Source organism: Manacus vitellinus, unplaced genomic scaffold (assembly GCF_001715985.3).
Source record: "Manacus vitellinus isolate BGI_N305 unplaced genomic scaffold, ASM171598v3 scaffold_3_pilon, whole genome shotgun sequence".
Lineage (NCBI taxonomy): Eukaryota > Metazoa > Chordata > Aves > Passeriformes > Pipridae > Manacus > Manacus vitellinus.
In genome coordinates, this window is record NW_021940535.1 from 39,647,088 (window position 1) to 39,719,176 (window position 72,089).

Consider the following 72,089-nt stretch of genomic DNA (forward strand, 5'->3'; position numbering starts at 1 on the left):
GCATTTCAGTATTTGCACCAGTGTGTTCTGATGTGCAGCAGAGACACTGATTTTTCCCGGATGCCAGCCAGTGGAAGCACTGCAGGGACAGGACACAATCAGGGAGAAAAAAGGGCTCTTATTGCCCTTCAGCAGCCTCCTCCAACCTCCTGTGCTCAGCATGAAGTTGAGAGCAAAAGGTGGAAGACCCTCTAGTGTTTCTCTGTTGAGAGGACACTTGTCAGGAGATCAGATTTGTGCCAGGGCTGAGAGGAAGCAACTTAACACAGATCAGTTTAGGTCACAGGAAACAATTTATGAACCTATCATGTTCTGCTTTTCACTAGATTGAATGCTGAGTACACAGACAGTACCTGGTCAGGTTTCTTCACCAACACACATATTGCACACCACTTGCTGTGATGGATGGTGACATGCCAAGCAGCTGGATTTCAGATGTGCAAATGTATAAAGCACAGATTAAAAAAAAAAAAAAGATACTGTTTATACAGTGAAAGGTTGAAAGGTTCATTAGCTAGGACTAGAAAGTCAGAGTTTTAAAAGATAGGTTAGAAAAAGCCACATTACAATGTTTCTGATAAAAAGAAGTATCACAGACTTTACAGAATTAGGAGGAAAAGCCCATGTACTTTTACTGAAATATTTTGTCCTGCATTTAATTTGTAATAAAACTAGAGGAACTATGGGAAAATGTCCATCCAGTCCTTAATTGCTTACTTAAGAATTTATATACAAACCATGTCTCATCTCAGACATCACATCTGTGGCATGATCAATATGCATGTTGAACCAGCTTTGGAAGAAAAGTGCAAAGTTTAAAAGCTGTAAAAACAATAAATAAAACATGACACTACCAGAAGATGACAATGCTGATTTTACTTTTTATCCATTCCTCAATTTTTCTCATTTTTCCCCTCAAGAGTTCAAAAAGTTCAAGCAATTTCTATACTTTTAATACTCTTGAAGTCCTACTGTATCAGAAAATAATCTGTGATCCTTTACAGAGGCTTATTAGTTCAAAGATTCTGAATTTTGGATGCCTCCTAAACTTGAAATATTTAAATATTCAATGCAAAATTCTTCTTCTGACATCTGTTAGTAAAACAATAGTTAATGATCTAGTTCACAGTGGTGAGAAGTATCTATGTTCTCAGCAAGTCATCAGACTTTGTCAGTCCCTGAAGAATTTTTAGAAAACCTTTTCTTTCTTTCCTTAAACAATCTGGTTTTGACTTGGATTGTGTCAATCTCTACACCACCACTCAAGAAAAATTAAACTAGACAACAAGTTTGGAGTTATATATACCCCCCGAGTAATTTAAAAACAATGGAAGATTGTATCACCTGTGGATATATGATCTGATGGTTATGAACTCCCAGGACACTGCAATGAGCCCAGTAGTGTATGTGATGTCTGGAGAAGATGTCAACCAGTACCCGAAGCCGCTAGTTCCTGTTTCATGCACACAAGGGCATTATAAGGCAATATAATTTTGGTGACGTAATGTTTGCAATTTTGTATCCTGTTTCCATAATGTTGGTGGGAGGAATTCCTAGACTGAAATTACCTTTGTGTGGTTGAATTAATATCTCCCATTAAAAAAGGTTGTTTTTATCAGTTGTCTGCAGAATCTAATATAGTGGTACTCCAAGTAGATGGCTATCCTCCATGTTACAGATGGCTATCCTCCTCTGACTTACAGGTTCTGTTTATGAATGAAGACAGATCCTGGTGGTACCTATTTGCTTGTATAAGTATTTGCACAAATTTTCCAAGAAATAAAGCTAAACTAAAAATGGAAGAAAACAGGTAGAGATAAAAAGTCCTTTTTTTTCTTCTTCATAAATAAGATGGAGAAGTGCAAGCTACTCTAATAGTAGCTTGCAGTGGAAATGAAGGTATTTTCTTACTGACTGTAGTGGGTTTCTGTGGCTAGGTCTTGGTAGCAGGGGTGCTACAGGGGTGGCTTCTGTTAGAAGCTGCTAGAGGCTTCCCCTGTTCAGTGGAGCCAATGCCAGCCGGCTCCAGGATGGACTTCCTGCCGCTGGCCAAGGCCGAGCCAATTAGGAATGATTGTAACACCTCTGCGATAACATATTTAAGAACACAAGGTTGTTGCACAGAAATAAAATTCCAGCCAGGGAAGAGCAGAGTGAGAACACAGGAACAACTCTGCAGACACCAAGGTCAGTGCAGAAGGAGGGGCAGGAGGTGCTCCAAGTGCCAAAGCTGTGGCCCCTGCAGCCCGTGGTGCAGACCATGGTGGAGCAGCTGTGCCCCTGCAGCCCATGGAGGACCATCGGGGTTCAGAGACCCACCTGCAGCCCATGGAGGAGCCCATGCTGGAGCAGGTGGATATCCGAAGGAGGCTGTGACCCTGTGGGAGGCCCAGCTGGAGCAGGGACCTGCAGCCCGTGGAGAGGGAAGCCCACGCTGGAACAGGTTTTTCCCAGGTAGGACTTGTGGCCCCTGTGGGGGACCCATGCTGGTACCGTTCATTCGTGAAGGACTGCACCCCATGGAGGAGTGACCCACAGGACAGCGGTTTGGGAAGAACTGTTGCTTGTGGGATGGATTCACGCTGGAGAGGCCCATCAAGGACTGTCTCCCGTGGGAGGGACCCCACCGGAGCAGGGGAAGGACTCCTCTCCCTGAGCAGTGGCAGAAACAACAACTGACCGTAACCCCCACTCTCCATCCCCCTGCACCGCTGGGGAGGAGGAGGGAGAACATGGAAGGAAGGAGGGGTGGGGGGAAGGTGTTTTTAAGATTATTTTACTTCTCACTCTTTTGCTCTGACCCCGTTAGTAATAAATTCAGTTAATATCCCCACTTTGAGTCTTTTTTGCCCGTGATGGTGATCAGTAGGTGGCCTGTCCCAGCTCTTGTCTCAGCTCATGAATCCTTCACTTTTTTTTTCCTCTCCTCTGTCCAGTTGCAGAGGGGAGAGAGAGAGCAGCTTTAGTGAGTACCTGGGGTCCAGCCAGGGTCAACCCACCACACTGACACAAAGCATACCAATTTACTGTTATCTGCATAACCTGAAATCATCTAAATTCATACTGAGTGGGAACTGCAAGAGTGTCTCAAGTGGGTCTAAGACTGTGGGGAGACCCCCTCACACCCTTTGGTCCTGCCCCTCCACCTGTGCCAGCTCTGCCCATGTAGTGCAGCCATAGGGAAGTGAGAACAACTTGCCGATCTGACTGGAACTTTCCTCCTGCACAGTTTGTTTTCAATCACGAATTGGAGCTTTCCCACTGCTCATAAACAGGAGGCAGTGGGGCCATTCACCTGTGAGTGGGAATAAAGCCCCCACTTTTGGCAGCATTGTGGTTTCAGAGAGGCTTCTGTAGTGTGTGTGCTCCCTGGGAGCTGTGCTGTGGAGGATATGACATTGTTTGGGCATCTAATAAAGTCACCCCCTTAGCTTTAGTCAAAATAAAATTGTAGACGCTATGCAAACTCTTTTCCTCATATTGTAGCCCCTCAATCATGTGACTCACTTGTTTTATTGACAAGTATATTTCTTTCCTGAAAAAGCACTACTGAGTATTAATGGATTAGGAAGGAAGCCTTGGTTTTGAGAGGTGAGAGAATAATAACACTGCATGCTTCCTGTAATATAGGTGGTTATAATCTCAACTTTTGCCCCAGACCTATTCAATCTCTTGTACAAATTAATAATTAAACCATGCTTTAGTTTTTGCTTAAGTGTCTATAACCCTTTAAAGCCTGTAGTTCCCTGTAACATCCAGACAGAACGTGCCAGTTCCTTTCATGATACATCTGAATATCTGAATTACAAAGCAGGATGAGGTTTATTTTGTTTATACTAGTTGAATTAATGGGATATTTTTACTAATAGCCACACATCTTCATTTACCACACATTTATGAGACAAAGAAGAACTCCTCTAATTTTGTTTCTTGAAAGGGTAAACCCTGAAACCTCTACTCAGCCTGATCCCTCATCCTGGCACAAGGGCCTTTCCATGGAAGCTGTGGGGGGAAAAATGAACCTTTTCTGTGTTGCTAGTACAGTTGTAGAGTTACATTGGCTTGTACAGCTAATCTATTGCAACTCCACGGAATTAGTGAGGGAATGGCTGACAGATCTGGGCTGCCCTGTTCCCCCAGTAGTAATAGCTTCTGGCAGAGTGTGCCCCTGCCCTGTCTGCTCCCAAAGCACCAAGACCAGTCTCCTTTTGCTGTTCCTCAGATGTCAAAGGCAGCACAGCAGGACCATGTCTTCATCTCAGATTAAGGAAGAGGTAGGATCTGACAAATTCAGTCAGATCCTGGAATATGATCTTAGCAGACAATGCAACTTTAGAATAAAAAGAAGCCATGGAGTTGTAGCCAGTATTGCTTATGTCTATAATGCAGGAATTGCCTTTCACATGTCAGCTAGTAGCCATCTGCCAATGTGCCCTGCAAGCAGAAAGCTTATGGTGTCTAAAGGTCAAAAGGAAGTTTTCTAATATCAACTTTCTTTGCCTTTGTAGTCTTTGTAAGACACAATGCAGCATGCAGAGCTAAGGTTTCATGCTGTTTCTGCCTCACAGTAATAGCAATACCTAGCTCTTTCATGATGCTTTCCATCACTAGAAATGTTCTGTAAAGGACCTTGTTTTCCTGCACTGAATTTACAGATGAATAAAGGAAGGGGACAATAACATAAATACATAATGATATTTTTATAGGTCATCCAACCACCTGACTCAAAACTGCATCCTGAGCACCAAATCACCATGATGTGACCCAGCCACTACGTAACAGGGCCTTGCCTGTGTGTACTCATCCAGAGTGGCACACCTATTGTTTGTATGGGAAGTCGTATATTATGAAACATCCTGTAGCCACAGTCAGGGAGAGATTGTTTATTTTAAACAGAAAGGGTAAAATAATAAGCTCTAAGCAAATTTAAGAGCTGTTGGCTTGCATATGTATATAAAAGGTACTACTATAGAACCTGTGCTTCTTTATTTGGCTAGAAATTAGGTTGCTGCATAGATTTCAAGGCAGGAGGAGATTCTGATGTGTTCAGACTCTTCTATGTGGCTTAAAAGAATCCTCTGTTTTCCTGACTAGCCTCCTCTCTTTTATCTCCCCTTCACAAATTGATCTCCATGGTCACTCTTGTATCCTGACCTCAGGTCATAGCTGTCCCCATTTCCAAGATCCCTTCATCTAGATAAGCTCTGCCAAGACTTCCCTGAGAACAGCTCTACACTAATTCTTTACCACATTCATGTTTCTTTGTACTAAGTTGACATTTTCTGATAAATTACATCATCCTTCCTAGAAGAGTACAGGTAAATACCGGAGTATCTCAAATAGCTCAAGATGCTGACTGTTGGTTATCATTAATAAATTAATCTCCAGCTGTTTCTGTCTATGTAAGTCCATGAACACATCCTGAATAGCAAAATATTATGTAAAAATATCTCCCTATGTATAGCACTGAACATTCTCCCTTCAACACAACACACTGAATCAGACTAAATAAACAAAAACTTACTGAAAATATATGCTTGCAATTGCTTGTTCAGAGAGACTTGAAAAAACTAAGCAACATAAGGTGATGCTCTGAGAAATCACAGCTGCGACCCAAAAAAATGGAAAGAGACAAAACCAACAGAAGACACTTCAGAATGTGAAGGAAGCAGAGGGCGTGATTTATGAGAGGAAAACGCTATGACTTAGTTCTGCTTATACAGAAATCAGTGTGAAATTTATTAGTAGTTCTGCAGGAGCAGGACCAAACCCTCTATAAGTGAGTAGTGAATGAAAACAAGAGGTCTGGTACTGCCTGCTAACAGTTTACATCCTCTCGTTCTCAGTGTGTGCATTCAGATATTACAACATATATAGATTCAAAATAACAAAAGCTCATGGTTGAATAGCTCTATAAAAAGTTGCTAGGTTCCTGGAAGGCAATTTAACATCAAAGGATCTACTAAGTTCTTAATACCATATGAAGAATTTCTCCAATTTCACAAACTACACTTGCATGTAAATGTATTGAAACAGACTGTAAAGCTCAGAAATGATCTGCAAGTAAAAAACTCTGTATGAACCTCATTGTGCTGACATTTCAGTGCAGATGAGACTAATTTCACTGATCTTAACAGGAGATGAGAAAAAGCTAAAATATGAAGTTATCAGAACTGTTTATATTCAGTAATAAAGATGAAAAAGCACCACTGTGTTGTCTACTAATAACTAATAACACTACGGATATGAAACTCATGGAAAAACCAACAGCCAAACAAACTCAAAAGTTCACAGAAGTCAAGAACCCTGACTGCCTATGAAAAAGCCAAATGACATGTTTGCTGAAATGCAATAGCAGTAAGTATTTGTGCATTGTCAAGTATTAGTCAAGACAGGGACACAGGTATTGCATGTTGAAAAAAATATTTTGTTTAAGGAAGTTGCACATATTACTCAGAAATCATAGAAAACAGGAAATTGCTCATATTACAGGACTTCAGAATCTCCTGCCACTTACAGGGGTGAACATACTGTGCCTCACCAGCTCAAATGGTAATGGAGGTGATTTAAACCTGTATTATCTTATTAAAACAACTGTGAATGCAAAGGATACTTAAGATCAAAGGATCAAATATATATGAGATCTGCAAAATTGCTTCCAAAGTTCAGTGTACTTCTAGGACCTGAGGTGGAAAGCTCAAGTGACAAATGGAAACCAAAAGCTTTAAAGTCCTTAGCAAATACTAAGTATCAATTTGTAATTGAAACGCTTGTGGGAAAAACTGCTTTGACACAATGGATGGCAGATGATGGAACGAAAGATCTTAAAGGTTGAATATAAGACCTTGAGGCCTCTAGCAGTATATCCAAAGACTAAATGACAGATCTAAAAGCTGTAACTTCATTCAGGTTACCGGATGATCCATAAACAGAGTGGAGCAGATGAAACCAGAGAGTCAAGGGGAAGTATTACAGTGACGCAGGAAACCCAGTGGAAAAGTAATCTTTTCAAACCCAGGGGAAACAAAAACTATGTGTAACTATATATGCTGTATAACAGAGGAGGATTAGGTGAAAGACAAGGAATAATCCTTTCATGCCAGGAAAATTCAGTCATCTAATTCAAACTCCTGATCCAGAAGAAATTATTTTGGTTTGTTTGCAAGTGTTTTAGCTTACATGTTGTCATGAGATGATGGCAGATAATGCTTTATATTGCTATCCAGGACATAAAGCCTGATCGCTATTTGAAGACAGATGTCACCAAGAAAAACTCAATATGTTATAGGGAAAATTCCTGCCTGAATAACTAGGGCTAGTTTTCTCTTTCAACAGTTTCAGAACCCTGAATTGCAGAAATGAATACAGTTGGGCTCTGTTCTAATAAAAGTCTCCAGGCATTTGTGCAGTGGAAATACAGAAATAATAGGAAATCAGTACCTCAGCTTGGTATTAAGGAGATTTGCTCATTTACTGGCACTGTTTTGTATAAGATGAGAAGTAAGGAAAAAGATTATGAACTTGAGCTGTAGATTCCCATTGCAATTTTTGTAACAGTATAAGGGTACAATTAGTATCACTACACTTTGACTCTCTCCATCTATGTTTTGTCTTCAGTCTCAACTGGAGATTGTATTTTGCCTTGCTTTCTCTTCTAAACTGGTCTTTAAGGTTGACGCATCTCACAATTTCTGGCTTCTACCTCAAATAGCTGCACTTTAGTGGATGTTAAAGAACCTTCTACAAAGTTTACAGATAATACTCAGGAAAAAGGGATTATACAAATATATTATATAACCACTGTGTCTTTTTTTATAGACTTGATTTATAGAAGAAATGGCTACCTGCACCTTTTCTTAAAAGGGAGTTGCAATAGGTTATCAGCATGCCTCAACAGACTGTTTTATAATATTAGCATATTATAAGTGCAAAAGAAATGTGATGAAAGTGCAACCACATTACTGCAAATCCTTCCCAAGCCCTGATGTTCTGCAGTTTTTATAAGGGAAGATCTAATGATGCACAATGTTTGTTATCATGCTGCCATGGCCACCTAGTGAGGAACGTACTTAAAAAAATTCAGATTACACTATCCTTGGCATAAGCCCTCTGTTGGACAAAGAAACAAGGGTCCTTTGCCAAATACATTGGTGGATGAAATAGAGGGATGAAATAAAGGCATTTCTATGTGGTTTCTCTCATAGGCTTTTAAGTTCCTATTGTATCAGCTGTCTTGTGTGTTTGAGCAACCTTTGAGCCACATGGATATTATTACTACTAGTATTAAGTCTTTTCCTGATTGGAAGCTGATTATTTAACATGCAAACAACAACCATGTAGGATTAGGAGTGTGAAATGGATGGCCTGACCAAGATGATCACGAGACACAATGAGGTGATGAGCTTCTCAGCCATGGTGAGTCTCTCAGAGAGGCAGAGAGGACAAGAAAATCAATTAATAATGAAAACTACAGTTAGCTCTAAAATATCATGTCTGGACATGGTGCTAGGAATGAAGGCTTGGATTTAGAAAAATAACTTCTCCACTTGTTGGAATGACTGGTTTAGATCACTTAAAGAATCCCCACCAAAGCTATTAGCAAAAGCAGGTTTAATATAACCTTATGAAAGCATGACTTAACAAAGTTCAGTGGCAAGGTTCACTCTATTATTTACTACATGGCTGAAACATACTAAGGAAAATTGGATTAGAATCAATTTAGAATGGTTTATATGGAGACCAAAGATGCAAAAGGGCATGGATGAAAAAGGATAAGGGAGACCCTTCCATGGAGTCACAAGGTTCAGAGTGGACTCCTTGCTTCCTAAACTCTTGCTGGACCCACAGTAAAAATGTAATTATGAACAAGTCTTACAGTAATGATAATATTCATCTGTCTTGAAGAAAAGACAAAAGGAGGAAAATCCTACACCTAAAAAAAAAAAAAGATGAAGAGCACTTTAAAGATGACTAAATGATAGAATGTAGGGAATATGCAGACTATTAAAGACACCATACTTGAAGTTCAGTGTAACTGTAAGCCACCTGTCAGTAGCAGCTTTTGAATGTTTCAAAAGGCCAACATGGATAAACAGCAAGATAAAGGAGATTTTAAAATCCCTCATGGCATCCCTTGAGGCAATGAAGGCCAATAGCTTCATGGGTTGTATTAGGAAAAGCATTGCCAGCAGGTCAAGGCAAATGATACTTCTCCTCTACTCAGGTAGAGGCCACACTGGAGTGTTGGGTCCAGTTTATCAGAATGATTCTGACTTAATGAAATCAGTTCAGTGAAGGGCCATGAATATGATGAAGGGACTGCAGCTTCCTTCATATGAGCAGAGATTAAGAGGCCTGGAACTCTTTAAGTTTGGAGAAGAAAAGACTCAGGGGATCTTATCAATCTATGTAAATATCTGATGGGAGGGAATGGAGGAGAAGGAGTTAGGCTCCTCTCCGTGATGCCCAGTGACAGGACCAGAGGCAGCAGGCACAAACTAAAACAAACGAGATTCCATTTGAACACAAGGAAACACTTCTGGGTTTACTGTGAGTGTAGTGAAACATTGAAATATGTTGTTCAGAGGCATTGCAGAGTGTCCATCATTGGAGATACTCAAAAGTTGCCTGGATATAGTCCTGGGCAACCTGCTCTAGCTGATGCTGCTTGAGCAGCGAGGTTAGACCAGGTGATCTCCAAAGGTCCCTTTCAATGTCATTGATTCTTCAGAAAGTTGGAACTTCATTTCCACAGCTTTGATTTGCCACATTCATGCTACAATAATGGTTTCTGTAAAGTTAATTGATTCTAAACAAGCACATCAGAGTTCTTTGAGAAGCCAATGCTACATCTAGTTGACGCATTCTACTTTGCATTCAATAGGTGTTCAACAAGAGCCATCATTAAAGATTATAAAGAAACTAAGCTCCCATGGAAAAATAGAAATCTTCGTATAAACAAGTAACTGGTTAAAAGATAGAAAGCAAAAGATAGGAGTTAAAGGGGGTGTGGATTCACAAGTGGTATCTGAGAAGGAAGATGGTACTGAGGCCTATGATGCACCATGTACCTTTCTGAACAAGGGCGATAACAGAAGAGAATGCAGTTTGATTCTGCTGTTGCAGAATCATTCAGAAGAGTGAAGAGGAGGAATGAAGAAGAGTTGGAAGAAGACATTGGGAGACACAATGGCTAGACAAAATTCAGTATATGTAGGTGAAAAGTAATTCATCCTGGGAGAAACTGCCACATGAACAGAAACTGAGAGAGCTGGGATTGTTTAGCCTGGAGAAGAGACCGTTATCAATGTGGATCTTATCAATGTGGATCAACACCTGATGGGAGCAGAGCGAAGAAGAGAGGCAGACTCTTCTCAGTAGTGTCCAGTGACAAGAGGCAACAAACCACAAATGAGCCACAAATTAAAATGCAAAGAATTCTCTCATTCTGCTCTGTGATGTCATTTTAAACATATTCTAAAAGTACATTTGTAATGAAGAGCACTGACCTGGCTGTTACCACCCCAGAATGAATGAGAGGGCAGGATTTCAAACAAACAAATACTGTTTAAACTGTAGGAGTAAAAGGACAGGAATAAATAGGCAAAGGAAGGATTTAGAAAACATTATAATGTACAGGTCTATAAAAAAAGTAACCAATAAAACAAATAGACTGTTAGAAAATATTAGAAAATTCTCATACAACAAACCAGAAAACATCTCATTCTCAGTCCTAAGGGCACCCATTTTTTCTGCACTTTCTTTAGTTTTGTCCCCTCATCTGAAAAATGATACAGCAGGAAAGCAACTGTACAGCAAAGTTTAAATACAATAATTAAAATTTTAATGGCTTCCATATGAGGAATGATTAAACAGATTCCTCTGGCTGAAAAAATTAGAATTATGGGAGGGTATGTTGGAGATCTACAAAATCACGTGTGGCACAGACTAAGCAAATAGACAGTTGCTCATAGTTGTGCCTAATCTGAGAAGGGAAATCAAATAAAGGCAGAAAGTATAAAACAAAAATCATCATTCTGTGCAACTCTGCCACAGGAGGCTCTATGTGTTATTTTGGGTTAAAAATATGTGGACAAGAAACTCTCTTCTATGAAGAGAAATATTGCCATTATTTAAGAGAAATACAGCTATCATATATGAAGTCACCATCATGATGGGCTCAAAAGGCCCTGGGTCACAAACTGCTGAAGTCTGCAGTAACATTCTGGTCAAGTGCCATTGTCCTGCCTGTATGCTGTTGCCTAACCAAAGCTACTGTCCCTGGTGACGGATGGACTTTGTCCTGACCTGATAAAACTGGTGCCATAGTAGGCCTTGATTTGCCTCTATTTGAATTTACATTTCTGCATGCATTTCTTCCAATGATTGTTACAGATTTAATACAAATTGTTGTTTGGCTTACTTGGCATCTGCCTTGATGTTATGTCTCTGTCCCTTGCCCACTAGATTCTCTGATTTATCAGGATTGCTTCACTGATATCAGTGTTGTGCAAAGAGCAGGATAGTGATGACAGTGGTTACTCAATCCACTCCGTCCCTTTCTAACAGCTAATCCTGCAGGCACGTGTGATCTAATGCTAGACGAGGTATGTTATCCCTTCAGAGGGGATTATGGATGAGATGGTCTCACAGCAGGGAAGGGGTTATTCCTTCCCTTCCCCCTTAACATAACCCATATTAAATACTGAAAGCAACTGGAGAAGGAGAAATGAATAAGGTCTTTATTAAATGCAAAGTAAATTCTTTACAGATTCCCCCCCCCCCCCCTTGAAATGATAATTTAAAGTACACTCTCTTTGAAAATGAGAAGAGTTCTTTCAGAACACCTGCTTTCTGAGAAGGAATCTGAGTTGCCTTCCTTGTGAGATCTTGCTAAAGTAGAAAGGTACTACACACAGATGCGTGCCTACTGTGCCTCCTTTAGCATGTTCACTGTATTCACAAAATGCATCTTCTGCTTTCCCACATAGGAAGTCCAAAGCAAATACTAAACTGGCCTTTGAAAAACTGAGGAATCAATGTGGAAATAGTAAGCTTGTATTACTACTTTTCATTTTGTTAAGACTGAGAGGAAACATTTTTATATCAACATGGTCTGTCAAATATTTTGTGGAGTTTTTGTGATTTTGTGATTTTTTTTGTGACTTTTTTTCTATCTTCTGATCTTTTGGTGGGCCATCACAAGTGGTGTTCCCCAGGGTACAGTATTGGGCCCAGTCCTGTTTAACATCTTTATTGATGATCAGGATGAGGGGATGAAGTTGTTTGTGGATGACACCAGGTTGGGTGGGAGTGTTGATCTGCTGAAGGGTAGGAAGGCTCTGTAGAGGGATCTGGATCAATGGCCCAAGGCCAGTGGTCTGAGGTTTAAAAAGGCCAAGTGCTAGATCCTGCCCTTGGGTCTCAACAACCCCGTGCAGCACTCCAGCCTTGGGGAAGAGTGGCTGGAAAGTGGCCCAGCAGAAAAGGACCCAGGGATGCTGTTTGGCAGCTGGCTGAACACAAGCTGGCAGAGGACCCCGGTGGCCAAGAAGGCCAATGGCATCCTGGCCTGTATCAGCAATAGTGTGGCCAGCAAGACCAGGGAAGTGATTGTCCCCCTGCACTCAGCACTGGTGAGGCCACAGCTTGAGTGCTGTGTCCAGTTCTAGGTCCCTCAGTGCAAGAGGGACATTGAGGGGCAGGAGTGGGTCTAGAGAAGGGCAACAAAGCTGATGAAGGGTCTAGAGGGTAAGTCCTATGAGGAGTGTCTGAGGGAGCTGGGATTGTTTAGCCTGGAGAAAAGGAGGCTCAGAAGAGAGCTCTTATCGCTCTCTAGAACTGCCTGAAAGGAGGTTGTAGCCAGGTGGGGGTTGGTCTCTTCTCCCAGGTAACAGCAACAGGATGAGAGGACATAGCCTCAAGCTGCATCAGAGGAGGTTTAGGTTGGACATCAAGAGGAATTACTTAACAGAAAGGGTTTTTTAAACATTGGAATGGGCTGCCCAGGGAGGTGGTAGAATCACTATCCCCGGAGGTGTTCGAGAAACAACTGGACTTAGTGCCATGGTCTAGTTGACAAGGTGGTGACCAAAGGTTGGACTTGATGATCTCAGAGGTCTTTTCCAACTCCCATGATTCTGTGATGTCAGTGGTAAATATATTATATATTGTGTTGCACTGGATACAATTACACTTGCTATGAAAAAAAGAGAAATTCTCAGCACTGACTGTTCAGTATGTTCGTGAAGTACAGGTGAAGTGCAACTGTAGGAAAACTCTAACATTGAAATATTGTTGTTCTTACTGCATCCCTTGAGATCTGTTGCCTCACCCTTTGTACATCACATTGTTGATGTACAGTAGACTACTGATATTTTTTAATATAATATTTCTTATTATTTAAAACACAGTTAATGTTCTGTAAGGAATCTAACAATCCTAAAGACTAATCTACTCCTGTATCATTATTGTTTACAGATTTCAGTCGTTGCTTTAGAGACATTTAAAAAATAGTATTTAGGTCATCCAGCCTTAAAAGCTGTCCTTGGTTTAAAGGTTCATGACACAATGCAGAAAGATAAGCTGTTATTTTCAAGATTACTGCTTGCATTAGTTGGGATTAAATGATTAATCAATTTATCTGAAGAAAATTCAATGTGGCTAGCCTTTTTCACCATTTTCCAGCAAAGAAGCAAGATGTGCCTCTGGAGAGCTACATCTCATATATAATAAAATAAAATTTCAAAGCATGTAACTAAGTTTTTCATATTATCTTCAGCAATCACAGTATTCTAGCACAAAATCATGAATCTACTCATGATTACTATGCAAGACTTGGTTAATGATCTTCAAATATATGTTGGTTTTCTCTGAAAAATACTAGTATATCACTCTCATATACAACCATGGCTTTTTGAGTGGCTGAAACAATATTTTTCTCGTTGTTCTTCCCCAAATAGCTAATTACAGCCCCAATGCTGTGTATAATCCACTTTTTTTTTAACTGTGTTGACTATAAGCAGTGTATTTTAATTGCCCAGAGCTAATGTGCTTATAGTCTTAAATCCCCCTTACTGTTCACAGAAACCAAGCAGACACTCAGAGGATCAACAGATGGGAGTGTTCAGCTCTGGCTGCTGTTGGAAGGGCGAAGAAAAAGATTGTTGTGTAGTTTCTTCATAAAATAGGCTGGATTCTTTAGAAAAGGAGGGGTCAGCCACAGCAGGATCATTTACATTGCAGTGTGGTCTCCAGAGAAATCCTGCCCCGAGTTCTGGGACTGCTGCAGCACTTTCACTTCTCGCTTTTATTTGCTCAATGTGAAATCTTATGGATGTGCTGACTGTGCTTAAGGATGTCACACAGAAAAGGAACCTCCCTTAATCTGACACACGTAGTGTCACTTTTACAAACACTGCAAATTATCGCATGAAGCAGCAAAAAAGAATGAGTGTCTGTGTGTGTCACTTCTGCTGGGAGGGACTGGTGAGTTTAGAAATCATGCTTGTTTTACTGTGAATCATAACTCCTGACTCACTGCCCCAACAACATATGGGTCAGCCTCACAGCCTGGAAATTGGACAGCAGGATTAGCCTTTGCAACAGGAGACTGTAGATTGCTGTAAACTTCTCTCTGAAGTGGCTGAGCTTCTCAGCTTCTGCTGGACATTGTGCATGGCTGGCATAACTGAGAAAATCTTTGGAAGTACCAATGAACTAAGGACTTTAACACCTAGACAGGTCCATAATCTTGGGACTTTCATGTACCTAAACAGCCTAAACATTTCAAGGCCTGATCTTACTTGTGATGGCATAGAGAGGGTAGCCATGTGGTTAAGGAGACACTCTCCCATCAAGAATTTCACAGCTTAGGCTAACTAGGCAGTGCTGGCAGGGAAAACACAAACCCTTAGCTCCCTTGGCCTATCACCCCTTGCTGTTTCTGCAGTCTTCTATAGGAAATGCCATTATTTCCACATTTAAGCTCTGGAAGATAAGGTAGACGGTGTGAGTTTACCAAAGGCTCCCAAGTGTCTTTCAGACACAGAATGAGACTGAGGGAGCTCTTTGTTGTTTATTCCAGATTGTCTCTCATGTTACTGACTTATTATTACTGACACACTCATCTCTGTTGCCAGGGTTACACTGCAGCTGGTTCAGCAGGAACAAACTGGATGGAAGTCCTTCTGGCCTTTACTTGCTCTCAATGACTGCCTAAGGGCACCGCACTGTGCAACTGGTCCAGAGCCCCCTTGAGGATACATGAAGTGCAATGGCCCTTTCATCATAGATCCCAACCCTAAGGGAGTGACTGTAAATAAATTCCCATCTTCTGAGAAAGGTATTCACAGTTATTCAGTCCCAATGGCCTGTTTTCATGGTTAAGGATATAGCCAAGTCTGTAATACAGGGAATTTTTTCCCTGTCTGTCGACAGGGAATTTTAATGGTGAGAATACAGGAGCTATCATAGTCAAGATGTCTTTGCCTCTTTGTCACATCCCTGAAGTAATGAATAACTCGGGGACACTGAGCTGAGATAGACCTGACATTTTTCTACTTCTCTGAGCCCTGTATCATACCAGGAATCATGCAGCCTTCATGCAAGGCTGTAAAGGCATGAAGGGAAACTCTGAAGTGCAAATTTCATATCTCTCTCTCTCTCTCTCTCTCTCTTTCTCTCTCTCTCTACATATACTTCTCCATACGTAGCAGTGACCTGCCTTGGAACCAGTTATGCTAGTTTTCCACCATCAGACTGCTTCCCTTAGCAATTAAAAAAAAAATAAATAAAAAATCTCCAGTATTCTTCTAGGAAGACTAATTATAAGGGAGGGCTAAGCAAGCTGCTATGGCTTGATGCTCCCACATCCAAGGTCAGGATCAAATGGGATAGTAAATGATAAAAAGAAAAAACCCTCCAGCCTTTTTCAAGGGATTGGGTTGGTTGTCATGAGTTAGTGAGGACTCCTGATGAGTGCTGAAAGGTAGGCAAGAAAAAAAACATGCACCTACGAATTACAGCAGGTTAGATATTTCTCCCAATTCAGAGACAGCTTCACTGAAGAAACCCTAAAAAAGTCTGTTGAAAGATGTTCTAATTATTTTACATCTTTCAGTGAATAAGTAATACTCTTTTTTCGAAGGAGCTAGGTCTGAGCTACTTTATCTGCTACCACTGGCTCCTGTAATAGGCTTGGCTTTCCAGAGTTAAAATAGATATATAGACAGCAAACAGGTTGACTGCAGCAGTCAGATCCAATCTCAGAGTAAGAGGACTACCTAGGTCCACCTGAGGGAGACAACATGGAGAAATACCTATTCTTACAGGGTATGCTTAGGAAAGTCTAAACCACCACATCTATAAGCATGAGCTAGGGAATTGTTCATTTAGGGCAGGTTTTACTTTCTTTCTTGCAGCTGCTCATCATTAAGGTAAAAGATCTGAATGCCATCCTGACCAGCCCTTCATTCTGGGTGAGATATAGAATTATGATCTAAATCAGGACTAATATCCATATTGCATAGTTTGATTCTACGGCTTCAATAGAAAAAGTCAAATCTCCCTTGAACTCTCTGACTTCAAGGGATTCAGTAGCCTTAGTAGAATTCTTTGCTGCTGGGATATACCTTCCAAATTAAAATCCTCATCCTGTTCCATGCTAAGATCCCACAGCTCTTGTACACTTCATCAAAAACTACAGAGTATAGACACACTGCTTTCTTGTGTGACTGCAAAGCACAATCCAAACTACAAAAACCGTCACACTTTCAACAAATCTCAGATTATTCCTAATAAACAGGCACAGTCCTGTTGTAAATACAGCCAGCCATTTGCACATGTTTAATTATAGAATATGTCTACATAATTTAATAGGATAATTACTGTTATTGTACTCATCCTGGGAGTTATTTTTGTAAGGTAAGAGTCAGGAGAGCTGACTGAGATCCTGTAAGTGGAAGGAGCCAGGCAACAAAGAGGTTTACCACAAAAACACAAGAGAACGGTTCCTGTGTTGACCCTGGAACTCAGCTGAAGGCAACTGCACAGCAGAATCAGGACTGCAGAAAGAACTGTTCCCTCTGCAGGCAGCATTCTGACAGAAACCACCACAGCCTCTCAGTGCACCTGCCTGGTGCAAACTGCTGACATAGCCTGATCTCTGTGTGACTGTGGAAGAGCCAGAGCTTGTTTATGTGTGTGATGGAGTCAGTCTCTGGCCTGCCCAGGGGCTGCCCAGCTGGGCCAAGGTCTGTAGCACAGGCCAAGGACAGTCTCAGACCCACACCTGTGATATACTTCATTAGTTTTAGAAGGGTCGCCTGAGGTAGGTCTCAGCCGTAACAGCAGGTTAGCTGAATTGGTTGGACTTTGTCACAGCAATCAGTTTTAGAAGAACATTTTCGGCTTTTAATGGACAACAAAAGATTCTGCTAGCAGAAAAATATTTAGTGTCGCATACTAACTGGTCTGCACTGCTGGTTTGGGACCAACAGAGCCCATTTCTTGGTAGGGGGCCAGCCACTTTCCTCGGGAGATGGCTGCTGGCTCTGTTCCCGCACGGGGCACTGGCCGGCTGCCAGCGTGCAGAATCACAGAATCAATTAGCTTGGAAAAGACGTCTGAGATCATCGAGTCCAACCTATGAACCGAACACCACCGTGTCAACCAGACCATGGCACTGAGTGCCACGTCCGGTCTTTCCTTAAAGACCTCCAGGCGCGCCGACTCCACCACTTCCCTGGGCAGCTCGTTACAATGCCTAATAACCCTGTGGCATTTTGTCTCCCCCACCCCAACGGCACCCACGGACCCCTCTCCCTCACCCCCGAGGGCACCGGGGCAGCCCCGCGCGTCCCCGCCCGGCACCGCTGCACGCGCGCGTCCCGGGATCCGTCCCTGCGCGCTGTAAAAAACAGCGGGCGGCCCCGCGGCAGGGCAGTGGAGCGGCGCAGCTGCGAGTAGGAAGCGTCGGAGGGTCGGGGAGGGCCGGGGCGCCGCGGTGGCACGAGGACGTGCTGACCACTCTCAGATCCTCATCATCGGCGAGAGCGGCGTCGGAGTCAGGGTGAGGGGCGTCCGACTCACCAGGCCTCTCCTGACCGCCCGGCCCTGGCCTCAAGCCGCGTGGATCTGGGCGCGCTGTGGCGCGGCCTGTGCTGCGCGGGGCCCGCGGGAGCCCGCGCCAACTTCGGCCGGCCGCCGGCAGGACAGGGTTAACCCTGATTCTCGCAGGCCACGGGCCCGGTGCTCTGCCGGGCCCGCTGGAAACAGAGGCGCGGCGGAGGCTCTGCCGGCCCGGCCAGGGGCAGCTGGGCCGCCCTGTGCCCAGGGCACCGTTGTTTCCTGGGGAGATGGGTGCCCTTGTACATCTCCATGGCGCTTTGGGGTTAATATCTGGTCCATAATGTTTACATACAGAGTCACAAGTGACCCAGCACTGGATGCGTGCGGGGGAGCACGGGGAGGCAGCAGAGTAGTTCGACCACAGGTTATAAGGGATGTAAATGCAGGGCATCTGGGAATGTACCACACTGGTAATTTTAGATTTGGGATTTTTATGGCAATAATCTTGGTCTTCTACCGTGACCCTAAAGTACATGGAAGTTGCTGATTAGAAAAAGCCCCCGTATTTGTTAAAAATTTGCCAATTACTCACTTGAGGTAGCTGCTGAGTTGATAATTAGTACAGTAGGCCTCTAGTGACAGACAGGATCTGAGCAAATTTCTTGTAGTTGAGGTCATCTCTTATATATGAGTGGCCATATGGAAGAATTTTTCCTGAGGCATATAAAACGCACAGTGGTTTTGTTTACCTATTTATATACTTGTTTCTTCACACTGGAAAACTTGTTAAGAGAGGCATTATATAGAGGAAATAAAATTGCTATTAAAAGACAACACTGCGATTGTTCAGGTACAGGAACTTAATATTGAACTGTTCCTGAATTTGTGCCCCTTATCTGTTACTTGACTAGGGAAGATCAGATGCTAAACTGGTACTAACACAGTGTAGTAAATGGCTGGAGTCCTGACTTCTGAACAAATTCTGTCTTAAACCTGGTCCCTGTGAGTGTGCTGGCCTTTGTAGATGATAGCTACATATGAAGGAAAGATGGGGATGGTAGAAGTTGGCTGTGCTTGACATGCAGGACAGGTAAAATGATGATTTTATTCTAGTAGTAGTATAACGTTTCCACATTCTGTCTGTTTTGAATGAAACTAGTTCTGGTTGTCACTAGGAATAGTTACTTTTAAATAGCATCCTGATACAACCATCTGAAGGTACTGGTAAAAACCTATATACTATGATTTATTTTAATTATTCTTTGGCAAATAAAGCTACCATTTGGTTTTGGGGTTCAGGAGTAGGGGAAAAAAGGATGATCTATGGTTAACTTTAGAGTTGCCACCCAGTGTCATTGAAATAAAGGAATTTCAGTAGTCATTTTTTTGTCAATGCAGGACTGTGTCCAAATGCTAAAAAGCACTTGACTGCTGAATTCACATGCAAAAAGAGGAGAGAGGAGTAAAGAACAGGGTGGGGGGGGAAGACCAAAAAGTAAATAAGGTTTTGTTTCCAGCCTGGGAATGAGTAGAAGCTGCTGGGTCATAGCAAACAGCTGCCTGCCACGTGGTAGTACGCACTTGCCACAGATGCCTAAGTCTGGTAATTTTAGAAACTATGCTGAGAATCTGTCTCTTGCAAAAATATTTACATTTGGCACAAGTAGAGTGGCATTATGGGCATTTCTTTAAGGGACCCTACACTACTACAGTGTGATGTGCTATTAAATCTTAGTTGTAACTGCTTTTCTATTGGTAGCAAACATACTCATCAGGATAGGGGGAAATGTTTGTGTGGAAGCCCTTATATACAAAAAGATACAAAATCATAAAACAGTGGTGACCTAATTCTGCTCTTCAACTTCTGTGTCTTTATTTCTGGTGGGTGTTGTCCTTACTGTTCCCCTGTGTGCCCAGTTCAAGGAGTTATTTCTGGGATGAAAAGCTGACTTGGAATTTTTTTCTCAAGCTTACAGAAATACTGTGAGGCAATATTGCAAAAAACCAAAAAAAAGTACTACTTTTGTGCTGAATTCTGGGAGAAGAAGAATAGAGTAAGGTAGAAGTAAAATGCTTTGAGAAGCCAATCATGTGACTGTTCAGGCAACTGGTTAGACACCTTGTGTAGTACTTTGTTTTCAAAGAGGCATACTTGGTAACACATGCAGTGAGGAGCAGAGCATGTCTGCTGTATTCTTTCCGTGTTCCCTTCTTTTTTTCTGTAATTTCTCTCCTACGAGAGACAGTGACCTGTGTTTTTGTTTAGCTGTGTGGTCTTGCTGTTCCTTTCAGACTTGTGATTTGTAGACTTCCAGCAAGCTATGAGTATGCTGCAGTAATAGTATCTCTTATTTTTCTTCCCTCCCTATCAGCCTTCTGCTGCGGTTCACAGATGATACATTCGACCCAGAACTTGCAGCAACAATTGGTAAGTATGTACTGATACTACCTTAGAAAAATTCATACCAGTTTCAATGGAAAACTGTAGTTTATTCAGACATGCCTGATGTGAAGTTCAGACATGTCTGCCTTTCTGTAATGCAGGGATGACGTGGACACAGTTTTAGTATGTCGTGCTCATTGGTGTAGGGAATTGAATATACTGGCCTGTAGTTGTCCCCTTTATGCCAAAATTTATCCTTGACTGAAAAAGCAGATATGAGTGACACCCATCACCATGCAAATGGAGGTCATAGGTGTGGTCAGGGAAAAGCTCCAGTGGAGTAACCTGCCCTTCACCGTTTGCAGCATTTTGAGCTCAAATGGAAATGTAAGAGCTACTGTTAGGTCTCCTACTGATTTATCTCTGCAGGATAGCTCTAAAGTTATTTAAATAGTTGTGTTGCTGTCCAGACCTTGTAATGTGATACTTAGTAGCTATCTTAAGACTGTTTAATAGGGGATGTTAACTCTTGCAACTTCTGACAATACTAGGGTGTACTGCGCTCTGTGTACCTTCTGCTTTTCCTCTGTAGGGAGGAAATTACAATGTGCCTTTTTCTCTTCTACTTAGTAATCAGCTCCTTCCCAGCTAGGCTCTGAGAAAAGTGGAAGAGAGCCAAGAATCTAGAGCTGCTGGGAAAAAAAGCAGTGATGTGTCATTGCTGTGCTGGTATGATACCTATCAGTGTAGGTCAGCTGTGCTGGAGGAGGGTGGCCCAGAATGCAGGACACCCTATGTAGATTGGTTGTCAAAGGAGCAATATGAAACTTTTAAGAATGTGATGCAACTCTGTGCCAAAGTAATAACTGAAATAATGGAAAGCATTGAAATTATATTTTGAATATTCTATATTAAAAATGTATAATACTTCAAATATTACAATTTTATTATATAATATCTAATACAATTAAATATTATATTTCACATATTATATAGTCAGATATATTGAAAATAATGAAAAAAGGGAGATACTTTTTCACACAGTGCATTTCAGTTGCATTTTTGGCTTTCTCTGTTGGAAGAGTTCTGTTCAAGAACTTATACAAAATTTTGTCTTAGAGTTCAGCTGTTGGTAAACAAATCCAGCTCTAATTGATTAAGAATTCTATAAATAGATCTATTTTTCATTAATGTTAATAAAATACAGGAGTACTATTTCATACAAAGCACTGAGCAGCCAAGAGGAGGAACGTGGCCTATTTTTGTTCATTCCATTGCTTGTAAAAAATGAAGTTGTGCAAGGAGCCCCACCTCAGTTTGTGAGGGAGGATAGCATGGAAGTAAACAGGAATGTTATAGATCAGGTGGTGAAGATGACAATCTTGTATTCTAATCTAATAGTTTTGACACTGTGTATACTTCATATCCTCCTACTTTCTTGATAAGTCAACCATGTGGGCCAGGAAGTTAGTACAGAATAGCTGCTTCAGCTTTCGTGATGTCTTGGATACCAGTAGGCTCAGTGTGGCCATCTTTATTGTTGGGTTTTTTTTTTTTGTTTTGTTTTTAGCTGTGTTTTTTTTTCATTCTGCTGTTTGCACGTGATATTTTTTACCACTGACATCCATACACTATTTGAGAAACAAAGGAATTATTTCTTGAAGTAATTCTTCCTCTTTGCATTTGCCAAAATGCACAAGATCAAGTGTAGTAGCTAATCATTGGTTATTGGAAACAATTCAACGTTTACTGCTGGCAGGTCCTACCTTGCTCTGTTTCTGATGTAGAAAAGGAGGAAGTGTACTCAATGTGAGCATTACTTCAGGTAGAGTTTGATTTCTGAAACAAATACATTAATCTGGAATGAATGTCATGATTTGGCAGGAAAAATCAGTTTCTAGAGACTGAGCAAAATGCTGGCGTAGATCACCCTGTTAGGCCCCTCTAGCTGATGTTTATAGTCTTGTGCAGTAGAGCTACTGTGACCCCAACTGTGAAAGTCCCATAGCACGGTGTGTGGAGCACTCATTAGGGGTAGCAGATTAATTTTTTTTTTCCACTTAACTGGAAGAGGACAGAATCTAGGTGGTTCTTACTTGTTTTCTTGTTTCCTGCAGTGGCATTGCCATTTTTCTGGTGAATGTATTTCTAAGAAGCAACATAGCAGCTTTAAATTCGGGGTAGGATTTGTTGTTCATACAGATAAAGCAACTGGAGTGAGCTCTTAGAGGTAACTGTTCTGTGCTGAATGAAGACAGATCCTAGATGCCAAATTCAGGTCCTTGCAAGATAGTGAAATGTTAAAACACCTTGTGAGTCTCAACTTGGAGTTCTTTTTTCGCTAATTACACCCTACTTGTTTTGAGTTTGGGGACAGAAGAGGTTTTTAAGCCTTTCTTGTTGAAACTGGCTAAAGGGACTATTTTTTTTTTTGGATTAGAAAGCGAAGTGATGACATGTCTGGTTTGCTTAGTGTTTTTTTTAACATATAGTAAGAACTGCACACAAAACCACAATACTGAGGGAAAGTCTTGACTGCAGTACAATTAGACCCCTGAAATGACCTGTTGAGGTGTACCTTATCTTCATGCATTGCACAGACCTACTGGGTACAATTTAAATGAAACCCAGAATGATGGTTCTTTGTGGGCTTCTCTTCAGAACTTTGTAAAAATCCTATGATATTCTGGGAAGAATAAGCTGCTTTGGGCAAATAGCTTCAGCTGGATTAACAGTGTTTCAGTCAACCTAGCAGATTACCTGTCCTCCTTGCATTCCTTGGAATGGCTTGTTCATTGGGCTTCATCACATGGATCTTACCAGAGTAGATATACCCCAATGTTTTCTGTTTTCCTTACTGCTCATGCTTGTCTTTGCTTGCTTGCTCTTGGTATGAAAGATTCTAGATAAGTGTTCAGTGCAATCCCTGTTTCATAAATGAGGTGATGTATTGCACAGATCTGATGTCTCTTAACTTCTTAGCTTTCCTTGCATTTGGAGTCCTCTAGCTCTAAGCTGTCCAACTTGTCACTTGCCTGTAACACAAATACTACACTCTGCTCATTTTGCACTCCTGTAAATCCAGCATGGCACACGGGCCTGTGTGTGAGAGAAGTATCAGTGACAAAGCTATTCCTCGTGGACTGGAAGTCCATAGTATGCTGGTGTGCAGTGCTGAGGCAGTAGGTGTTAACACACAGGAGTACAGTCTATATACAGTGCTGTCTTGTTTCTGGCTGCCTTCCAAGGCATGGTGGAAAGCAGTGTCAGCTTTCTGCTGTCAAGGGTAGAAACATCACTCTTGGAAGCTCAGAACTGACACCTGTCACAAACATGTCTGTATTTCACTGATGTATTTAGAGAACACAGGTACCCTGTTCAATTCAACAAGATTTTCTTGAGCCTTATTTTTTTCTACCTATCATCTTTTATGGCAGAATGACAATCAAAAACACAGTTATTTAAAAGTTTTCTTTTTGTTCATTGACTTATGTATGTGTTGAACTCCTTGGTTTGCTAGAATTATATTTGACATGCCTTGATCACTTTAGAGGATATATCTTGGTGGGCTATTAGTTCATTTTCATGCTTTTGCTTTTCAATTACCAGTTTATTAGCAATTTTAGTTTCTTATTTTACTTGCATCACTCATGCAAAATTAAAAGTAAATTTTAAGCCAGCAGCAAGGCTAACAGAAAGATGTATATACATTTTCCATTAAATGAAAATTGCTGAGCTGTGCAAGCACAAGATACTAAATCTGTTTACTGAATGGGAGAAGGATACTGTGGCTTCAGAATACACCTAATAAGTTTATCCTAAGGAAAAAAGTTTTGTTTCTTGAAACTGCTGTGACATACCTTGCTTTGTAAAGTATCCAATAGACTTGTAATACCTGCAGTTACAAGTTCTGATGCCAGGCTAATGGATAAAAGAATGCACTGTGAACTCTGGGACATGCTGACTGAACAATGGTGATTTTTGCAGTTTAGGGGAAGAATTGTGCAATTACAGTGGAAGAAAGAGATTCTATTAGTCTAAAAGCTCCTGCTGAGTGCTGAAAAATGGACAGGACAGGATGTTCTTTGGGATCAATTTGTGTCAGATTGCTAGCATAGCAGTCTTTTGTGAACTAGGTAAAGTTCCAAGAACATGTGTTTAAAATAAAGTTAATAGCAACTGTTCTTTTCTGTGAACATAACTCTAGAACTCTTGTGCATGCCACTGAGCATTATATTACTGCAAAGTTAGGGACTAGGAGTCTTAGTCCCTGAAAAAAACAAAGTTCTGTTCAGTTACTGCAAAAGTTAGTGTACTTTGGGAAAATTTTGCTTGAAATAAAGAGTATGAACTTCTTCCAGTGCAGAATGTTGTCTGAAAATGACCTGACATGTCTGGTAACACTAGTGAGCTGAAGCTGTGAAACAGTGGAATAAAAAGTTGTGTTTATATTTTTTTAAATAAAGCTCTTTTAGACTTCAGTGCAACATCCCAGTGCAACTAAAGTTTAAATCTGCTTGTAATGTGCAGTTTCTTAGTCATCCTATATACTCTTTGTGACTTTAAGTTGAACATGTTTTGGCAGCTGTTTGCACTTTTTTGTAATCTGCATGACCTTGGGAATATAAATGCAGCACACTTATCACGAAGCCCTACTCATTTTGTGTTGGAATAGATAAATTCTTTTTCTAGTAGCAAGTGTGATGGCTGCCATTTTAATTTGGAGTGCAAAAAGGTTGCTGTTGCGTTTGAAAGTTGTTCTTATAAAGGTGTCAACTTTCCACAGTTATTTCACTTCAGGGCTGCTGCCTGGTGGGGAGTGAAAGTCCCTCCAAAATAGTTGAAACATACTTCCAGTTAGTTACTTGCTACTAGTAACCTAAGGATTGAATTACAGCATGATGGATCATAACTGTACTCAGCCTCTCAAACTGAGGTGTGTTGCTATATCCTTTAAATTTGCACAGTCACTAACGTCTTGTCCTCCTTGGCTTGAGTATTCTGCAACTTGTTCTTGAGCAAGTAATAGGCTGCTACTTCCTGTGGGGGGAGGACACGTGAAAGGGGATGAATTTTTAAATGTTGAGGTAGATGACTGAACAGCAGAACTGTTATCATGTTGTCACTTTGGTTTTTTTCTTGGTCACTGAGCGTGGTATTGGTGAGTTCATGGTGTTGCTCGAATCCCTGTAAGAGGTAAATAAATATCTCTTTAAATAAATAAATAAATAAGTGTTGAAATAATCCAAAGCTTATTTGACATGTTTCATAGAATCATAGAATTTTAGAATGTGCTGAGTTGGAAGGGACCCATCAAGATAATTGAGTCCAATTCCTGGCCCTATGTAGGACACCCCAACAATCACACCATATGCCTGAGAGTATTTTCTGAACCCTTCTGAACTCTGTCAGGCTTGGTGCTGTGACCACTTCCCTGGGGAGCTTGTTCCAGTGCTCAGCCACCCCTTGGGTGAAAAACATTTTCCTGATACCCAACCTAAACTTCCCCTGACTCAACTTCATAAGGAGAGAGACAGAGAGACCACATGGAGTCTTGTGTATTTGTAGAGTTCGGTTTTCCCTCCCAGGCAGGATATCCGGGCAGTACCTTCCAGGCCAGAGTGAGTTGTGCTGTAGCCAGTCACAGGCTGCAGGAGTGTGGTGTGGGCAGGCTACCAGACAGATCTGCCTTGTCTGGCATTAGGGCCTTCAGCTCTGCATGGACTGCAGGCCTTGCCTTCTGGCTCTGCCCTGTGCCCTCAGCACAGGCCTTGTGTGCAGGCCTTACCATGTTCCTGCAGGTCTAGGCCCAGCCCTTCCCCGTATGCACACACACTCACGGTGCATTGGTTCTGACCCATATCAATAATTCAGTGAGATTCAAATCCAGGATCTCACATTCCACCCCTGGGTTGGGACAACCACTGGAATCATATTTAATTGGATTTTCTTCTTCTTGTAGCAGCAGCAGTAGGAGAACGTAGCTGACAGAAGAAAGAGGAAAGCAGTGGGCAATTGTTATACTACCAAGCAAAAAAAAAAAAACCCCAGGCATTCAATCAATATTGAAAATCCACTCTATGCAAATCATTATCTCCCACCTCTTCACTTTTTAATATTGCAAACGAGATGTAATTCAGAATGTGGGTAGAGAGTTCAGGAACTCAATCTTGTCTGTTGCAGTGACTGGAACAGTTCTTTTGCTTTCATCCATGGACAGCATCCTTTTTCGGTGATGTGCAGTGCTTCAGAGTCTTTGCTTATTTAATAATACACTCAGCATTAGACAATATTAGAAAACAAATAAATACACATATCCCAGACCACCCTTGTCCCTCCCAGAACAGGGACAGAAGACAAAAGAATCCACCTCCGCCCAGCCACAAGAAACCTTGCTGAGTCAGGGTATATAGGTTCCCCGGCCGGAGTGAGTTAGGCCTCCACCCGGTTACTAAGCAACAAACGACTTAGGCTGTGCGACCGCTAACACCTTACCTCTTCCTTTGCAAAGACAGACTTTAGCAAGCGGGTTTTTTTTCTTTTCTCCTGGCAAAAACTTTTTTTTGCCAGGGGTTTTATTTTCTTTTACCAAACTCTCTAATTTTTTGCTGACAATACCAAATTTTGCCAGTTATTCCTCAGCACCTTTTCTGAGGGCTAGGAAAACTTAAAAAGAAAAGAGAAAACAAAATGTTTCCAAAGTTTTTGCAATTGTTGAAATATTGTCCAGAAGTTGACATAATTTAACAAAATAAGTTTCTCAGTCACGAGAGCAGAGAGATCAGTACCTGCCCCTCCTCTTCCCCTCGTGAGGGTGTTAAAGATCCCAATGACATCTGCCCTCAGTCTCCTCTTCTCCGAGCTGAACACACCAAGTGACCTTGGCCAGTCCTCGTGAGGCTTCCACTTCAGACCCTTCACCATCCTTATGGCCCTCCTTTGGATGCTCTCTAATGGTTTAATGTCTTTTTGATATTTTGGTGCCCAAAACTGCACAGAATATTCAAGGTGGGGCCACCCCAGTGCAGAGCAGAGCAGGACAATCCCCTCCCTCGACTGACTGGAGATGTTTTGCCTGATGCCCCCGGGACACGGTTGGCCCTCCTGGCACCACTGACTCATATGCAACTTGCTGTCAACCAGGACCCTCAGGTCCCTTTCCACAGCTGCTCACCAGCTTCTCATTCCCCAGTCTGTATGCACAACCAGGGGCACCACATCCCAGTTGCAGAATCTGGCACTTGTTAAATTAGTGTAATCTAATGTTATTTCTCATAGGATAGCAGTCATGTACTACACGACTCTCTGCCTATGTCAGTTTGCCAAGCTTGATGAGACTTGGTTTGAGATCGTGAAACAGAGCAAATAGCTACCTAAATGCAGCTACCTTCATTAGTTTTAAAGTATATTGTTCTTCAAGGCCAGGGGTGTAAGGAAAACATGTTTGTGAGTAATGAATAGAAAGTTAACCCATTTGAATTACAAACTTGAAAATTTCTGCTGGAATTTGTGCTTTAATACAGGAAATGTAGTAGTTGCCCTATTCCATAAAATATTTTGAGTCAATGGCTTAAAGACCCTTAGGCTTTTGCAAAAGCCTGTCAGCAACAAAATGTTGCATTTTGAGCAAGGTTCATAAATAGCTAATGAAATTTACTCTTCCTGCTTATGTCAAAACACAGCTTGTTTTCCAAGTTTGATTTTTTTTTCTTTTCTCTTTCAAAGATAGCTGTAGTATGTTTGAAGAACTAAAATATTTTTCCTGTTCTAGGTGTGGACTTCAAGGTGAAAACTATTTCAGTTGATGGAAACAAAGCTAAACTGGCAATATGGGTAAGTCTCTCCCGAAGTTCTTAATGTATTGCTTTGCTTTAGGAATAGTGATGGTTTGTATAATGTACAGTTTGTATAGAATTCTTTTCTATTAATATGAAGGTGATTTGGAGAAGTGGGAGGTTAATACTGCACCATTCAAAAGGTAGAATGAACTGTGGGACAGCTGGCTGGTGGGGTGGTTCTATTGCCTGTGAGCTACACTGACTCCAGGTCTAGTTGGGATAGGAGTAGAGAAGAGAAGGAATTAAATGGTACTAAATCAGTCAAACTTTAAAAAAGTGAACATAGCCATTCCTAAGTGTTTTTAATGATTTTAACTGTTCAACGTCTAGAGAGTTAGCCCTCACTAATCTGAGACATCCCTGTCTATATTGCTCTTGTCTGTACTTGACAGATTTTAAAAGGGTGAACTTCTTTACTAAATTTTGCCTATAACGTTAGGTTGTGTATTAGGTTAGGAATTACTGTTGCATGCTCAAATGTTACCTCCATAAAACCTCATAGCCCTCATACAAGGACATTTATAGGCTCAAGGTTAGAGTTATTTGTAGCAGATGCATCTGAAAGAGAGACAGTGTTTGTACTCATAGCTTTAGCATATTCAACTTCTACTTCAGCTAAAAGTAGAATTTCTGCATTTATGGCCATGAAGAAAGAACAGATACTTCAAGCTATTTTTTAAATATTCTCCATAAGCCTGCAGACTTATGTGACTTGAAGCATCTCTTGAATATTCAGACCCAGTTGTGTTGTTTTGTAGCAAGAATAAAACCTTGTTTCTTGTATGAGCAAGATGCTGCACTTTTTCCTTTCTTGGGAAGTAGTAGTGAAACATGAAATATGTATTGCAATACTTTTATTGCTTTGAGGGTGGTTCATATCTCAAGTAACAAACAGGATTTATGTCTTAGTTACAATAGTAATGATCACTAAAATAAATGAGTTTGACAAGGAAAATAACTGAAATAGCTTGACAGAAAAAAAAGACACATAGGAGGAAAACAAGACTGATAGCAGAATGATGAATGATAATGGGATGGAAAATATTACATATAACTAACTTAGGATTTATTTTTTTTCATATTGGTAAATATAAAGAAATAATCCTGAGGTAAACTGGAAAAGAAAAGCTTGTAAATGTTCATCATTACACAGAAGCAGTTTGAGATGGGTGGGATTGACTGAGTGGTTTGTAGAACGTTGGAAGTCCAGTTTTGTTATTCAGGTTCTTTGTCACGGAATCCCGTGTTTCACGTGTCACTTCTCACCTGGGTAAACTGATTAAATATTCTGTGCATAAAGTCTGCAATAGGTGTGCTCTATAACTTAATATCTGCTAAGAAAACAGTAATATGTAGGGGTTTTTTTGCAGAGCTTTTGGCACTTTAAATTTGAGGCTGTAAACTCAACTTTACTTAAAACCAGAGAAACCTGTTTCTCAGGGAAACCACATTTCTGCTTCTGCTCTGTCATAGTGTGTTAATGCATTTACCCTGGCACTCAATCAATTTAATTGGACCAAGCGATTGAAGTGAGGGAACTGGTTTTGGTGCCATGGGTGTGATGCTTGTTACAAGACCTTAGTTAGTACTGCAGCTATGCTGCTCATGCTGGTTGCTGCAGTACTAGGTGCAGAACAAATGCCCTTGCAGAAATGGCTATCTTACTGCCATGTAGTTCAGTTATTTACTGCATTTAACAATTAGAAGGTGTTTCTCAGGGTAGATTACATAATAAAGTTAATGTGTAGTAAAACAGCAGGAGAAGGAATAAACTCAGCTAATCTGGTAGTGAAATACACTTTTAAGTCTTATTTTGTTTGTTCATTAGAAGCAGAATACCTGAAGGCTAAACTAGTTGGTGCTAAATTCTGCATAATGGAACTTTCTGATTGGCTTTTTAGGATACTGCAGGTCAGGAGCGGTTCAGAACATTAACGCCCAGTTACTACAGAGGTGCACAAGGTGTTATCCTAGGTAAGTATAGCCTTGCATGCTATTCTGAATGTTTGTGTTTTTCATGCATGGGAGTTACATAAACTCATATAACCTTTACATAATATCTAATTGGTATTAAAAATCATTGCATCTGTGTGGAACAGTTCATATTAAAGCATCTTGATGTCTGACTTCTTTCTCATGTAGTTAATCTGACCAGCGTGAGAACCTCTGATTTTTGCATGAGATTAAAATCTACTGCTATTTGAAAGGATAGCTTGGAGCTGTGGTCCCTGTGCTGTCAGGAATTTGTCTTTTATTTATTTTCTTTTATTTTTGCCTGTGTTTACTAAGTCCAATGTAAAAAAAAAAAATACTCTCCTTAGTGTATTCTCTCTGTATCAGTACGTATACAGCTTTCTCCTTCTCTCTGTTCTTTTTTTCCTAATGAAATTTATATAAACACTGTGGAGTCTGTCTGGGATTTTTTGTTATTTGTCTCCCTATTGATGTGATGTTACACAGTCAGAATCACTTAGAAAAGACTAGCTGAGCATATAGAAAGTACCAATTTGTGTGGGACAAACCCAGGCAAAACCCATAATTGCAGCTTCAGAGTGAAGTTTCATTTGCTTTTCCTTTGTATATGGAAACCTGTTATGTAGGCACTGAGCTCTGAAATTCTGCTTCTCCAGTGCTAGAAGTGAGGAGCTGACTAAAGTAAGGGCAGGGAAGTTTAATTTTTTTGAAGGTACACCTGACTTGAGAGAATTTTGGTAAGACATTGTGTCCAGTTAAATTGTTTAACTTGGAATAACCTCTGTCATGTGACTTCTTGATAGGTTTTATTTTGTATGTACCTTTTCCCAAGTCTGAGTTGCATTGCATTCCTGTCAAGGCATGTCTTGTCAAGTCACCTAGTTTCTGACACTGAAACTACCACTTACTGTTGAAAGCTGTGAAAGTTTCAGCTTCAAGCTGTGGGAGCTTGAAGCACTGTGGGAGTCAAAAGGTTCTTCTGTTGAGACTTGCCCTCCCATTTTATTAAATACCTCACGACTATTTCTTTGTTATATTGCTTCCTAAAAATGCAAGCCGAGTTGCAGATTTGATTGAAACAAACTGTTTATGCCTCTCTGCACAATGGGATGTGAAGATGAAGGAAAAATACTTTCATAGTTTGAAATGCTAGCTATTAGTTATTGGGTAGTGGATTTTAGAGTTAGATCTGCTTTTTTTTGTCTGCCCTTTCTGCTCCTAGCATGGCTTACTGCTTATATTTCATACAAATCGTAAATCATTGAAGACAGTAAAATACTGAAAACTCGGTAGTTCACCAGTATTTGTGAGGATTTGCTGATGTGTTTATTTTTTAGCTAAATCAGTAGCATAGCAGGGGTGTTAAAACAAGTCTTAATTATCACTAATTAGTTCAGTGCTGGAGGTCATGCCATACTTTTTGCATAGCTGTGGTGTAGTGATGTTAGTAAGTAGCCTATACTGGGATCTGTAAGTGCAGAATTCTGTGGAGAATGATAGTCTCTAGCCTGTAAGATGGGGTGTCTCAAGATAAATTAGTCTAAGCTCAGTAGTTGAATGTTAGAGTTGCTCTGCATCAGTGATTTGAGCTGATGGATGTCCAACTTTTTCCAGTTATTGGTGTAGAAAGTAGATTGGAATCCTTGGGACTCCTTCAATTTTCTAATTCAAAAAGCCATAATTTTGCTCCTTTTATAACGTAAGCTGTCATTCTTGGAAAAATATTGTGGAAATAATATTGTTAATATCTTTCAGTTTATGATGTCACGAGAAGAGATACTTTTGTCAAGCTGGATAACTGGTTAAATGAATTGGAAACATATTGCACAAGGAATGACATAGTGAAAATGTTAGTTGGAAACAAGATTGATAAGGTAAGCCAAATTCAACTGCAGTAAGTAAGTTGGTGTATTTTGTTAATAATACATATTAATGCTGTGTCTTATTATAGGAAAACCATGAAGTTGACAGAAATGAAGGCCTCAAATTTGCAAGAAAACATTCCATGTTGTTCATAGGTATGTTATAGGTATTTGCAGAGATATCACTTGATTTTTGTTACATAATGAAAAGTACCACTTCTGTAGGACTGTAGTCCTTGCACACAGTCCAGTTACTGATATTTCCCAGCTGCTGTAGGTACAAAGATGATGGGTATTCCTGTTTTTCAAAATTGTCCTTGAATATGTCCAGGTACCTATTCTAACTGTGAATGAGTATACTGAAACACATAAGGATTAAGGACAGAATACAGGCTGTGCCGTAGCCTGATGAAACCTGTTTTGGGGTTTTGTCTGATTTCTTTTCCCAGCTGACTTGCTGAGTAATAACAGAAGCAAAATGCAAGAGGGAAAACTGGCACTAGTAGCCAACCTTCAGTATAGAAAAATAGCTGGTAGCTGACAGAAATCTGTATTAGAACTGAGATGTTAAAAATAGTTAGGTATATCTTTAACTTTTAAATGGTGGGTGGGATTGAATAAGGACGTAATTATGACTGGAGCAGATATGTTGGTCTCATCTTGCTGCAAAATGAAATGGGTCTTGTAGGCAAGGCCTTGTAATGATAAATTAAAAAATGGTTGATGAACTGACTCTTTATGCATGTGTTTATTCCATGTTTCTCTTAAGGATCAGCAGGGATTATTTTATAGGATGATTCCAGTAGCAAAGCAGTTCATTGATGTGTCCTATACTTAGAGACTTATGTTCTTCATCTCTGACTAATGACATAGTTTTGTTTAGTACCCTGCTGTGTTTCTTTTCAGCTACAGTGTCAGATGTGGAAATGGAAGTTCAAAGTTGAGGCACAAGCTGTTAAGTGCATGAAAGATGAAAAGCAAAATGAAAATTAGACTATAAATATATGTATGTGTGTGTGTGTGCATGGTACATATATTAAGTATCTGCAAGGCTGTGTAGATGAACAGGGAACAGTAGATGAACAATCCCTAGTGGAACTGAACGATTTTCAATGCTGTCTGTTGCTCTCATAACCTGCGAGCAGATTTCTTGGGCTTGATCAAGTAAGGCTCCTGAATGAAATTACCTGGAATTCTGCTAACTGCAGAAGAAATGAGATCCCTTATTGCTTTTTGTCAGATAGGTTTTATGACAGAGACTGGTCCAGAATCCTACAGTATGGATTCTTGCTTCTTATGGTATGGTAGTATTGCAGTTCTGACTAACATACAGAACAGCAACCAGGTTTATCAGACAAGAACCCTCCTTTTTCTTACTGGAGTGCTTCCCACAGAAGAATAAAGCTAAGCTATAGCTGTCTCCATATACTCTGGTGAAGTTCAGCTTGAAAACTCTTCTATTAAAAACTCTTTTGAGGTGCTGCCTTATGTGCTGACAGAAATCTGCATCCCTTCTAATTTTGGCACTGTTATGTTTTTGTAGAATATACTGTAGAAGGTTTGTAAGTGTAGGTCGTAGGTTAAGACTTAACTGAAAGAGAACTACTAAAAGAGTTACACAAAGTTGTGCTAACACTTGACTTCTTGTGTCCCCTTTCCAGAGGCAAGTGCAAAAACATGTGATGGAGTACAGTGTGCCTTTGAAGAACTTGTTGAAAAAATCATTCAAACTCCTGGACTGTGGGAGAGTGAAAGCCAAAACAGAGGTGTAAAGTTATCAAACAAGGAAGAAGGATATGGAGGAGGAGGAGCATGTGGTGGATATTGTTCTATGTTATAAACTTGGGGAAGCTTATTCTTTGCATATTTAAACAGATAGTGACATCTTTCTGTACATGAAGTCATTAAATGCTATTTTTAGGGACCTTGCAGTTTGCACATATTTGTTTTGTATCATGGCAGTGAACACTTGTAGGAGAAATGTTCTGCAGCTTTCCCAGTTTGAAAATGTTATGGTAAGCATGCCCGATTTGCAATCTTCAGGTTTTTATAAGTAGCATAAATAACGTGCAAGAAAAAATGCACTAAAAATTTTACAACTGTATACATTAATTGTGTAACTATTCTAAACAAATCCATCTAACAAACACATTACTGCATTGTCTGCTCTTTGTCTCATTTTTAAATTCTGTTGAAATTATAGAACTATATAGTGTGCACAGATCTTGCAAACAGTGTGAGCTATAAATGTTACATTTCATTTCTTCTAGTAAATGCTTTTTTTATGGTATTGAAACCAGCAGGATTATACAGTTTTTAGACAAACCTGCTAAACTTTCAGCAGAGCTGTCTAAAATACAAATTGGCACAGGCTGTAGGTATTGGCACCTTCTTGAAGAAATGCTTTGAAAGCTTCCTTTGCAAAACTGGAGAACGCCATGTTTTCCTTTTAATCATCACTTCAGTTGATGGCTTAACTGGAGTTTTAATCCTGTGATATTTATATGCTAAATTTGTGGTACTCTTGCATTCTAGTTTTTTATGATGCATTCTGCTCTAGACTCGCTGCAGAAAGTCTTCATTATTGGCAAGGGGTCTGAGTGATGTCTTTGTTCTTTCATTGTGAATCAATTTACCACACCTCAGTATGGATTCCTAATTTCTGAAATGTTTGTAATATAAGTTTATCTCAACTGTAGCTCACTGTGGCTGTGAGATCTCTATCACGTCTGCTTTATGCAGCTACTTGTTCAAAAATAAAACTTCCTGTCACAGACACTAAATGGGAAGCTATAGGGCTTCTTGATCTCTGTATGAAAAAATACTATTGCAATGAGTATTCACTTGAATTTACTGTATCAAAGCCAATGGTTTGTTTCAGAAGACTTGTATAGACTTAATAAATTTTTTTCCACAGTATTCGACTTTTTTAACCTCTTCCTGTTGCGGAGTTGTATATATTCTAGCACATGTAGTTTAAACAGTGTCACTTCTTTCCTACAAATTATTTCTTATTTCTAAAGGACAAGACAAGGATGCTGTGTTGTGTGCACTTTTGGTTTTTTTAAATAATCACTGTAGTGCAGTTGATAACTGAACTATTAAGCAGTTTCTTGTAAATATAGTGAATGACAGTACCTTTAATTACTGCAAGGTTTTGTCTGAATGTCAGTATACATGATCTGTGTTTTGCAACAGGTCTTGGCTGCTTCTGTTAAAATACACATTATTCACATGGAGATTTTGTTTTCTATTCTGTTTTATACTTGATAGAAAACAGTACCAGAATTTGAAGACTTAACCATGCTAGTTGTTTTTACCAAATATTGTATCTAGTATTGTTAATGTAATAGGATAATTTAAATATGTAAATGTAATTAATATTAAATACACATAATTATTGTATTAAAATGCTAGATTTGCACTACTATTTCATGCAGAATATAAGGGCTGAGTAAATCTTGTTTGTTAGCATTGAGGTCAAAGAATTTTGGGCTTTGTAGGCTAGCAGCAGAGGAAAGTGGTAGGAGCATTAAAATTCTGAGTAACTTTATTTTCTCATCAATAGTTGGCACGTTCTGTAGTGCTGGCAGATGACTATAATTTATTTCCATATTTGTTTGACCCCTAGTCTAGATTCATCCCTTTGTTGAGAAGAGACTTAACTTTCAGTTTCTCACAAAAGGTCCTTTTATCACAGGACCTGGATTCATCTTTAATTCTGTCTTTCCCAGATCTGACAGCTTTTGTCAGAGAGAGGGAACAGCAGGGCACTCTGAATAGTGGGTATTGTTCTGCAAAAGAATTAAGTCATTTACTCCTTATTCCATTGCAGAATATTTCTGGGGAGAGGAGTGTTCTGAAACAGCATATTTACTGTGACTGTGAGCAGTTAGATTTTTTTTTTTTAAGCAGATGTTTTCTAATTGACTTTGATGTTTTCTAATTGACTTGACTAGCTTGTCTGTCTTCATCTTTTAAGCATGTTTGGTTACATCCCTGAGGAATGGTTTTTCCTTTCATCATTGCTCTGTCAAGAAGCTGTGCAGTCAAATTCTAGAACTCCTGGGCTCTAGGTCTTTGTGTTAGACGCTAAAAAAAACCCCAGACTCAGAAGAAGACTTAAAATAGAAGTGTCTAATCATGATTGGAAGGAAACGCTTCTAGTGTTTTCTGTGTTTCATCAGCTCTGAATTTACTTCTGGGAATACATCTACTTGGATCCTTTTGACAGAAGTGCTTGGTTCCCAGTTCTTAATGCTTGTCAGGCTGGAATTTCTGAGGAATGTGACTATCCAGATGTTCTTGACAGCATGAAACTTGTTCTTTAACACAGTATTGAGAATCTCCAGATCTAGCTACTCTAAGTTTAGGGAAGAACAGTAGCAGCCCCCCAGACTGTGAAGGCAGTTTTGGTAATACCTTTTATACACAAAATATAAAATAGAAATATTATAATGCACAGTATAGTAAGCATATCTAACTATCAAACATACTTTATTAATATACTTGAATAAAATGCATAGCATAGAAATGTAATGTATAAATATTTTATATTGGTTAGAGGTTATATATCATCTCTGAATTTCAGCTTTAAACATAATTGTTTTAATTCGGGGTAGGTATGAGAAAGATAACAAGCCTGTGGGCAGGTGTTGTCCAGGAGGACAGAAGTAAGGATGCTTATGGAAGCAAGATGGGGGGAACTTGAGGGAATGACCTGAAGTTGTCATGGGAGATTTAGGTTGGATATTAGAAAAATGTTCTTCTTCACCTAGTGGGTGGTTGGGCACTGGAACAGGCTCCCCATGGAAATGGTCACAGCACCAAGCCTGACAGAGTTCAAGAAGTGTTTGGACAATACTCTCAGGCACATGGTGTGATTCTTGGGCTCATCCTGTGCAGGGCCAGGAGTTGGACTTGATGATCTTTGTGGGTCCCTTCCAACTCAGAATATTCTGTGAAGAGTTGAGCCTTATATACTGGTAATGCCTGAGCTTGGTATGAAATGAGAAGCTGAAGTTCTACGTAGATTACCCAATCTACGTACCCAATTACGTACTCAGGGTGCCAGAAATCAGTGATTACATTTGCCTAGATATGATTTGACTTCTATTTTTCTCCTGAATAGAATGCTGAACATGGAGTGGTTGAGGTTGAATGGGGGTTCTGGTGGTCATCTGGTCCAACCCCTCTGCTCAGGTAGGGCCACCTGACTCAGGACCATGTCCAGGCAGCTTCTAAGTATCTCCAAGGAGGGAGAGGAGACTCCACCACCTCCTTGGGCAACCAGTGCCAGTGCTCAGTCAACCTCACAGTGAAGAAGTGTTTCCTGATCCTCAGCTGGAACCTTGTCTGTTCTGGTTTATGCCCATTGCCCATCCTCCCACTGGGCACCACTGTAAAGAGCCTGGCACTATCCTCTTTGTACCCTCCATTCAGGTATTTATATTTATTAATAAGATCCCCTGTGAGCCTTCTCCAGGCTGAACAGTCACAGACCATCATCTTTGTGGCTGTTCCTTTGGCCCTCTCCACTATGTCCATGTCTCTCTTGTACTAGGGAGCCCTGAACTGGACGCAGCACTCAAGCTGTGGCCTCTCCAGTGCTGAGCAGAGACTAAAGATTGCTGCCCTTACCTTGCTGTCAGTCTCCCCTCTCACAAGGACACTTTGCTGGCTTGTGTTCCCTCGGTGTCTGCCAGAACCCCCAGGTCCATTTCTGCCAAGTGGGGTGGCCCCAGCATCTACTGGTGCCTGTCATCGTTCCTTCCCAGGGATAGGACTTGGCACTTCCCCTCCTTGGGCTTTATGAGTTGGCTCTTGGTCCTTAAAAGGGAGTTCATCCGTCCCTGGGTGGGCTCGAACCACCAACCTTTCAGTTAACAGCCGAACGCGCTCTCCGATTGCGCCACAGAGACTGATACAGAAACCTTTCAGAGGAGCTGAATTCCTGACTCCGTGTGGTAACTGCTGGTGCTGGTGTCTGTACATGCTGAGCAGCGAGAGACTGGTACTGCAGGCACACAGCTGCAACAAACCTGATGCGTCAGAATACAGGGGGAAGAAATGCTGCTACTCCTGGGGGGAGATTCTTTTGGTTTGAAGTAGCTGTGCCTCACCGCTTACCTCTCAAGGGACAGGAGGGCTTGGGGTCATGTGCTAGGCTGTCTGCTAGTGGTTCTGAGGTGGGTTAACAGCACTGTTTCTCTAGCCAAAGGTACAGAAAGGCCCTGCAGTATCCATGTGCATGTTAATGCAATTAAAGCAAAACAGAGGTATGCTTCAAAATATGGATTGAGAGACATCCAAGATCCTGACTGCAGAATTCTTAGTGCATCTGGGAACTGGGGATTAGAGGTGAGAGAGCTGTTGGACAGGTCTTAAACAGGGAAGATTTCATAATGAAACTTGCATTTTTATTGTAAGTTTCATACCTCAAACAAAGCACTGATAACTTCAGTGTGTAGAGGGCATATGAATTTTTTACTGTTATTAATCAACCAGGAAAAGATGGAGCCTTCTGATCTGTGTGCCCTTGTGTATTGATGGAAACCAAAGGATATAAAATACTGAGATACATGACAGGAACTGAGTTCTGTTCAGCTAGTGAATCTGTGCTTGATTGATGTCTAGTTTCCTGACAGAAGGAAACTGTTATAATATCCTAACTTGTTGTTGTTGTTGTTGATTTGGTGAAGGAAACATAGCAAAATGTTGGTTTGAAATTGCTTTTAAAAGTTAGGAAACTTAATCTCTGCAAGGCTGTGCTTTGAAGTGCTGCTGACAGCGTTTTTGATTAAGTGCTCTTGTCATTGAGCTGTGCAAGCGTAGAAGATGTGTGAACCTTAGAAGGAGCTGGAGCAATTTTCTTTTGGAGAGATAAGAACTAGTAAGTGGAGGAAAATGTGCTTCCAGTAGCAGCAGCAGGTGGCTTCTCCTAGTGTGGATTTTGACAGTGAGCTGTTTCCTTTCCTCTGCTGTTTTAAGCTGTACTGTAAGGGAACGTATGCCATGGGCCTCAAAGCTGTGGGGAAGGTCTGTCCCGTAGTGCACACTGGGGTTTTGTTCCTCCAGCTGCTTCCCTCAGCAGCTAAATGGGGTGGTACTTGGCTGCTGTCTGGCCTGCACATCCTGGTGTCCTGCCAGGATCCCTGGTATGAGGCAAAGGTAGAGATCCAGGTTTTGTCCTGAGCTGAATTTGGAGGGTTGCTGGGCTGTATGGACCTGGGAGCTAAAATGTCCTTATGAGTAGAAAACTTTAAATGTTGTCATAGGGAACATAGGGAGGAGTCCAGAAAGTTGCAGGGCCAAACTCACTCAGTGCTGGACCTTGAGCTTTTTAGTGGAGTGTTAATAATGGCCTCTAAGTTTCCAGTCATGATCTGTTGGAGCACTGACAGCATTCAAGCTTTGTCAAGAATGTTTGAATTAACAAATTGTTTGTTTTAAGGACTGCAACCATTACTGATACAGGCATTTCTGTAACTTGCTGTGTTTGAGTAAAGGCTTGTAGGAGAGGGAAAGAAGACTTACCAAATTAGCAGATGTGGTTAAAAAAGTGTTAAGACACAAGGATCCTTTTTCAGGTCTGTGAAATGGCTGCAGTAATACTGCTGTTGCAGCATTTTGCTGTTTCTTGATGAGAACCAGAAGATATAACAGCAACTTTTTTGTCAGATCTGAATGCCTTTGCCTCCCTCTACATGTATACCAGTCTGGGTAGAAAGGTGGTAAATGAGGAAGGGCATGGAAAACATCAATAGACTGTTACTGTGGTGCAGTTACTGTGTTACAGGTCAGGTACAAGTGTCAGTCTGGCTGAGGCAATGCAGATCTTGATGGCTGACTGTACTCCTCTGGGAAGGAGCCTGTTTCCTGGGTCTTCTCTGGTTTGATGCTGCAGAGTGTATTTGGGAATAGACCTGCTGTAACTGTGAGGTTTGGTTGTTTGACCTTACTCTTGGGAGCAGGAGCACATTCCTACCATGCTATTTCTTTCTCCTAAGATTGTGTGCTAGCTGGCAAATGGAATGAAGGAAACTTCTGTTGTTTAACAGGGAAATGTGGTGAAATATGATGGACTGGCTAACAGATTTCTATGGACTGAGCCAGCAGGTGAGCTGGGAATATCCTGTCTGCTTTCCTTCTCTCTTTAAACTGTAAGAAAAAACTATCTGTTGATCTTGTAATTTCCTTTTGTCTAGAAAGGAGAGGCAAGCTGTGTAAGGCAGCAGCAATGAAAAAGAAGTGCAATGAAGTTTTCTCTGTATGTTGCAGATTGATGGCAATGATACCTGAAGGCGTGCAAGGATATGCTTCCTTTTTCTTACACTCAAAATCTGAGTAGCAGTCTTCTCAGCATAGGGGCAATTATTTGCTATATATTTCACTGTGGTAGTCAGAAGTAATAAAAGCATTGAAATGCGTGTGCCATGTCCTCCAGATAAGTAAAAATTAATTGACAGTGTACGGATTGGAACATTTTGTTGTACTAGCTTGAAGTCTGAACACATTTTTGTTTGTAGATTTAATCTTGGAAAACAGAACAAGAAAGGACTAAGATACCACAGTAGTAGTTCTCTCTACACTAAGAAAGGATCAAATGTGCTCAAAACATTCATGTATTTAAAACATTCTTACAAGAAATACAACAATGAGGATTTTATTGCCCAACCTCTTCCACTGTTTTTGGAATCTTAATAATGTAAAGCTTGTCCTTCTGTTTAACCTTTAATTCCTTTGCTGTAACGAGAGCATGTTCCCTTACCTGGGGCTTTTACTGAAACCTGTGTTTACCAGGTGGTGCCTACATGCCCAGTGGAGCTGAGCTGAAGTTGGTTTAATTTATGATGGAAAATAAAGAAGCAGTTGCATTTCCCATTGAACAGGATAGCTGCTTGTTGTCAAGTGATATTTATTCTTTTTTTTTTTTCTTTTTGAGTAATAAATACAGAATTAGTAATATAGTAAGAGGCTCTCTCTGAACCTGAACCTCTAATGCATCATAGTCTGTGGAAGTGAACCAAGAAGCAAAAGCTTAAACCTAGTAATAGACTCAGTTCTCGGTGTGGCTCTGAGGACAGCAGCTTTGCTGCTCTGTGTCTCTATTTTGTTATACAGGAAAACGCCTCAAGGTTTTTTTTGTTCACTAAAACATTAGATTTTAGTTTAATGACCTTCTGGTTGTCCATGTATCTCAGAATGTCTACTTGAAAGTTTCTCTCCTAGCTGAGTCCTAAAAGGCTGTGATATTGTTGTAGCCGCTTCTGAGCTGAGGAAAATCCTTGTGGATGATGAGCCCCAGTTGTGCCCTGCTGCAGCGCAACAGGAATCAAGTCAGTGGACTTGGAAGTGTATGAAAGCATGTTAAGGCAAAACAAATGCTAAAGAGACCCTATTTTTTTGGCAGATGGTGTTTGAGTGTTTCTGCTATCTCTAATTAAATCATGTAATCATAATAATGTTTCAGTTCAATTATTTAAATTCATGTTTTCTCATTTGCTCCATGCTTATGCTTCCGTCTTGATCCAGGCTTGTATTTGCTGTCTCCAATGTGTTTTCCTGCTGTGTTTAAGCCCTGGCAGTGCAGAGCAGTGCAGTTGAAATCGTCCAGAGTGGCTATTATTAAAATGCTAATGACCGCATGTAAGTGATTAACATTGGTGTGGTTTCCCTACACTGAGTGGAAAGTTCTGGATCTAATGTCAATTTAGTAATAAAAGGAGATTAGACTGGAAATATTTAGGGATGTTTAGTCCTTCGGGCATGGCTGAAAATGTGAAGGGAAGAGACGTGGTGCTAGCAGCAACATAGTTTAATAGCAGCTGGTCCTAAAGTATACCATGATATTTTGTAACTACTTGCAAATGCTCACTGTCTGCATTGCAAGGATTACTTTGGTATCTCTAATAGGGGTTCTATTGCATAAAGCAGTTGCTATCTCCTAGTGAGGGCTTATGGACTTTCTGAATATTTTACTGTTCAAATAACACTGTAGGAAACATGTACCATGTTGAAGGGGAGTGCTGTCTTCTCCCACAGAAGAGACAGAAATCCATCCCACGCTGTCAGAGCTATCAGTGATGGTAGAGGGACTGGAAAAGAAGTGCTCTGCAGCTTGACCTACATCTGTAGAGCAGGAAGAGTCTTCCAAGTCCATCCTTGCAAGTAGTAGAATACACTTTTCATCCCCTTTGATCTCTAAATATTTTTACAGCATAACCAATATGGGGAAGTGAGGGAGCAAATTGGGAGTGGGACAGACTCTGGAATTGAAAAGTAGGCCTATGAATGTTAAAGAGAGGAGAATCTGATCCTTTTTGCTTCCTCTACCCTCAAGCTGCTTGCAAGTCAAATGGACATAAAGGTCCCTCTTCTGCACTATGTCCTTGCTCAAGTGCATGTGTGCATTATATGACAAATTATACCTAATCATGTGTAAAATAACTTTAAGATGTGAGTTTGCGTGTGTTCTCATGCTTTGTAACTTCCTCCTCCCTTGCAGTCTCTACTGTAGGCTTTCAAGGGTTAGATGAGTTTGCCACTGAGCAGAACTCTTTTCTCCAGAGCTTTTATCTTTTAAATGACCTATTGAAAAAGTCCCCCTTTGCCTGTACACAACTGATTTTTATGAAGTCCTATCAAATCTCCTAATCCTGTTTTCATCTTACGATGCAATTTACTTTTATCCCCAAACCCAACTCTCCAGATTTGCCAAAGAAAACACTGGGCACTATAGAAAGACCATTTTAAATGAAGCTGTTTGGAGGAGCCTGTTTGGAAAGTAAAAAAGTAAAAGAAAAGGAAAAAAAAAGGCAATGTGTTTTTCATATCTTATATATATGTTAAAAGAAATCTTTCCTTTATGCTCTGATTAGAGACTAAGTGGACCCTTGAAACCACAGCCTCTCTTGTTATTGAAATTTTATATCTCTCAGCTAATAAGAGACCATGAAAGTGCTGGAATTTTTATTTAAAAGCCAATGTGAACAGTATAATATGATCTTTTCAGACATAACTAAGAAATGCTGCTAAATGAGACTTCCTAAGCTGATATGAGAGAAAGAAGATAGTATATTTGTCTTGGGCACCTGCAGCTGTCTGATACCATAGCCTGTGAGTTCTCATTAGCCCTCTACAGTGCTTAGCGACTGGCTTGCAGAGGCACTGCAAGATGGGTCTTGACTGCTGTGGAAGCATTTAAATGGCAAACTCCCTTGGAGTATTTGGGCACAAATTATTTGTGTAAAATCTCTCAAGGACACAGAACTTGAACTAACATACCTGAGTTCCCACTTAGTGTCCTTGATGCCAGCCAGCTCTTTCCTCTAGTTCAGTGGTTGTAGCTCCCCTTTGATAGCTCACTGATGCTCTACGTAAGCTTCATTTAGATGGGCATATGAGGAAATAAGGATTATGGCCTGACCCAGGAGTAATCAGTTTGTGGACCCAGGCTGGCTGTGCACTGTTGTTCTAGCACTGTTGTCTTTGGGAATGCTTCCCCTGGATTAGAGCAGATTTCAGTTACAGTTTTGCTCCTGGAAAGAATGATCTAGAGAGCATATGCTGGATGTATGTGTGCTTTCAATGGACTCATCTTACAGAGTTGTGCTACTGTCTGAGGTTCCTCGCTGACATTTATGTGGTAAGCAATGTCAGTTTAATTCATGGAGTGTGGTGCTTATGGATGCAATGTAGTGCAGACTTTTTCTTAGACTATCTGATGACAACATGTCAAGCTCCTAAAAACTGCACCATTTCCCCCTCCAATTACTTTGTGTTTGCCCCAAAAAAGGAAGGTAGATTTTCCTCATGCTATTGATTCATCTCAGGTTGCCATTTGTCCCTTACCCCAAACATTTTGTGCAGTTACCTGCAGCTCTGGAGGCTATAAAAGTCTTCATCGGTCCTTTCAGACCCTGGCATAGTTCTGCTTTCCAGTTCATGCTTTGTATCAGCACAGTGATTAAAATATGTTTTCATTCTTTATTAATGGCATATTGTATCATCTTTCTACTGCATTGTCTGGGATTAATGTCTGTATAGCTCCAGATCTTATACTTTCCTTTTTGAATACTGATACAGGACCATAACTTCTCTCTTTTGTGGTATTTCAGTGGAATTCAGTATTTATTGGACATAGCTATCAAATGCCGAGACATAATCTCAGCTAACTCTTGTAGGATCCTTGGATGCAAGTTAACTCAATATATAGCTTAAAAATGTAGGTTTAAAACATTGTAGCTGTTCATTGCTAGTAGGAATTTTTTGACATTCTCCCTTATTACTAGTGGATTGAAAACTCCTTCCTGAGGAGGAGGAAAAAAGAAGAGCTGAGGTCAGATAAAAGGAGGTAAGTGTTTGACCAGTGATTGTATTTTACCTCTCAGTGCAAGCCCCAGAAGGGCTGGGGCGCTGAGGCTTGCTGGTAGAGTGTCAGTGTCAGCTGCTGTGAAGGGGACTTGAAGGACACTTGGCTTCTCTTGTGCTGATCATACTCCTTCCAAAAATGTTTATGATTTTTGAAATCTAATGATTTAGGTGTTCAAGTTAAATATTGTGTCCTAAGTCATGACAAGAGTTGTGAACTTGCAGGAGTCCTGTGTTCACACAAATACAGTGTCTTGGCCTTGCTGATTGTTCTCCTTTCACAGGCAGTCCTTATCCGAAATCTTACTTTTCTATCAAACATAATGGGAAAACTTGTGGAAGGATTTCCCTTTCAGAACAAAAGCAAAATCTCTCAGCAAAACTCCCTGGCTTCAGTCTTAAGATGGCATATTTTCATTTATCTTAGCATGTTAAAAATCACACCTTTAATTAAATTGGTTCAAGCTGCAACGTAGAGAAGGCCAGAGGTGGAGCACACTGAATAACTGCCTTAAAACTGGGCAAAAATGATGGCTTTATCCTATAGTGGCTGAGTGGCTCCAGCTGGCTTTTGTTGCATCTGTCTGAGGCAGTGTCAGGATTAACAGCCTGCCTGGTTTGTTCCCTTTCTCAGAATGCTAGTCCCTCTCTCTGACTTCCAGGATGCTCTGAAAATTACTATATGCTCATAGGTGAAAAAGTAACTTCCACAGAATAGCTCACCACAATAGGCAGACTTTTGCAAGGCAAGGAAATTCTTTAAAAAAAAGGTATTTATCACAGAGTAAACCAAGGGAGGTGAAGAAATGCAGGAAGGGAGGAAGAACAGAATTGTTTTTGGACAAAGTGCTTTTCGAGGTCTCTTCCATAAGATGGCAGCAGCTTATTTTGTGAACTGGAATGGGAGACTGCTGTGAAAGGGTATCTGCTGGAAGCTCTACAAAACAGACATTCAGTCTTAAGCTTTAACTCTATTTGATTGGTCCACATCCCTTATAATTGTCCCAGTATAGATCAGTTGTGAACCTTACTCTATGTGCAAATCTATTTTCAGTTGTTTGGTGCAGTGGTGATTTTATGTTGTATTTTTTTCTAAATGCAGACACGGATTCTAAGAGGCAAACTCACCAAGGGAGTTGTTAGTATCAAATGACACTTCTGCATTTGTAAGGGTTTAGTGTGCAGGATGTGGGGAGAGTGACAGGGTTGTTTGACATATTTTGATGTTTTTTAAGTGTTTCACTTTGTGCAGTTATTTTGCTAGTAACTGCCCAAAGCAACTTGAATTCTGTGAACAGAAGAGGTAGAAAAACAGCTCAAGGAAATGGAGATCAGTTTCATGACACTGAACTGTTTCAATGGAATCAGGCACACGTTTTTCTTTTGAAGAAGGAGATTGTGGAAAGGGGGGATTTTTTTTTTTTTCCCTAACAGAAAACAGTGGAAGGAAAAACATTTGGGAAGAACTATTTTCTGAAGTCTTACGACATAAAGGATTTTTTATTTCAACTATTTTCACTTTCCTTTCTAAATGTTTTCCACATTTTCAGTGACAACCACAGTGGTATGTGCAATACATTTGTGCAGTTTGACGGCCTCCTGTTCTTTCACACATTTTTCTCTGCAGATGAGTGTCAGACACTTATCCCACTAGTACCAAGTACTTAACAGTCATAAGTTGCTGTGATACCCACTAATAGAAGATTCTGTTTAAGTGCAAATTATGAACAATTTTCTCAGTTTTTGTGCATATTCTGAATAGCTGGATAACATGGGAGGAGTGAAAAGCAGCCTGTTTTTGCTTTTCCTGGTGCTTATACTTACTAGTTAATGTTAGTCATCTATTTTGGTTTCCTGTGGCCCATTAGGATCCAATCTATCAAATGTACAGGAGTCATAGTAACAAAGTTGTAAACTTGAAGAGTGGAAGGAATAAGACTCTGTGGTATTTGCCTTTCATTAATTATTAAATTAAACTGTTGAAGTTCCGTGATTCTGATTTCTCTGTGTTACTGTGTTGCAATACAGCCTAAATGGGGTCCAACATGAGCCAGTTCTGACATTTTTCCCCTGTTCTCTAGTTCATACTGTGGCTTGGTGAGGACCCCAGGGCTGGATCTTGTCTGGAAGTGAATGGGCCAAACACAGCAAGTGTGAGTGGTTTCCACAGACATACTGGGAAAGAGATACACCCAAATTACCGACAGGGGTCTGATAGTTTTAGTCCTGGAGGACAACTTGGGTGTTCAGAGGCCAAGACTATCTCTTTCTTAACTATTGGATCTGCTTTTCTACTGAAACCATCAACTGAGATGAGTTGCTTTAGCCCTTTTTTCTTTCTCTGAACTGTGCCCCAAGTTGAACTAGGAAAAGAAGGACTTTGAGCGCACAAATTTTGGCCAGTGGCTAAGTTTAAAGTCTTCAAAGAAGTTATGCTTGGCAAGAAATGCAGTATTTTAAGGGGTCATTTCATTGTTACTGGTGTGCAGTGTGTGCGTTGCCTGATTTATACCAAGGAGACTCCTGGAATGTGTGTCCTGGTGACTTCTTTCTTTCTTTCCAATTAACTTTAAAGAAATAAAAAGAGAGATGAAAGCAAGTTATTTGAATAATATTTGAAATGTATTTATTCTAGAAAGGTTCACATTCTTTCCAATAGTCCACTTTCTTTCACTTTCAGAATGGAGTCTTTTTCACCTCAAATTATTTGAATTGTGATGACATCCAGAGACTCCGGTCAGGATGGCTCCAGGGGGCTTGGGGAGAAAAAATGGGTGAAATGAAAAGTAATGAGAGCACTTTGGAGTGTATGGGGAACAACTGCAGAGTTGGCTTGTGGCACTGAGCACAGGAACAAATCAACGCAGAGCTGGAGCGTGGATGGGGAAGACCAAGTTCAAAGTGAGGTGTGCTTGGTTTATTCAGTTTAGGTGGAGTGAATGAGGTTGAGAGAGATGGCCCAACATGTAGCTGAGTGTTAGCCTAAGGATGGGGCTTTCCATGGCCTCATAAAGTGCTTTTGAGTTTCTTTCCTGCAAAGTTTTGTTCCAGAACAAGTTAGTGGCAATAATTTGGTTAGTAACTAATTCCTTGGAGCAAGTAGTTTTCAGTCAATTGAGTATCAGGTGTTGCCACATATTGCTTTGTTTTGGTGTTTAGCCACAAATAACTCTTGACAATATTTTTGTGTTATAATACACCATAATTTACTGCTAGCAAGCATGTAATTCCTAAGAGACAGAGTGGCATTTGGCCTATATGTTCTTTGGTCTATTCTATATTGAATTCAGCACAATGGGTGCAGCTGAGTGATTTAATGTCATCCTGGAAGAATTTACACAGGCTGCTGCAAAAGAAAGCAGGCCATGGATATAAATTGTAACTAAATGTGTTCTTAAATATAGGGATACAATGCACACAGAGAATGTATAGTGCTATCACCTGCTGAACTTTTTCAACAGTCTTGAAGCCCTCCCCTCCTGTGGGATAAGAAAAAAAAGGCATCCACTGAAGTAAATTCCACTAAACAGTAAATTCCGTGAAATGCTTCTTTCATGTCAGACAGATGGAAGTTCAGGATTCCAATACAGTCCAGGAGAAATGCAAAATGCATACTAAGCATGAAGGTATTTTGTTTATTGGCAGAATGGTTTAAGTAAGAGTGAGAAATCCAATAAATCTACTAAAATCTTCCTACTAGATGGAGGTAACTTTGGCAGTTTTCAAGCCTGCTGTGTATCAAAGCAGTTTGCTAGTTCACTGGCCATTCATGGGCTGAGTGAAAAAAAAGTCATGGAGCTGATCAATAGCTTTAAAATAAGTTGACCTGCAGTGGCATATGCCAGGGCTGGCACTTGGTACAAATATACCTATTCCTGTGGCTGGATCCTGACAGGACACCAGCACTAGGTGCTGACTTGTGTAACAGCAAAACCAATAGAAATTCAGTGTTTTGCTTGATAAGACCAATTATCCGTGGAACACATAAAGGATTGATGCTTGTTTCATTAGAGAAATAGCTTATGCAGTCATCTCTGGCTTGCACCACTCTCAGCAAACTGACTTTGTTTTGATTTTGGAGAAGTTGTGTTTTAAAATTGTCAATATTCAACTCACAGAGGCTTTTTACCTTTTATTTGCTGGAGAAACCATGTGATTCCTTGCATTAGGATGTTCATTAATTCTGCTCTGTTTTAACTATGTCAGAAACCTACTAAAAAGGGCTCAGAAAACTTCCATGCCAGATATTTCAATGTACTTAAGATGATTTATTTTTTTTTCTATTTCTAGCTAGTTTTATATAAAATTATACTTGAATACTTTCCTGAACATCGGCCTAAATAAATAATTTTTATTTCAAAAACAATGGAAGTAACTTCAACCAATACACAGAAAGATATTGCTGAGCAAGTGGAATGCTTGCTACATGGATTTGTATGCTGCTCTTGAAATATGGCAACTGTAAATCAGATTCTTTTGGTACTATTGTCTCCAGTGCTGCAATAGGATCTGCTTGTTAGGAAGCTCACAGCCCTTGAATCCCATGGAGCTCTGGGGGGCTTTGTGTGAGCTTGAGGATCTGCACCAGGATGAACTTTGTTGCAAAGTGGAGGCTGTGATGTTGAAAATGGAGTGACAAGATGGAGTTCAGAAAACATGAGTCCTCTTGTAGCATCTCCTGCCTAGGGGAATGACATTTTTATGGCTGCAAGGGTTTAAACAGGTTGCTATTTACTACTCTTCTACTGTTTAGTTAAAAGATAGCTAAAAGTGGACTAAGGAGGCAAAAGGAACAGAAGTTTTCTTTGCCCTGTGGGTTGGTACAATCTGATCTCATTCTGTTTCTTGTAGAAACTGGTACCAATAAAATACGTACCAGTAAGAAGCCAATTTATGTACCAGAAATGACTACATGTGTTACATAATTAGAATACCTGTCGCAACTTCTGAAACCTATCGCTGCTGGGCCTGCTTTTAATCTAGCATCATCTCTTCAGCTTACAAGTTGAAATGTAGCTGGGGAGTGTTATGAGAACCAGATGGAAAGCTTGGCTGGCGGGGATGGAGACTACCTTGGCCCGCTCCGAGCCGAGCGTACTCTGTACCTTCAAATGATACCTTAATCCATGATAAAGACAGACAGCTCACTTTTCCAAAATCAAAACCATATTCATCAATGGTAGCCTCTTTCCAACACAGTACAGGCTACTGCTCAGAGAGATGCTGTCTGGAACAGCTTGATACAGGCAGAGCTAGATGACTACACATGGATAAGATAAAGTCATTCAGCTACCTAATAAATAAATTTGAAAGATGTTCTAAGATGATACAAATTCAAGTACTAACTTGATTTATTATCCCAGAGGGATGTTTGATCCACCTTTCAGTCACTGAATCCTGATTTATGGTACATGTTTTTAGGCTTGATTTTTTCCCCCCTTTTAAGAAAAAAAAATTAAAAATATAGTTAATTGACCCAGTGCTCTCTGTCCAGCTAGCTTCATGCTGCTAAAATTAATACAACTCATTCAAAAATGTAGTTGAATGGATGGGTTTTTAAGCCAACAAGGATTCAGTTTTGGTAACTAAATGTTATTCCTACATGGTAGAATACCAGTAGAAGTAAAGTCAATAAACTCTAAAGGCAAATATATTAAAGAATTCTTATGCATCATGATTTGCCTCTTGCCATCGAGGGAAAAGATTGTATTTTATACAGGAACTGAGATGTTTCCCTTTCTGTGTTCCTATGTGGATTTAACTAAAGCAGCAATGAAGAGAAACAAGAGTTTCATAAAGAAAGCCTTGTTGATAATTATAGAGTGGTTGTAAGGGTATGTTCATAGCCTTTATTTTTCTTGTTCAGAACTTTATTATGGATCTTTAAGTTCCAAATGACTTTTGATACTTTGCATGTGTGAGACAGATTTTAGGTAAATAAACATAACTTATTATTTTGGGACAATACTTCAAATATACATTTTAAAGGATGTGTTCTTTGTTTGACCACATGTGACTCCTATAAATCTATAAGCTAACTATTTTAAACCAGATTATCAGATTGTAAATAGGATAGGATGGAGCTAGAGGGAGAAATAAATACTTTTTCTAGTTAGCAGTTCTAGTTCAGCAAATTGCCTGTACATGAAGCACGTATAAATTATGAATTAGTTGTTCAAGATTTTCATCATGGTTGGACTTAAAAAAATTGACCACAAGACCATAAGAAGTTGTGTTCATTTGCTAAATCACAGGCCATATTTATGTTTGCAGAAAAGTAAGAATCTTTGACAGCCGTCTTTTAAACAGCATGATGTGTTTATCTTCTGTGTATTCCATCAGGAACAGAAATTGATTGAGGAAAATGTGAATCTTAGTTTACCAAGTTCTGTCTACAAAGATAAAATATGTCTTTGGCTGGGATTTTGCCTGTTGCTTTTTTAATACCTCTTGAACTCCAATGGTGGAATTTTTATAGCCCTGCACATATGAAGAACTTGGTGGTACTTGTAACCTTCAAAAGTAAGGCATTCATTGATTTGGAAGAAAAACTTTATGTAACCTCTCTTCTTTCAAGGTAATATTCTCCTTGGCAAACAATTTGTATTAAACTCACAGTGTCCTCAACACTAAGGCTATGATTGATACAACCAGTACTCTGTGTTATGTACCATAGTGTTTGAACCATTGTGTGTGTTGGTGAATTATTTTCACAAACCATTGATTCAAAAGGCTGTGGACCTCAGGACAGTATGTTTTGAAACTTTGAAGGCTTAACAAAAGACCCTCAATCCACCAGAAGAATGGGTCTTATGGGCACAGTTTGCACTGTTGCTGCCTATTTGATGGATATGCAGATATAAGCATCATAGTTCTCTCTTCTCTGTAATATATTAGGTCCATGTTTTGTTGAAACTGGTAGCAAAATTAAGCATACCAGTCCATTTTTTTTTTAATATTTAAAAGGTTAAGATTTCAGGGAACCAGGCCTTAAGCTGTATTCCCTCTGTTTTGAACTGGTAGTATCTCTATTTGCATATGACATCATGAATTTCTTTGATTTATTCTTTTAGTCAAAGAAGAATAAAAACATTCAAAGCCTACTGTAGGTTACAACAAATAAAATTCCTGATTTCTTACATCTGAAAAGCCAAGTACCGCCATAGGCTGACTGGTTCAGATTTGTTCTCTCCAAAGGTGTTATGCTGCTCCTTATTCGTGCTTCATTTGAGATTCCAACCATTTAAAGAACGTTATCCTACTAGTATATACAATCCATTTATTTTATTGTACATACTTTGTTATTTAATGCCACCCAGAGTTTTCAGGGTGGCTTAGATTATAAGTAAAAGAGCAGTGTCAACTGTTAACATCTACAACTTAAACCAGACCTGATACAGTAAAGGGAAAAACATTAATCACAAGATGCTCATGTGCCAGCAGTGGAACTTGTCCTTGCATGGTAAGACAAACTGTACAGGCTGATAGAGCTTTGCCCAGGTCTGACTCCTTGGAATGCCTTGAGCAGCAGCTGGCCATCTGGTAATGCTGCACTGAGGAAAGTGGTGGCAGAGCATCTCTGGAAGGGTGGCTCTGACCCAAACCTGGCAATGGACAGGAGGAAGGGAGGGATGATGCCCTGTGGCAGAAGATCTAACAGTGGGGAGAGGCACAGTCCTGGGAGTAAGTTACACTTAAACCTGAGGTGGTGCAGAAAGGGGAGCTGTGAATGGCACTGGCTGTGGAGACTACAGAACTAAAAATGGTCTGATTTTTTATTTGTAGCTGTACTGCCTGTGCCTCAAAAGGATGCTTTGCATGGCTTAAAGCAATGCTGAAATCAGGAGATGGTGAGGATATGAGCTAAGTCTCCTCTACGCCTGTGTCAATGTTCTCTGTCTGTCATTTGCTTCATATACAATGTGTTTTGGTATGAAGAACCCAGTTAGAGTGAATTGTTCCACGAAGAAGAAAGTTAAGGTTTTCACTGCCTAAGTATTTCCTGAAGAGTTGCCAATGTCTCCTGAGCAGAGTTATGATCTTTCTGCAATAAACCATGCCGTTACTGACCTTAAACCTTCCCTGCCCAAATGTCCTCTCTCCTGTCAAGTGACATTTCAAACAGGAATATTAGCATTTAGGACAAGGACAGTGTGTGCTACAAAGCACATTCTTGGGTGCTCTGCAGATAATAAACTCTGAGTTACTCATGATGAAAACTTTTGAGAATTTCAGAATGTCTCAGCAAATGTGCCAGATTCCTGGATTTTGTCCAAGAGGGTATTATAAATAATAAACATCAGTATCATTGCCATCCACTGTAGCTGACTACTGTCTTGGATGCAGATTAGTTTGTGCACTTGTATTGCACCCAGACATATACAAAGTTTAGATTTCTCTTGAAAATGCTTGGTGTTTTGGTAACTAACTAAATGAATAAACATATAATCTTTCAGGAGCTGGCAGAACAGCATTGAGTTCTCATTACCCTCTGTTTCTCTCCACCCTTTGGCTCTCACCGTAATTGAAGACAACTGCTCTGACCACTCAGCTCAGCATCTGCAAGATGAAGTCCTACATCTTCCAGATGTGGCACCCAGTTGCCAACATTTTCTTACCCTTTGGTGTGCTTTGGGCCTCTGCTTTGACCTTAGAGCTTTTTACCTGTCTCCAATTCTGCTGCTGATACTCTTTTAGCCGTGGTGCTTAATACTGGATTCCTGTGTTGCTCTATGTGATACTACGGAAACGGAAAAGAATGGGGAAAGCTGTGAGAGACAATTACATGGAGCTAACAGTAAACTCATTTTACTTACAAACATATCTGGAGCAATCTAGTTATTTCAGAGCTCATGTCTAGCTTTTTTCTGTGACATAGGTGCGAGCACTCTCTACCATCATGTCACAGTTCGGAGCACCTGCATATTTCTGTAAAAGCAGCAGTTGATTTTCTATTTTAAACACAATGGTATTACCAGAAAATTGTTTTGTTAACATTTCTATAGAGCAGGTTAACTCTTTTAAGTGGCTTCATGCCATTAAGTAGGAATGTAACAACTCCAGTATAGCAGTTTGTCCACAGAGAGGAAAAATAACCCTTCAGACCCATGGCACCAGTTTCACATTAGAGCTAAATTGCTGTAGCAGATTGAAATGAGAAGACTCACATTTTTAAATGAGCATGTAAACAAAACGTGCCCAAACTGGCATGGGACAGGAATCCTAATTTGCACATATGCCTTGGGATTTGTGCACACTCACAAAAACAATTAAAAAATAATCTGGCAAAGAATACATAATGGAGGACTGACGGGATGAGTTTAATATTCTAATACAAGTAGTGTGTGAGAAGGCATAAACAGACTTTCAATATCTAGTATTTTCTTTAATAAGTAGTACCAGGACAGCTCACCATAAATGCCCAAGAAAACCTGTTATGGCATGTATATATAGAGCATGCCTAGTCTAGAGTATTTATACATAAATATACTCTAGAGTATTTATACATAAATATACTCTGGAGTAGAGGCCTATGAATTGACTTTTTTAGCTTTGTAGATGCAATGCAATAGATTAGACATTTATCAGACAGGTCCTTTCCTGTCTCAGCAGGGATGTCATTTGTCCTGGACAGCGGCAGTGCGGTACATAAATAGAAACATTTCTTGTTCTCCGTTTCAGGTGATGTATCCAGTACCATTGTTCTATGAACAGCTCTTTAGGGGGCTGTGAGGTGCAGGCAGCCCCACTGTGCTTTCCTGTATGCTCCATGAGGGAAACTGGGTATCCTCAGCAAGACTGAAGGTGGCTGGGCTGAGGCAGGATGTGCCCAGCTGAGGCCATGGTTTCCTGCTGCACACGGGGGAGTAGCAGGTTTGCTGCCACTTCAAAATAGCAAACTAAATTTGCTGTTTTCCTTGTGACTAGCAAATTCAGGCTTTGTAAAATTATTCTATTTTGGCAGCCATGAAAAAAACCCATCTGTTTGAATGGTGGAGATCTGGTTGTCCTGGAGCACTGGGTGTGTGGTGGGGCACAGTGACGGCTAAGGCTGGGTGATCAAAGGGGCTGAGCCCTGGCACCATGCTGCCACCACAGCCAGCCTCGGCTGCAATGAGGGCAGCAGTTATTTGGGCTGCAAGGCCAGTGCTGAGGCTGGCTGTACAGCAGGCTCAAATACTAATTAGTGTCTTAGAGCTGGTTTCAGAACTCCAATGTCTTGTTTCCACTCTGGTTTCGTATAATTGTTTTACATATCTGAAATTTTGATAACTGACCAAGTTGAAAGCCCACTTTAAGGTGAAATCTATATGTTTCTCAATGAAAAGATCATGTTTTAATAGTTCCCTAACATCAGTCTGTCTGACATCATTATGCTTTTTTGTTATACAGTAGCTGACTTGCAAATATGATGCCACTGTGAAATAATTGTTTTTGTGACTTAGTAGAAAACTATGAATAGAGGATAGAGGCTCCATCAATCTGTATCTAAGCACAGGTGAAGTGATGGACCCTAATCCTTCCATACATATGCCTTTTTTTTTCTATTTTGAGGAAAACTGCACAGAAAGTCTTTGCTGTTGGTTATGTGTGTGTGCATTTATTCACTTCCAGCCCAACTGCTGGCAGTGTTACAATGCACCAAAAAATCACTTTTTTAAAAATTGCTTTTAAAAATGATATTAAAGACAAAACAAAAAAAAAAGAAAAAGAAAAAGTAAAAATCCTCCCCCCTACAAAACCGTATAAAAAGTTGTGGGGCAGCTTTTCCAATAACATCTTGAACTTGTAATTGTAGTGTTGTCTCTGAGCCATTAATGAAATCCATATTGCAGGGATGGCCTTGAAGTAATGGAGGAAGGAAAAAGCAGCTGTATCCTGCGGCTCTGTGTTTTTCATTACGCTCTCCCTTTTTTTTGTTTTGGGGTATATTTTCTGGAGCAAACAACCTCCCTGGGAATGGTCTGCTGCAGAGGCTAGGTTGAATTCCTGGTACTGGCTCTCCGAGGGGTGTCAGATGTGTCACTACAACCTGTTAAACGAAGCACCAAGGTGCTCATAAAGGAAGAGCAGCATTTTCTGTGGGTGAAAGTTCTGGCACAAGTATTTGACTTACTGACTGTGAGTATTATTACTGAAAAACCAAACCAACCAGCAAGATACTGCCAGAGTTAGCCTAATGATCCAATGAACACTTTACATAGCTGATGACCAGGACAGGTTTATCCCCTCTCAAAATGACACATTAGAATAATATTAGCTAACTGTCTGTAGCCTGGCTGGGGTGCCTCCTCCCAGACACATAATTGGTACTGTCACCTCTCATACTGTATGGTATGCAAAGCTGATGTCTATGAATTTTGCCCATATGTTTTTTAAGTGCAGTGGACGCAGTCAGCCTTAAATTCTGAACAAATAGTGATGGCTTAACTAATAATGGACTGAAAAAGCACAAAATTAAAGCATGTTAGAGTGCATGCATTAGCAAGATGGTTTTTCAACAAGCTGTCAGCCAGCATATGTAAGAAAAGTAAAGCTACTATAGTAGAGACAAAGAGGTTCCACTTAGATAACTAAAGCTCAACTCATCTTTGATCAGGTTTGCAAAACTGGATTTGCTTCATGCAATCAGTCTGTCCACAGACACTGTGGTTGGAGCTCATGAAGGTGAAAAGAGCCACAGAGAAGGGTTTACTGCCATTCAGCTCTCTATAGTATGCAAACAAATCTTCCCCCTGATGAAAGACTACAAAACTGAAATAGAATTATTAGACCTGGGCTACGTTTTTAAAGGATCAAAATGATATAGGCACATCGCTGCTTGATTTTTTGTTCTCTAGTAACTAATTTCTCCCAACCTGGATCTGCACATTGGTAATGCAAAATGTTTTACTTCACATTAAAGTAAGAGTGTTTATTTATGCAGCTTCATTTCCAATAAAAGCTCTGCTTTACAGTGCATTATATGGAATGACAGCAGTGCACTGAATTGCAAGGTCACGCTATAGATCATACTCGCTCTGCCAAACACCCAGTCAGGAATTTTGGAGCTGTAAGAAGGGGCTGAGCAGTGAGCAGAGCCAGAAACAATACAGGTTAGAAAAATGTTTGGTTTACTTAGTGAAAGAAGAAAGAGTTTGACTGATTAGCAAGGCTTTTCCTACCGTATTCATTCTGGTCCACATCCTGGAAAGAAAGTTTGGGATGGAACTTCCTGTAGTTGACCCTAATCTGTCCTCAGAGCCTCATGCATCTTCCTCTAAACTGAGGAGTATGGGGTGTGTTTGAAGATCTAACTAGCAGTTTATGCTCTGCATGTTACATTACCAGACCCTTGCCCTTTTCCATTTTGTAAGTGAGGCTACATATCTGGTGAAAGGTGGAGAAGTGTCATCCTTTGCACACAGATTAGGTGTGTGCTACTGTGCAACTGAAAGTTGTGGGTCTAAATAGTAGAAGTGCCTTATTCCAGATGTTTGCAAGGGTAATTTGTCCTCTAGAAAAAAAATTTACCCTAAGATAGAGAGAGCAAAAGAGATAACACTGCAGAGTGCAACCACTGTACGTGTTTGTGCATTTTCTGTCTATGGAAAAACATTTGAAGATAACTTAGCAGATGTCTGGAAGGCCAAGAAGTGCCAAAGCCAATGTGACAAATAGCCTCTTTTTTTAAGGCAAGTAAAGTTTTCAGGCCTTATTTCAGATGTGGGACAAGAGAAGCAACACTAATTGTGAAAGTGCACAGGCACAAGAGGAGTTATTGTCACACCCACATGAAACACAAGAACAAAGTAGAATTTCAGTATTAAATAGGTTGTTCTCTGAATGTGGCTGGTGAGCTGCACCAAAAGCATTGAGGATGCCTATAGTAAACTGGCCTCTCAACAGAATCAGAACCGAGCAACAACATGTGGCATTCCTTAACAGACAGAGCTGATTATTTTTTTTGGGTATGTGACTTACTGATGTCTTTGTACTGCCTGAGGGGGGCACACTATGGACATCACAGAGGTGGTGGTGCCATTTTAGAAATCTTCCTTTTGACTTGGGATGCACCAGGTTATTCCCTGCAGAAGAAAGTAATTGGTAATGGGGTGAGGAGAATCCTTGGTACAGACCAACTTATTTTATTTATTTATTTATGTATTTGAATTCAAAGAAAGCACATGAAACTCTTTCGGGAACTGGCAGAAGAAGACATCTCTCTCTCACTTACTGACTTTGACAGAACTGCCTGCTCTCTCAGACATACTTTTTTAGGGCTCTCATAGCACTGATTCTGGGACCAGAAGTTCAGTTTGTTATTGTCTCTTTGCCTCTGTCAGGAAATCACATCCCTCTGGGTGGTTGTTATTTTCAGGTACCATTGCAACATGGGATTGTTGGTCCCAGGACACTTGCCCCACTGTTGCAACACAAAACACTTCTCTGTTGGTGATCTCATCCAGATGACTTAGCACCTGCACTTAATGCAAGTTTTCCTGATGTATTTGCCTGAATATTGTCATCATTTTCAGATGAATCAAGGCCAAACAAGAGTGGAAAATGGAAAACTGGGATAGGGACAACCAAAATAGAATATTAAAGGACTGTTGATGGAAGTCCAAAAAAAAGGCACCCCGAACTTCAGCAAACACAAGAAATAGTGATATCGGTGGCCCAAGATGAGGGGCTTTCTACCTCATCCTCTCTAGTTACTGGAGTTCTTCACACAGGCTGCACATTATATCTATATGCTTCTGAACACAGCAGAGACTCCAGGGTGTTACACCAGGTCAGTCCCTCATTCTCTCTGGTCAGTACACATCTCCGCTCCTCTTGCAGATGAAGTGCTTGTCTTCTGTCCAAAGTCCTTCAGTCTCATGATGCAGAACAATTCTGTTCTTACCCAACTTAAGGGAACTTTGCAGTGCTATTGCTTTTATGATGAGCTTTGCTGCCAACAGCCTGATTCAAACTTTATTGACAGCTCTTCATGGAATCTGTCATGTTAGTTGTTCTTGTTCCAGCCCTACCAGATGACTGAGAGCCACAATATCAGGTCAGATAAGTCATAACTTTGCTGGTTTAGCCCAGTCGTGCTCTGGCAGATCATCACTCTGCCCACCAAGATTTTACATGAAATAATATTTAGAACTTAACACACTGAAGACATTATCCATGCTGTCTGGCAATACAAAAAGCTATTAAGAAAGGCAACTGCTGTGCAGAGCTGATGTCTCAGATCCAGGCTGCAAAAACAGCTGCAGTTCTTTCCTGGGCCGGATGAGCAGGCTGTGACATTGCTCCCTGTGCACTTGGCACTGGTGAGTCTGCCCCTCAAGTACTCTGTCCAGTTCTGGGCCCCTCAATTCAGGAAGGACATTGAGGTGCTGGAGCATGTCCAGAGAACGGCAACTAGGATGGTGAAGGTTCTAGAGAGTAAGTCATATGAGGAGCATACAAGGAGCAACTGAGGGAGCTGGGGTTGTTTAGCCTGGAGAAAAGGAGGCTCGGGGTGACCTTATTGCTCTCTACAACTACCTGACAGGAGGTTGTATCGAGGTGGGGGTCAGCCTCTTCTCCCAGGTAAATAGAGACAAGAGGAAATGACCTCAAGCTACTTCAGGGGATGTTGGACATCAGGAAGAATTTCTTCACTGAAAGGGTGGTTAAGCTCTGGAACGGGCTACCCATAGAAGTGGGGAAGTCACTGGAACTGTCCAAGAAACGACTGGACATGGCACTTTGTGCTATGGTTTAGTTGAAAAGGTAGTGTTCAATCAAGTTTGGACTTGGTGATCTTGGAGGTCTTTTCTAACCTTAATGATTCTGTGATTTTATGGGCAGTGCCCAGATGCAGTGAGCATCCCAACGCTGAGCTGCCTATTAATGTGTTACCTATACAGATTAAGGCTGATATTAGGAGCAGCTGGAACCTAGTCTGATTTCAAAAGCAGTTGAAAAATTATTAATGGGCTTGTCAGCACGTACAGGGCAATGTCTGAACTTAACTGCTTTGCTGGGATCTGTGCTCTTGCACAATGTGTAAAGCAAAGGCAGTAAACATTGGTGGATACCAGTCTGTGTACTGATTAGGGATGGGTGGCTCTTGCTACTAGAAGTTTCCTTTTGAGGAAGACTTTCTCTGGACAGATTCATGTTTATGTCAGCGGTTACTGCTGTAATTTCATTAACTCCTCAGTAAGCGAAGAAAAAGTGGATCTGACTGAAGTAGAATAGATTGCTTTTATTGAATTCTTCTTTAATTAAAGCTTTTACTGACTTCATGCTGTTTTGATGGCATAGTTTAGGTTTTTACATTCAATGACAGGAGAAGGGAGAAAAAATAGGAAATGTTTATTTAATTCATGCTATAGAATGTAATGACAAGAGATTGTTTCCATACGTACTGTTTTTGTTGACCTTTTAACATTTGGAAATGTCAGGAAATACCATTACTGTAGGTCTATCCAGCTTTAATGCTACAATAACTTTATAGCTATTCACAAGGGAAATTATTATACGTTGCCTGAAACAGTGAAGGTGTATGTAAGCATACACACAGATCTCTTTTTCTCCTTCCCTGCCAAGTAGATCTCTGTGGTTGCATGCAGTCTCTGTTAAAAATGTGACTTTTGTGTCCCTGAAATTTTGACTTTGCTTTCAAACTTGCAGGATTTACTGAGGCAGCAAAGAGGTCTTTTCTGAGAAGTTTAAAGAAACTTAAAATAGTATAGAATGTATTTTAACTTACTGTGATTAGGCATTGGCCAAAATTGTACAGGCTTTTCAACCTTTGCTTGGTTTGGGTTGTTTTGAGATTGGATTGTTAGGATTCAGAAAGGTTGAGAAGGTGCTACTTTGATCTACGCATGTTGTCTTGCCTTTAGAACTGAGGAAAAAGTTCCAGTCATGACTTTAATATTTAAGTCTCCAAAACATGGAAGGGTCTTGCTAATGAAGCAATGCTCTTCCTGGCTGTATCAGCAGTGCAGCACACAGTTGTGTCGTGTTGTGGTATGTCACGGAACAGCCCCCAGAGCAGTCGAGCATGGCAGGGCGCCGTTACCTTGGACAGCACCAGGCAAGCCTCTGATTTATGACTGTCCCCTTGTCTACAACAGAAATAGATCAGCAGAGGAAGTTATTAACATCAAGCACACTATTTGTGAGATTCTGGCCTAGAAGCTGAACCATCAGTGATTTGAGAGGGATGGGGAATTTGTCCTTTTGTTAGAAAAAAAGAACAGTCACTGATGGGAATTACTCTTTCCCCTTAAAATGTCAGCTGGGGGCTTCAAGTACAAAACAAGGGAAACTGAAAACAGCAAACACACATATATGTATGTAAAAATATTCTAAAGTGTTAAAATTAATACTCAGAATGGGCATTATTATTTCATATTTTACAGAACCAAACCAATAAAATGTTAGGGAATTACCTCTAAGATTATAATTAACTTTACACTATCTGTTCAGAAATATTCTTGACCTTCCACTGGCTGGTGGAAAAAGCTCTTCTGTCTGCAGAAGAATCACAGTCAGTTGTGGATCTGGTTGATTTTACTTATTACACATACAATTAAAAAAAGTGATCACCCAAAATACTCAAATAGAAATGCCCTACCTGAAAATTGTAATCTGGACTGATATTCTGTACTGATAAGGTGCAGTTGTCACTTCACAAGCTTAATTTGATTTTCAAACAAAGTAATGTTGAAATACAGCAAATGACTAGTAATTGCCAGGTGTGATTTATTACTTTGCAGAAGTTTGGAAATGAGAATTGTGAAAAATATCTACCCTAGATTATCGACAAATCTCTTCCATTGGCTGAGATCAAGCTGAAGTTTATATGGATTGTTCCAAAGAATACATAAAAAAGATTTAGATTTTGACAGAATTTATTGAGATTTATTTGTATGTAGCCTTTTAACTATATATATGTATGTGTTTTTATAAATATAATCTCATTCACACAGAGGAATCCAGCTACACTAAGTCTTCCTTTTCAATTCATTTGTATGATATCAGTATAAATAAATGTTACCTTCCAGATGTACTGAGAAATAAACTGAGTTTAAGTGTATCAGTCATAATTTGCTAAATGTGTTCTAAAACTATGAATATTATTCAAAATGGTAATGGATTATCCTGCTATGATTTAAACTACTTTGTTTGTTATTCATTACCTCATTACCTCAGTGAGAGAAAAATCTAAATTACCTTTAGAAAGCACCAAAATTAAAAAATATCATTGGTGGTCTTAGATACACATACATGTGTATCTGTAGTGTGGATACACACACAAATGCACATATGGGATTCAGCTCTATTCTTGATCTCAGTCAGCAGAAGAAATTTCTGCTACTTGTGGATAGCCAGTTTTCACAGTTGTTGTTTCCAAAATCTTGCAAAGTTGTAAACTATACCTGACAGTTTGGACTGGTATAGTCATGCTGTCTCTAGGTTAGTAGCTTGCATGTACTTTATTACTTTGGCTATGTAATTATTTTTGATCTTTAAATATAAACTCAGAGACTGTTACATGTGTGAATACTAACAGACATGCTTCATTTAGAGGTGTAATGTGCTTCCAAACTATTACATGTGATTGCTGGCAGTATCAGTTGTCTTTCTGACACCTTTTCCACCTACATATTAAAACAGAACTTTTCATTTTTTTTTAATCTGGTAGATTTCTGATGAGTACAATTAAGCACAAAAATAGACTTTAATATATCTGATAACCTAGTGGTGACCTACTTTGAGATAAGATTTTATTCAGGTTTTTCTGGACTATTTTGCATCTGTGAAGGACTGAAGATTTATTGGCCCAGGTTGTTGCTGCTAGTGCCTAAACCAGAAATAGTGCTTCAGTGTGTTGGCCTGTTGAGAGTCCCCATGTGCTAGGACTGGAGTGATTCCCAGGGTGGGCCTCCTGCTGCAGGATGACCTAAAGGGAAGCTGTATAAAATAATTGCTTGGTATAGATGTCTGGTATTCTTGTGAGAGAAGCTAAAATTCCGGGTAAGCCTCAGGAGCCCTCCAAATCAGACAGTCAAGATTTGAAGTTGAGATGATTGCTAGGCTACAGACAGGGGAAGGGAGGAAAAGAAGACAAACCTGTCTTCTCCTCCCTTCTGGGAGCCACATGATGAACCTTCTCTTCCACATCTACTCAGGAGTTGCAGTAGATGTTTAATCACAAATTTGGCACTGTTTTGCTTGCTCCAAATCACGGGGCTCATTTTTCCTTTGCGATCTGCTGAATTGAGCACCTCCTTAGCCATTTGTACATCCTTGGTAACAGTCTTTGTTATTCTGTGCCCAGTATAAGTGATGTAACTGCAAAGCTCTTAATTGCATACAACAAGTACATATCAAGCAGCAAGTATATGGGTGAAGTTATCTAAATAGCAGTAGTCTTCAAAGGGTCACAAAAGCTAATATATTTGAGGTCCTGAGGCCTTGGTTTTGCAAAAATGTCAACAAAGTCTGCAGCTGGCTGTGCTGGCAAGGACGAAAAATCAGCAATCCACAACGAGGTACCGGTCATTGAACATAAGGCTTACTCCCTCCTCACCTGCACTCCCTTTGCTAGTGGAAAAAGCAAACAATGCCTTTTCAGCAGAAGCTTTTGTCAAGACCAGAAAGGTCCTCAGGCACAAGTGGTAGGTGCTAAAAGAGAAAAATATGCTTGATTTGATGCATATAGATTAGCAATGAGTGCAGTGTTGAAAATTCCTGGCTGTGGGTCAGTTTAGCAAAACATTTGGACAACATATCCCTGAACTTACGTTTCTTAGTCTGGAAATCCAAACTGGGGACAACAATTAGTTGTTCCCTTTTCTTCTGTCCTTAATTAGGAATTGAGGGTGGGGGTGTGTGGGGTGGAGTGGGAAGGAAAAAATGAAAGACAATCATTTTCAAACCTGTCAGAAGGTGAAGGTCACCTTAATTTTAATCCATGGCTTATGGTTGATTTGTATTTGATCTGAACCACCACACATCCCTCAGACTTTAATACATCCTGGCAATCAGACATTCCAGGGCTGCGTTTTTCCCATTACTTGCCAGACAGTGGCTGGGTGGCTCCTTGCAGAAGGCTCTAAGGAACAGAGAAAGATGGGAGGTCATCAGCGACCACTAAAGGATCAAAGACAGGGAAGCTGGGTGGTTTCATACAGTCAGTCTCTCATGGTAAATGATTTTATATGACTCAAAGTCCAAGTCTGGTGCAGTCCATTGTTACTGCTTTTCTGAATATCCTGACTTGTTCAGAAATGCAGTAAAAGGCTTTCATCCCAGCCCATTCAACTTAAAAAATGGAAAACAAAATCCTCTTAATCCGTCCTTGGATCAGCCTGCACAATGAAGTAGCCAAACTGGTAGTCACAGTATTGCTATGGTGCTCAGCCTGCTGTGATTTCTCCACTGTGTCCCTCTCAGATCACCAGTGGGATCAGTCATTCTCTATTAGGTTGGAAAAGCTCAGAAAATAAGAACAAGAAAAATGTTAAATGTGCTGTGGAATTTCATTCCACTTCTATAATAAGCTTAGCAAACCCTCAAGCAGAGAATACGTAATTTTAAACAGATTTTTAAACAGTTTTTTGTCAACTCCCTTAGAAGAGGAGCAGAGCCAGCTGACAATACTTTTTTAGGAGCAGAATCGGGGGCTTTTTGGGCTTGATCCCTATGGTGCTGACTGCCCCTGGCTTCTCCTGCCATGGGCTGAACTGCACCTTGAGGGATCAGGACCTCTCAGGGGTTGGAAAGGAGTTCCAGGGTGCTCTTACTCTCACCTGTAGTGCAGTGGCAGCAACAGAAGAAAGTGGTAATTGGGCATGGAGTCAGCCAGCTGGGCCTTGCAAATGAACTGGCTCCTTTTTAAGGGAGAATGACATCGCACAGCAGTAACTGTAGTTTCAATAATTCCTCCATCTTCTTCAGCTTTATTTAATTCCCCTCTTAACAAATGTCTGCTTTGAAGGAGAAGAGGCGAAAAGAGCTGTTCTATTATGGGATTTCTTTTGGGCATCTTAAGCAATGCCTATAAAGTAGAGGAGGAGGATCGCAAGCCAACACCATCACATCTCTCTCCAGAGTCCGTCTCTTTGTTCTTAATCTTGTTTGGCTGGTAACTGCTCAACAGAGCAATAAGAAAAGCATTTGAAGAATCCCATCAATCCAACACAGATTTTTAACACAGGCCAGTCCAATTAGACTATTATGGGTGGCCAAAATAAGATCCCCATGCTCTTGATAAGTCACAAGAATAAAATACTGGATGGTCATGCTGTAGTGAGCAATTTGAAGCTGAAAGCAAGAACATTTCTAGTCTCAGTTTCTGTCTAGAGAAGCAGATGACATGGAAAGGATCTCCTGCTCTCAATTAAAAAAAAAAAAATCGAGCTGGAAATGAAACAGATGAAACCATTAGTTTAATTCACTTGAAAGCTTCTGCTCTGAGGAGAGCTATGCCATATTGTTCTGTACAAGGACATCAGATTAATTGCCTTTTCTCTCCTTCACCTTTTATAGTGATGCTGCACAAATGGTATCAAGCTGACAGAGAAAATTATAAATATACTGTGTCTGCAATTTAACAGCATTAATCACACAAATTTAGTAGTTTTAGATGGTAGTAGGTCATCCATTAGCTGAAAAGTTGACAGTTGTAGCATAGAAGCCTGAGTTCAGGCCTCATCTTCCCCTTTCAGGCCATCTATTTCTTTCTCAGCAAAAACATCTGGTCATTTAAAAACTGTAATTTTCATACGTTTTAGCTAACAGTGGAATGTTGAAAAGCTGTTCTGAAAAACATAGTTCTTTCCTGTGCCAAACCAGTTGGCCTAGAGTTAGCAAATGTTGTTATAAATCTTCCCTTTGCTTTTTCAACAGCTCTAAAACTACAGAATTAAATGCTTCATAAAGACTAGCCAGTGGACGCAAGCTAGTATGCTGAGGAAGTTGATCATGCAAAGCCACCAAGACCTTTTGAATGCTGCCCCAGTCATCCCACAGAGCTCAAGCCCATAGAATCCCCAACCCAGAGGAGAGGAAGGATCCTTTTGATTTCTTTCCCTCCCTCCAGGCACAGCTTAGTATAAGCCACTGAGTATAGTTGCACTGAGTAGAGTCAGAAGGAAAATGACAAAACAGAAAGCTTGCCTTCTGCCACATGTATCCACTTTTCCATTAATGTGTGTCAGTAGAGATGGTCTTTCCCACTGCTTGTCCTCCAAAACTTACCCCAGCCTTGTGTGTACAGTCATAAGTAGTAGGCTGGAGGATTCCCCCCACACACCTCATTTATTTGACAAAAAAGAAAAAAAAAAAGAGAGAAAAAACAGCACAGCAGTCTTTATCAACCCAAAAGCACTAGCAATATGAAGTGGTACGGTAATTTTTAACTTTTCCAAGGAAAATTTCATTCAGAGGGAACTGAGAACATCAGAGGCATACCAGCCAGTTTGTGTGTGCTGGTTTGTCCCACCAAACAACAACCCAAGAGCGTGGGAATGGCAAACTCAACTTCTTCCTCCTTCCCCAGATGTGTAATGGCATATGTCAAATACAAGCAGAGGGGGGAATCTGGAAGTGTTCTACCTGCCCTGATCCTACAGCACATGGCTAGGGTGTGCTGCACACAGACCTGCTTTGGTTGGAAACCCTGTTCTGAGTTAGACATGGGGATGTAAAATCCCCCTCCCCTCCCCATACAAATCCCCTGACTTCTGCTCTGGAGGCTGATGCAGGAGAAATACCATCCCATATACTGTGAAAGGTGCATGGATCTGTGGGCAAATCAACGGTTCTCTCTTAAGAAACACATAGGGAACTTGGATGACCCATTCAAACAGTGTAGGGTTCTTGGTTTGCTGAAAATTCAAGAAATATTGAAACTCCAGGTCCGAGCCAAAGCAATTCTTTTTTTAATTATCATCCCGGTTTTGCAGTCCTGATGAGGACAGCAGGAATGGAATGTTCTCTGCTACCAAGTCCCAAGTGCTAAAAGCACTCGCCCAGAGCAGCAGCACTGGGACAAAGCAAGAGTAAAATACTCACCACATGGGATATCTTCCCAGACCCACAAGGAAATTTCTTGTCAGAGGCAGGCAGCTGTATTTCAGAAGAGCCCAGCAGGGCATAATAGTTGTTGAACATATGGAGGAGGAAAGTTCAGATTGCTTGTCTGTGTGGCAAATCCCAAACAAGTACTTGGCTGCCAGAAACGCTGGGATTCGCTCACTCCCATGCTCATCATCTGCAATTAAAGCTGTTCTGCTTTGTGTAAGGATTAACCAGAGTAAAGGTGAAAACCCAAGTGCTAAACTGCAAGCTGAGTGTCTGTCTGTGAATCTGTTCACAAGAGTCCCTAGCCAGCAAACAACCATTCTCTTGCTCAGTAGAAGGAGGCAGATTTCAGAACCCTTTATTTGACAAAGAACAGGGACTTAGATATGTCTTCCTCAAAGCAGGTAAAACAGCCTCAATACTGGTGTTATGCATCAGACATCTTGCAGGCTCATTTTTTCTGTTTCCCTATAAAATGTATAATAACTATTTTCTCATTCTGAGAAAGACATTTTTAGATATCTGTGAAGTAGTAGATGCTGTGAACCTGAACAGGACTTTTTGTGGTCACAGAAGACAAGAACCAGTCACACATTATGTTAGGAAGAAGAAAAGTTATCTCTGGCTGCTTCTGCCAGTCCCTTATGGGATGTTTATCAGCCTGGTACCTAAACCACTGGCCTGGGATGCTCAGCACACAATAGTGAGATCACTCTTGCAGAGTACAGCACCAGCAACAAAGTTTGCCTGTTTCTTAACCCTGATACTATCATGTGCTTTCAGACAGATCTCCTCTTCTCAGCCAAGGCTTTCTACAGTCTTAAAGCTATCAAACAGGCAGATAATACCCACCCTTGGCAGAATCAAGAAATAAAGGTACAGAAAGAAAGGTGTGAATCCCAGCTGTTGGCTGGACAAGCTTTCAGGCTCACGTTTCAATAGGGCCCATGTGGAAAAACACTTCTTATTTCCAAGTCCTTCAGCCAGTCATGGTTAAATTGCAAACTAGCTCCTTATGAGCCAATACCTCCTGTCATGTGCTGTCCAGGAATGTGGAAGCACATTCAATGTCTAATAGAAATGAATTGAGCAATGCTGTTTGCCTGCTTCCAGTCCAGGACTCTCAACACACTGATAATGATATGGGAGAAGGACTTCTTACCCTTCATTTCTTCTCAATCTAAGTCCATGAAGCCCCTATGCCTGTATAAAATTTTATTTTGCCGGCATGGTGGTGTTTTATATCAAAACTACACAGATACATGGTGATTTTGCAAGCTGTAAGCTAGATGGGAGTCAGATTTTTGGTTACCTAAACAACACTTCAAATCCTAGAAACAGACTGCCACTCTCCAGGTCTGACCATGCAGAATAGGGACAGGTATCTGTAAGACATCTATCACCCAGTCTTCCCCACAGCACATTCCGACCCCTCCACTCTGAAGGCTGGTGTTCAAGGCAGTAGCAAAGTTATTTCAATACCGCAAAGAGATCTGGCTTCGTTTTTAACTTGCCACAAATTTAATTCCCTTATATCTGAACTAGTTACCCTGTTCTTTCTCACTGCTGGGCTTTCTGCCTGGGCATGTATACCTAAAGCATGATGACATTGAGGCTGATAGTTATTTTGTAAGAAAAGGTGTTCGGCTTGTCCATCTCACCTCTGCCTTTGCCAGCAGCAGCCACCAAGGCTTCCCTTCCTTTTCCACTCACCAGTCTTCTCTTAGAATTAAGTTTTCTGTGTGCTTTATAACCAGAGGACCTGTATTGAATTTTAGAAGCTGTATTTGGGAAGCATGGACTTTTCCCCCCCGCTTCTCCAGGGGCTGTAACCAGCGGACCATTTATAGCTCTGTCTGTGCTGTAAGCCCCTTCTGGGCTGGGAGTGGGGTTTCCTGGCCGGCGCTCGAGGCTGGCAATCACACAGGCTGTATTTGGAAGAGCCAAGGAGCAAAAATTCAGAAAGCTAGTTAACAAAGAGATTGCATATGTGTGGCTCGACCTGAGGAATGAACAATTACTTTCCTGACTGGTCTGAAAGGGGACTGCTTTATTTCAGTATCAGGAAAGAAACTCTGGCTTTCTCCCCAGTTACGGGCAGAGCAATACTTCATTAGTGACACTGTGTGGAGACTTGTATCAGCCTTGGAGCAAGCTCAGCTCCTTCAGCTTCTTGAGCATGTCCTGGATCATTGTAGTTTTCTGTTAATGCTCTCCATGAGCATGAAATAGCTCTCACTGTTGGTGAGACACAGCAGGAGAAGATGAGAGCCCTTGCTCACATCCCAGCACTGCCATCCAACATGGTCCAGGAAAGGTGGTCTTGTGCATTGCAAGAAAGGTGTCGTCACTCCTTTCTCCCACTTTTTCAGCCATGGCTCTTCAGTTTGGCCCTCCACACAATGCAAGAGAGAAAACTTTCCCTCCCCACATGGGCAGAGGGCACAAAAAAGAATCTATGAAACTGAAGGAAGTGAAATTCCCCTTTTTCATTACATTTAAACCTGTCACTTTTAAGATGTGCTGCTGCTGCTCCCCTCCCAGCTTTCCCTACTGCTCCTAAGGGCAGCATCTCACCTAGAGCAGGACACGCAAGTGAAAGTGGACTCAAATCCCACCCAGAATTTAGCCGGAGTTAATGTAGCCCTTTTTTGAGTACATCCTTCACCTCTGAACCCCTTGTAGCAGAGAGCATCTGTTTTAAAGCTAATGCCCTTGATGGGGTGTTGTTTATGGCCAAAGCTCCAAGAGACACTACTGTAATACGTGTCAATGAGAAGGGGCCTGTGGTGGCTGCCAAAAAAGTTGTAAGAATATTCTATCTGCAAGGGGTATCAGAAAGGATGGAAACAGTAAAGAAAGGACTGGAGGCTGAAGGGGAAGAGACAGATGAAGACGTGTATTCAGAAAGTGTTGGAGCCCTTGCAGTGAGCTCAGGTTGCTTACAAGGCATCCTGTGCAAACTGTTTACAAACGCCCAAGTTTAAATTATGGTAGTGTCAGCAACCATTAAAGTTTGCTGCACTGGAAGTATTTTATGCTTGTCAAAATTCACCTCCGCTCCAATACACTTGAAAGAATTATAGAAATAACAATAAAAATAAGATGACTATATTCTTTTGGTTTTATTCCCCTGCCCACCCCCCCAAAAAAAAAAAGAGAAAAAAAACCACATCAAAGAGGTCCTGCAAAGGAGTTCAGTTTCATAGTTATGCTTTCACTGATGAATTGACATTTCCTGTAGTAATTAGGACAGGCTGTGCCACCCATAGCCTATACAGTTTTATACAAAAAGGAAGATAAGAGTATATAAGCACAAGTAGTATTTGTACCATGATAAAAGAGGTACATGATGCCCTCCCACCCTCCTGCAAGCATAAGGAAATTGTTACTTATCTGTGCTGAATGGAATTAAGCAAGAATTGTAACTCTGATGTTGTTTTATTCAGGCAGGATGCCCCACCAGAGGATTTAATTGATGTTTGAGCCTTACTGAGGAGAGACTGAAGGGCTCACCCTGCGTCACAGTGTTTTTATTAGACCAATATAGTGGGGTCACTGTTGTTCAAGTCTTAATTTTAGTCCACTCAAAACTGCTTGGGGCAGGAAACTTCAGGTCAGGTCTCACTGCAGTTTCTGAAAGGCAGAACTCGATTTGCCATTTGAGGCTACTCCCAAACTGTACAGCAGCACAGCTGGACTTGGAGCCCCTTTGTGAAGGGAACACACAGATGCTTTTCGAAACTGGTTCTCAGGTACCTGCCCTCTCCCACCTAACAAAAGCAACATTGTATTTCAATTGAGTCGTCCTCCTTTTGTAGGGCTCCAAAGTAAACCTTCACTGTTACTGGGTTTTCCCCAGGTGGTAAACAAGCCTCTCAGAAAACAAACGTTTGTAATTATCCTCGGCTGCCACTGGATGTCAGTGATTGCTGGATTTTAGCAGTGAATTTTATTAAAAAAACATAAAGGACAACATTTTCAGACCTGTCTGAGCCAAACAGGATCAGAACCAGGCAGTACAAGTGCAACCAAATGATGGGGCAGCCAAGCTGAGGACCGGAGGAGCTGGTTTGTCTCAGGCTGCATTCTTGCCTTTGCACCCACACATGAGTATGCACTCATTTGTAAAAGCATATTTTAAGACAGCTGGGAGACTGGTGAAAAAAGAGGTGCTCTTTGGGCTGATAGGCATGTTGGAGCTTAAGGGTCTTCATTTGATCTGCTCAGCTTCAGGTTTATGAAAGATTTTCAGAAGTTGTAATCTGAAAACATGGCATTGGCACATAGAAACAAGGAACCCATCGAGAAAGAAAAGGCCATTTGTTCATGCTGAGTGACTCGCAGAGCAGACTGAAGGAAGGCAGGAGGCACAACAGAGTTTTAGACAGGCACCCCTTGATTTTTGCAGATGTAGACAACAAAGGTATGTGGTAGCCTGTGTGAGCTGGGTGCAGCAAGCTGATGATTCCAAACTAAGTAGATCTGTTCTTACAGAGGAGCTGGTCACAGGAGCAATACTCTCCACTTTAATGTGCTTTATGGGCATACTGGATGTTTCCCCTCTAGTCTGTAACCGGGGAAAAAATTCTGAATGGAAACACTTGAAGACAGATCTTGTTAATACGCTATAGCAACCTTCAAGAATGGGGAAAGAAAACCTGTAAAAGCAAACTGGATGACAGAAAGGAGGGAAGAAAGGTTGACATGCTCAATTTGTTCTGCTTCCATAGTTAAAATCCGAGGAATGTACACAAATGCATGAATGCTAAAGTAGATAACAATGTTGCATTGCAGAAGGCAGTTGCAGTGAGAGCTTCCCAGTGGTGTGGGGAGCTCTGAAAAGGCTGTCAGACAGTCCAGGCATGAGAAAGAGCATGGGGCTCTGAGTCTGGAGCATCTTCTCTGAGGCATTTGCTGTCCCACAGGGAAGGTGCAGGCTACCAGCACTGGTTGGGACACTTTGCTGGGAGAAGGGCACATGGGCTTCCCACCCTTCCCTTACAAAGAACTTCCAGGGACAGGACCTGACCCTTCTTCTCCCAGAGCTGCTCGCTGTCTTCTGCTCCAATTCCCTCCTACCTTCCTGCATCTCTCCTTCGCAGACCTCCATCCATACCTCCCTTTCACAAGAAATGTTCCGTTTCAGCAAAATGAACAGAGCAACCCTCCCAGCAAGGTGACCACACAGCACTCTTGGTGGCCCTGTATACTCACAGAAGAGAATGTGAGAGCATTGAAGTCTGCTTCTCTAGTTGGAGCAAGATGCTCTAACCACTGGACTAGGTAGGAGTATTAAGGGTCATATCACAGGACACATTTTAAGGAAAGGAATTTCCATGATTTTGTACTAAAGCATTATCTAGGATGCATATATGCTTTGTGAGCAAACTCAATCCTCTGGGGACCTTGAAAAAGAAAAAACTCAAATCCAGGATCCCAAGTGGTTTTACGTATAAGATAGGACTGGCCTAAGTTGGTTCCAAACGCATGTTCCTTGGAGTACCAAAAAAAACAAGTGGGAAC

General features: G+C 40.7%; 1 protein-coding gene and 1 non-coding gene across 2 annotated transcripts; one reads left to right on the forward strand and one right to left on the reverse strand.

Annotated features, from left to right (window-relative positions):
• Positions 1-17,760: 17,760 nt before the first annotated feature.
• RAB18 (RAB18, member RAS oncogene family) lies at positions 17,761-35,045 on the forward strand. Its single transcript, XM_029961901.1, has 7 exons — positions 17,761-17,963; positions 20,406-20,497; positions 28,224-28,285; positions 30,192-30,264; positions 32,020-32,138; positions 32,216-32,282; positions 33,788-35,045. Exons 1-7 carry the CDS (start codon positions 17,761-17,763, stop codon positions 33,964-33,966), a joined length of 795 nt encoding a protein of 264 aa, XP_029817761.1. The 3' UTR covers positions 33,967-35,045.
• Positions 35,046-37,973: 2,928 nt separating this feature from the next.
• Positions 37,974-38,047, reverse strand: TRNAN-GUU. Its single transcript has one exon. It is a non-coding gene; the product is annotated as a tRNA-Asn (tRNA).
• Between the last annotated feature and the right edge of the window lie 34,042 nt (positions 38,048-72,089).

Excerpts from the sequence above, each read along its gene's own strand:
- RAB18 (XM_029961901.1), top strand. The coding sequence starts at position 17,761 with ATGCCTAATAACCCTGTGGCATTTTGTCTCCCCCACCCCAACGGCACC. Across the intron at positions 17,964-20,405 it reads GTGGAGCGGCGCAGCTGCGA|TAATAGTATCTCTTATTTTT; the intron begins GTAGGAAGCGTC and ends AGTATGCTGCAG. Across the intron at positions 30,265-32,019 it reads TGCACAAGGTGTTATCCTAG|TTTATGATGTCACGAGAAGA; the intron begins GTAAGTATAGCC and ends AATATCTTTCAG.